The sequence below is a fragment of the Mercenaria mercenaria genome, chromosome 12 (assembly GCF_021730395.1).
Source record: "Mercenaria mercenaria strain notata chromosome 12, MADL_Memer_1, whole genome shotgun sequence".
Classification (NCBI taxonomy): Eukaryota; Metazoa; Mollusca; class Bivalvia; order Venerida; family Veneridae; genus Mercenaria; species Mercenaria mercenaria.
The window spans coordinates 17,884,254-17,956,342 of NC_069372.1; the positions used below are offsets into that span (position 1 = coordinate 17,884,254).

The 72,089-nt window shown below is 35.5% G+C and overlaps 1 protein-coding gene across 2 annotated transcripts; it reads left to right on the forward strand.

Moving 5' to 3' along the window:
• Positions 1-2,167: 2,167 nt before the first annotated feature.
• LOC123534580 (uncharacterized) lies at positions 2,168-38,410 on the forward strand. 2 transcript variants are annotated; one of them, XM_045316889.2, is made up of 5 exons: positions 2,168-2,269; positions 28,108-28,254; positions 31,255-31,370; positions 32,456-32,538; positions 33,628-38,410. In XM_045316889.2, the coding sequence occupies exons 2-5, from the start codon at positions 28,117-28,119 to the stop codon at positions 34,257-34,259; spliced, it is 969 nt and encodes a 322-aa protein (XP_045172824.2). In that variant the 5' UTR covers positions 2,168-2,269; positions 28,108-28,116; the 3' UTR covers positions 34,260-38,410. The 2 variants fall into 2 exon arrangements, with proteins under 2 accessions (XP_045172824.2, XP_053375299.1); XM_053519324.1 differs by lacking the exon at positions 2,168-2,269 and adding an exon at positions 2,419-2,962.
• The last annotated feature ends 33,679 nt before the right edge of the window (positions 38,411-72,089 follow it).

The following is a 72,089-nucleotide window of genomic DNA, read 5'->3' on the forward strand; positions in this document are numbered from 1 at the left end:
ATGCATGGCTCTATTGCTGTGTTTGGGGTGTTCTGTGCTTCCTGGAAAGCTGTGTTTGGGGTGTTCTGTGCTTCCTGGAAATCTACCCTTACCTTTTATCGTCCAATGATTTTTATTCGATCATTTGAAAAAAAAGTTACATTAAAACAGATAATGATACTCGTCCACTAACTTATTTCCACAGGTGTTACATGTATTAAGGTTTGTTGGTATCCTTGTTCAATGTCAAGTTTCAACAGATAATCTATGATTTCGCGTGTGGACTTTTATCATATTTTTTTCTAAGCCGAAAGAAGTTTTAGATATTCTATAAAAGGTGCTATTGCTGGAGTTTTCAATAAGAGAGTACCAATCAGTTATAATTAAACTTTAAGTTTATGTCTAACTGCCATTTCAAGCCATTCACTATTAATTACAGATTGCTAGTCCCATAAATTGTTTAAACCAAATTTAATTAAATTGATTTGACAGCAAATAGTCAAGGACATTTTCTTAAATGAGTCATGTTCATCATTTACACATGTAACTTGGGATTGGTCGTTTAGGTTTTAAAATGTACTTAAGGAATTTTAATTTGACTCTTTCAATAACGTCAATTATATTGGCTTAGTAGTTTTATTGAAATGTTATGAAGATTTGCGTTTCGAATTAGACTATAATAGCTCTTGACGCCTGTGATGTAATATGGGATTTACATTTAAAAAAGGAACCACTTCTGCTAAACAGGATGCCTGGACATTTGTATTTATTAAGGACACACTTAGTGGTCAGTTGACATTATTTGGACATTTTTTGTTTTATGTCATATAAATTCACCATAATTTCCTCAATCAGATGCCAAAAAAAATGAATTTAAATGTTTAAATATAAAACCAATATTTGATGAATTTCAAGAATTAACAGTAGATATTTGACATGTATTTACAATAACACCCGTTTGGAAACAACAGCCAGGCTATAAATTCAGTCATGGTATTTCTGGACCATCAGCTTAGCATTTGATTTCCTAATTCTCAATAATTATAATGGGGTGATTCAAGGCTCTAGAGGGAGCGCTAATGGCCATAAAAGCTATATTTTGACTGCCATTTAAACTCCATAAATAGTGTAAAAACTTAAGAATATCTATTCTTACTTCAAGCTTAGATGATTGAAATGGGTATAATATCACAGTATTAGATTTAAAAAACAAATAACAAACTCGTGGTCATGTACGTGATTTCCCGATTTTCCAAATATGACGATTTCATGGCAAAAACCAGTAAGTCCTTAATGCTTTACATGTAGCAATATTTCTATACTGTTTTCCACCTGCGCCATGTATGAATGCTCAGAAATGATATTAATGTCACAATATTTAGATTTAAACAACAAATAAGAAACCTATGACCGCGTAAATAGTTTCTGGGCTTTCCAAATACGGTGAGTTCACAGCAAAAAGCGGTTCATTTTGACTGTCGGTTATACTTTAAAACAACAAATAAGAAACTTATAGCCAAGTAAGTGACTTCCGGGTTTTCCAAGTATGACGAATAAGAAAAAACGCTAATTTTGATAGTCATTTATGTTTTAAATGTAGCATTTTTAAGCTTGTTTACATCTGTCCAAAAGATTAGATGCTCAGAAAAGATATATCAGTATATTAAGATTTTAACAACGAATAAGAAACTTATATGGCCAAGTACATAATTAATTCGGAAATTAGACATAAAATATCCGGGTCTTCCGGGGAATACACCTGTTTTCTTGGGAATGAAGAAAAAATGATAAAGTTATGTTTTCTTTCGTATTTTAAATATGGACTGTGCTCATAAATTGTTGAATTCGTTTTACAGCTTGAGTAAATAACGATGACTACCAGAAATCGCTGTTAAAATTTCATATTTGAATTCAATATACCCCCAACCCGAGTGAGAGCTATTTATAAATAAAATATTTACAAACAAAAAAAACACGTAATAACGGCAACTTTATGACAATTACTCATAGCTTTTTATTTCTAGCAACTACTTTATGCACCGGTAATACAGCGCATAATATTATAGTACATGTATATTGATTTAATACCGGACCTCTAGACTACAGGTCTAGAGGCCCGGTTACGTGACCCCTAGCCACTTCCTTACCTTTTTTATTAGGCGGAAACATTTAGTACCGTCTAACCTACAACCGAAGAAAAGTGTTTCGGAATCTAGGTTTTAGCCCACACCGGTGACGAAATAGAAATTATCAAGACTGAATTTTCGGCGGGTAATTTTTGTAAATTTCGGTAAGTTATCACAATTAAGATAATTTTCTTCTGCATCTGTTTTGTAACATGAAATTAGGCGCTACATATGATGCGGAAAGCATAAGATTAAGTATAAAAAGCTGCGTGTCTGATAATTATAAAAGGTAAAAGGTCTTGTTTATTACACAGGGGTTTAGTCCTATCAATAAGACCTGACATAACATATTTTAACATTTTGACGTCTATCGGTTATGTCAGGTCTTATCGGATCGCCATGTATAACATGTAGTGAGAAGCGAACACACTTCATGTCGCCTCTAATCTTCAAATTATGAACAACATAACCCAATCCGAAGTGAAAGAACACTACTTACACCGAAAATAATCCTTTTTTCAACTGCACATGTGAATAATTATAAAATAAAAGTTACTTTTCATATATAAATATCGAGTTGTTTCTTTCCACTGTAGGTATTGCCGTGTATCTGTATTATGGTGTGCAACATTGCCGGTCTATTCCGAATGTTGTGTAAACACAGTTTATTTTGAGAATCAATTTTAGACGAAATATTTTCCCTCTGGATAAATTGGCAAATAGTTTACATGGAAAATTGTTTTCGTCTAAGTCGATTCTAAATATATTATAACCTGCTGAATATGCTTGAAAAATGGCGGAATGTGTATTGAAAACTGTACACAATTGACATATATTGGATATGAGGGCTTTTAAAGGTAAATTTAAACGATATATTACTAGAATATGATAAATAACGGTAGGCTGGACTGTCTAAACCTGCGTATATCGTATATTTTTCGTGTGAGAAAATGCTACATTCTACTGATTAGGGCCCTTTTAGACGTTACAATGCAGATTGAAAATAAAATGTAAAATGATAAAATAATGAATGTTGAAGGTAAAATGAGCATGTACACGTCTAATATTTTGGACTAACAGGGGTTCGGCTCATGCCTAGCCCAAGGTCCAGGCACAGGTGCTAGACACATAATCAAATATTTTACTTAATAGGCCTATAGATGTATGTATAAAAATGAATAATAATCAAATATTTTACTTAATAGGCCTATATATGTATATAAGAGAATATTAAGTATCGGAAGAAAAAATCATACTGAACAAACAAGAACACTGCTGCAAGAAATGATTAGCTCACGGTTTTGTCTTTGCGGTTGCCACTTTAAAGCATCAATCCAAGTATTAACACTTTTTATTTCATTAAATAGCAAAAAAAATGATGAAAAGTTTCACAGAATATCGCGATTTTCAATCCATGTCGTTTTCGGCGTCCATTCTATAACTGTAGGATACCTGTACCTGTACGATGATTTTGGGCTCTGAAGTAAAGACTAGGTCCTTTTTAAGCCCCTCTTCTTTCGGACTTTATTTATGACATTATAACTGTAAGTTCTCAAAACAAATTTGGTAGTTGTGTTGGTAACAGATAAAGAGTACTAAGTTACAAAAGTTGTCCTGACAACATCTATTCTGTTCTCAAAACTGGTACAGCATGTCCCCCTGCCAGTGATGGTCAAGTCTGGTCTTGAAACTATGGACATCCTTGGCATCAACCACTTCTTGAGGCAACCGATTCCACATGTCAATCACTCTACGTGAAAACTGATTTTGACAAAAGGCTGTTCTACAACGGGGCTTTTCAAGTTTTAAGTTGTGTCCTCTTGTAGATGATGAATAACAGAAAAAATCTTCAAAGGAACAGTCATCTATACCTTTAACAATTTTGAAAGTCTGGATAGCATCACCACGAATTCTACGATGAGCAAGTGTTGGTAAATTCAATTCCCTAAGAGGTTCTTCATATGTAAGATTTGTAACAGAAGGCACTAATTTGGTAGCTCTTTTCTGAAGTCTTTCTAAACTATCTATGTCTTTTCTAAGATATGGATACCAAACAACATTAGCGAATTCCACATGTGGTCGAACCAAGGCTGTATACAGCTTCAAGAATGCATACTTGTCAAGATATTCAAAAGATTTACTTATAAGTGCCAAAATACTATTTGCTTCATTAATCTTAGTAGAAATGTGTTTACTAAATTTCAAATCGCGTTCAAACAATACTCCAAGGTCTGTTTCTTCTATATCAGATTTTAGTTTGTTTGTGTTCATAAAAAATTCTTTCTCTGGGTTTCCATACCCGTAATGAATTACTTTACATTTGTTCACATTAAAAGTTAGTTCCCATTTTTCTGCCCAATCGCAAATTGAGTTCAAATCAGTCTGAAGATGGTCAGATTCTGTAGTTGGTGCATATAACTTTGTGTCATCAGCAAGGATTTTAATGTTGGTGTTAATTCCATCTACGACATCATTTACATATAAAATAAAAAGTACCGGTCCCAGCACACTACCTTGTGGGACACCACTATCAACATTTCTCCAACCAGAGGTTTTACCTTTAATGGACACACATTGTCTGCGATCTGTCAAGAAGTCCTCAATCCAGGCCTGAATATTTCCCTTTATTCCATATGATGACACCTTTTTCAGCAACCTCCTGTGAGGGACCTTATCAAATGCCTTGGCCAGATCCAAGTACACACTATCCCAACTATTATGCTCTTCAAAATACTCAGTCCAGTCTTCCATAACATTCAAGAGTTGTAAAGCACATGATTGCCTGGTTCTAAACCCATACTGTTCATTTGATAATAACTTGTTTTCATCTAAATGATTCATAATATGTTTTCTAATAATTTTTTCAAGCATCTTACAAACAACTGATGTCAAACTTACAGGTCTATAATTGCTTGGGTCAGTTTTACTTCCTTTTTTGAATACTGGTGAGATTCTTGCATCTTTCCAAGCCATAGGAATACCCCCCAACAGCAGAGACTTTTGAAAAATTAGTGTTAGTGGTGTTACAAATATATCTGTCATACTTTTTAACAAATATGGATGGATCTCATCCAGTCCCATAGATTTAGTGGCATTTATATCTTTAAGTAATTTTGTAACTTCTCCTTCAGAAATACAAATGTCATCCAAAATTTCATGTACATTTTTGTCTTCAATAACTGGTACATTTTGTAAGTTCTCTTTTGTAAATACTGTAGTAAAAAATTCATTCAAAAGTTCTACTTTCTCTTTATCAGATCTAACAAACTCCCCATCATCACGTTTCAGATTTGACACTCCTGTTTTAGACTTAGTTTTACTTTTAACATATCGCCAGAACTGTTTTGGTTCAGTTTTTGCTTTCTGAGAGATAAGTTTTTCATACTGTATCTTACTGTTTTTCACCATCACATTTGTTGTATTTCGAATTTCCTTATAATTTTCATAATCCATAGTTGTACGTGTGGCCAGGTATTTATCCCAGGCATGACGCTTTCTTTTAATGTGTGTTAATGTTTCTCCTGTCATCCACAGAGGTTTCGGTTTAAAACCTTTCTTTGGTTTAGACTTTGGTACAAATTTTTTAACACTCGACTTAAATTTATTTTCGAAAACACTCCACATTTCATTAACATCACAATTTTCAAAACACTTTTGCCAATCAGTCAAACGCCATTCCTGAGTAAAGCCTAATAAATCACATTTCCTGTACAGATATGAACCTTGGCCGGTAGAAATTTCTTTATAATCACACACATAATCAAATAATAATACAACATGATCACTACAACCCAATGATGGGAGGTATTTAACACTCTCAACATTATTTTCATCCTTGATATGATAAGATCAAGTATATTTTGTGGCTGGTTATTTCTACACCTAGTAAAGTTATTTACATGTTGAAACAGAAAGTTATCCCTCATACATTCAATAAATAAATGTTCATGGTGCCCCACATCATGTATCGTTGAATATGTTTCCCAATCAATGTCTTTCATATTTAAATCACCCGTCACAAGTAGATTTTCACTTGTTCTAGATGCTTCATGTAATAATCTATTAACCGTTTCACAATTATTCACATCTGATGGACTTCTGTAAATGCACCCAAGAACCACAGTCTCTTCTTCAGTAATCCAATCAACCCAAGATGCATCACCGAAAAGCGAGTTTAGATAAGTATTTGGAGATACATTTAATTCCGTTTTAGCATAAACAATAACACCTCTTCCATTTTCAGAGCTGGGGAATGCTGTATATCCATCAATGTGATACAAAATAGAAGAACACTTAATATTGTCTAAATTCAGTTTTGGTAATACTTCAGTAATAAAAATAAAATCTGGAGATTCCAAAGATACTTGAATACGCAATTCGTCAACTTTGTTTTGTAGCTGGTCGGCATTAGTGTACATACATTTACATCTTTTAAGAAACGTTTCAGTCAGAGGACTATCAACAATAGCTCAGGAAGGTCTAATACGTATCAATTGTTCCAGATTCTATACATGTATACAACAATGATTTCTGGTTGATTCCTACGAAATAAATAAAAAAACGGTGCCGTTTTTGCATTAACAGGTTAGCATCTAAAATTTCATCATTTTTGTTAGCTGCAGTGATTCATTTTGCCCTGCGTCCTGCATCAAATACACACATTTTTTCTGGAGGACGCTTACAATCCCATAATTGTGCGTCCTCAGTACGCATCAAATTCGGGCAGAGGATAATATTACTCGGTAGTAGCAGTACGAGACACTGGTAGCAAAATGTATGTCCACACCGCCTATTTTGTAAAACTTGCTCTGATTAGATAATTAACGTCTGTGTGACCAATTAATTAAAGCATTTCGTACACGCGCTTGGAAGCTGTGTTTGTCGAATCCCCGGATTTAAACACGATGCCTCCGAAAAAAAAAGACCCAAGTTGGTTCCGAACCAACGGAGTTTGGCAGTTATTTTTGGAAAATCGGCAATGTGGGACGATTCCGCCACCGACACTGTCACAAATACCGACAACAGTGTTTGCAATGAGAATGCAACTGTACTGGGAAAGAACAAGAAAACTCAGAAATTTGCCGGTAATGGCTTCAGCTTTATAGGCTGAAGTACATGAAAGACGAATCTGACTGACCATAAAAAGGTGAATAGTATGAACAAAGTGGGCAGGAACCAAAACTTTCAACATAGCACTATCACAAGACATTCCTCCTTAGAAGAGCACAGGCTTTTAGTGGAAGCCCCACTGCACCGGGATTATCTAAATCAGTTCCAAAGTAAAAATGTAAATGTAAATTAGTTCTTTTATACTTGAATAAGGTGTACAGGTGAAGAAATCATTTGTTTTTACCAAAAACTGGTATTTAATGATGCGAAATCTTTGGGACTCATTAATTTTGGCTTGAGACTCATTGTTTCAAAATATGTGAGTCCCAAGGACTCACAAAAGTAAATTTCAAAATGAATCACTGTAGCTGTCTTACAGAAATTCTGTTCTTTTAAACATCTTCACTTTAAATTTTGTGAAAGAAAAATATCTTAGCTTTCATTGACATATAACATAGTATACCCTAGAAATCTGAAAAAGCTATACGTAAAGAAGTGTAGAAAAAAATAGTATCTTTTGGCGTTGGAACATGTAAGATAGCCTTGAAAAATATGCAAGTTGTAAAAATCAAGGTATCATTTTTGTTTATCAAATCTAGAAACAAATATGGTCGAATATTTATACAACAGAGTCTACTTCACAAGTATATTTTCAGGGTAAGCAGGGCTCTCGCGAGTGGGCGACTTGAGCAAAATGGGCGCTCTAGAACTTCAAACTTCGCTCAAATCTAACCTCAAAGCGAAATGCAAGTCGCCCCATTTTCTTTGATTTCTGCACTCGCTAATTACTGCTACCCAGACTGTTGACAATTTGCATGGTGTCATAACGAGTGTCGAATACACAGACACACGCCGGTAGCATAATTTAAGCTCCGCCTACTTAGGTACTTGGGAGATTTTTCCGAGAAGTGTGAAAGCGAATCAAATTATCCGATACACCAGAGTCGATTGTGTTCAGCCAATTAGCGCCGCATTTATGTCTTTGACACTTTGTGTTTAATTGTCAACATGTTCGAGTGCAAAAACAATGTTTTATAAAGAAACTGCTGATTAACCATGCGATTAATTGGAATATGGTACACAATTATTTGTTATCTATGACAAGTTAAAGCATAGCAAAAGTTCCTTCTAGAGCACATCTATATAAATATATAATGATTATCTTGTAAAATTTTGGTTCCAGTGTCTGTTTTATACTGCCAAAAAAATGTTAGTAGGTATTTACGCTAGTTATTATTTAACATGAATTGTTAAATCCAACAACAAATTAAACCTGTTACCACTTTCAGTTGAGTAAATACGGCAATAAGACATTGACCCAGTCAGTCCATTATGATTCGATGCGTGAATTTGTTGCACATTAATTAGAGGGTCGCAATGGGGTTTGTTTTCAGATACTAACCATGCATTTGAAGATAACGATAATATTTAGTTGTTTACATGTAAATTTGCTGATATATGTCTATTTGTTTGTACATATGTTATCATTGTTAATGTTATGTTCTTCAAGAATGGAGGAAATAAAAGAATCAGTCAACCATCCTCGGGTTAAGTAATATGCAGTCCATGGACGCGTTCAGTCAGAGAGTCACCTCAATTAGGAAAGAATAGGTTTAACGTCGGAGTTTTTTTCTAAGGTCTCGGAGTTTGACTGGCCAGCTTGTAATGACAACAGCTTTCGATATCAGTAGCTCAGTCAAGTGTGACTTACCAAACTATAATGTTCCTTCTCCAGAGAAGGAACAATAAAATAACGACGTGTAATGTATTAACTACGTTAAATTGACTGACGTCGATGAATTTATTTGAATATGTTTTTCTAGTTTACACAGTTTACTTTCAGTTTTATTCGAGTGAGATACTGACATTCCTCCGTGAATGACTTGGTGTTAATAATTAACACTTCATACAAGATATAACCAGAATTCGGTGGGTTACATAAAATTTTACAGAATTGGCTGCTTTTGGCATACATTTTGAAAACGACTTTTTTCAGAATTTTGTAACGAAACAATAACCACTGTATGGGAAATGATCTAACTAAGAAAATGAATGGTCACATCAATGCTTTTTATCAAGAAACAAGAAAATTACAACCACCTTTCGAATCACTCAACATCATTGCGATAGGAAAAGTCTTCCCACTTCTCCCAAAAGTCTCCCCACTTCTCCCTAAATCAGCTTGAGGGAGAAGTGACTTCTCCCAAAAAATTGGACCTAGCTAGACACCTGGTAAGACATAGGCCTACATTAGAGGTGCGCGGTATTACCGGTAACCATGGTACCATCTTCCCGTGGTACGATACCGCGGTACCATCGGGGAATACCGGTATTTTATCAACATTATCCCTACTTCTGTTTATTTTTAATTTACATTGTCTATGTAGCCTTCCGTAACAGCAATTGACACCATGTATGATTTTCCGATTTATATCTCTGGAATTTCGATGCTACTATTATTAGTTTCCAAAAATAACCACCCAATGGTGCAATGAACATGTATGATCGACCGCGTGATCCCCAGTCAAAACCTTCGAAAACCTCCAGATTATTCCGTATAGACGGATGACGTCATGGGCGCACTTGTTTTTACTTTGAGTCTGGTAAATTCGGCGAGTCCCAACTTCTTGTTTAAATGAGGATAGTTTAAAATATCCTGGTATGTATTTGCATGTTTTAAAAAAAGAAATAAATAGTATGGAAAAAGTTGAGTCGAAATCTATTATTTTCTGTTTGAAAACGATTTGATGAAGCCAGTTCATACTATTTGTAAATGTTACTGGTTTATCAAACGGGTGCACGAATCGAACTTCAAACAAGCGCGGCCTATATACATGTGACCCAGTGCTTCAATGCGGGTCAGGACGGCCCAAATCCAAAACGGTCCAGACCAAGACGGCCCAGTCCAGGACGGCCAAGATATATTAAATATACCGTAATATACCGTTATGACAAATTAAAGATGCTATTTTGTAAGATAATAGTTGATTTAGAATAAAATTATATTAAGGGACAATTATTTTTTCTGATTGATTGCAATTCAGTATAATTATGTTCGCAGTTGGATTGGTCTCTTCTCTTAAAGTACACCGACTGTTTATTGATGTGCGTAATTAATCCTATTATAATCATCTGCATAATGCTTCTATCACTATAAATGAATTAATTACTTTTATGTTTTTTTCGTGTCTTGCCCTGTTGTCCAGTTAGGCCATACCAAATTGATATGTCGTTCGTCGGAACTACCGCATCAATAATTTCATTTCCGAGAAAAAAAAATAAAAATCACCCGCCCGCACGTACATAAAAATCTCCGAAAAAAATATTTTTTTTCCGATTACGCGGTCCGGAATAATAACGGCAAAACAGGTTTTATCGCTGTTTTAATGCGTCAAAGTGAAATTGATCGGATTTCATGCGTCCGTAATACATGTAGCTGATGTCCAAAGTCAGGAATTATGGTGTTGTTCGTCATTTGTTTTAAATCTGGGGTGTCTGTGCTAGTGCCACACATGGCCTTCGATGTGCCGGTAGGTAATGAAGTAGGCACATTCTACTTTTGTTCAATACAGTGAAAAGAACGAAGCCCGACTTGTAAGACGTGCACGGGGATGCAGTTAAAAGTATTTGGAAATATTGTTCAGATATAAAGTTTTAAAACCATTTGTTATCAGTTGTTTAGTTCAGCATGTTAGATCTAGAGCCCAAAGCTGAGGCCAACTACTACCTTAAAAAAATATTTGTTCACAGATCCTGACCGACCTATCACATTGTCTCGGCCCAAATCTTTTAGAACGTAACTTCTTTAGTGCAGCAGTCAGATATTCTATCAAAACACATTTAGTCAATTTAAAAATTGTTTAGCTTTTCAAATAAGTAGTGTTGATCTGAAAATAATTTCTAACAAAATCTGTCCTTTTGTAACCCCAATTTTGCCTGTTTGTACACATGACGCCAGGATATATGTATTGGCTGTAAATTGATTGAACGAAAGAAACTGAAAAAAACCCAGACCTCCCCAACTCTTAATTTCTAGTTCAGTCAAAGCACAACAAACATCACTTTTAAGGGTGGCCATATTGGGATCATTCTTTGTGCGTCTGTTATCATTTTTGCCTGAAATGAATCTCTACCACAAAAACTTAAGCTAGCCTGATCTGTTTAGAAATTATTCCAAAGGGATTTGAGCAATGTCGAAGCATCTGTCTGCCCAACTCCGTTTGGTCTCACTGGTCAAGTGATTTATTACTTCCCCTCACCTCTGTGGTTTGGAGTTCCACTAGGGGCACAAATTTGTTCATGTGTCAAAGCCATCTAACTGTGTTTCAGAAGAAATGTTATTCCACACATGTGCCTGTTTTGTCTTAAATATTCCTCATCCTGTGCCGTTAAATAGGCACGCCTTTAGATTAATGTAGAAAAATCAAAATTAAAAATAAGACACATCCCTTAGAGATTATATTTACAAAATAAAAAAAACAACAAAGTGATTCAGTGACTTTTGGCAAGAATTTATTTGCAAAATCATTCATGTCGTCTTTAAAACATATAGAAAAGCTATATACTGTGTTACCCACACTGTAAATGTTTGATTTCTGTGTTATTTCTAAAGAAATGTTAACTTTATGTATAATCATAACCGCCTCCTCAAGGGTCCAAGCTGGGAAAAAAAAATAAAAAAAGCCCGCTTGCTCCATGTAAAATCTACCCGCCTCTGAAAAAATCAAAATTGAGAAAAAAAAAATAAAATAAAAATTTCGCTCGCTCGCTCCTATTTTTTTTTGAAAATTTTCCGAAGAACTATTAATCAATTTGGTATGGCCTTATAGATTTATTTTTTTTTTGATTTATTTAGTTTATTTACATCTCATCAACACAATACAAAGAGGTCATACATAAAACATATATAAAATAAATGTGTTGCCACTCATAGATTTGAGTTATAAGAGATTGTTCATTTCTAATTTTAACTCAAATATTCTAACATACTGTATGAAGGCATAGATACCCAGAACCCAATTACAGTATATATAGATATTAAGGTATAAAAAGAGCTGCCCATAAGACAGCGGGCTCAACTTTTCCCAGTGCTTGACTCTGAATTAGAACTTTGCCAGTTTAAAAAAAAAAAAAAAAAAAAAAATCTAAGTCAGAAAGGGGGAATTACTCTGTCAAAATTCAAATCAAAGTTATGTGATTTGTTTCTATTTTAAGTTTCAAGTCAATAACTTGATAGTTACAATTTGAAAGATATTTGATTTTAATGTTATCAAAAAGTTTTACCAAAAAAGGGACATAACTCTGTCAAAAATTCAAATCAGAATTATGGGACTGTTTCTCCTGATGTAGACCTTGATAGTAAATAGCTATTTTAAGTTTCAAGACAAAAACTTTGCTAGTAACAGAAATATTTGACTTCATCAAAAACTTTAATAAAAAAAAAAAGAAAAAAAAAAAAATTCTAAAGTACTAAAGGGGTATAACTCGATCAAAATTCAAAATATATTAAGTTTCAAGTCAATAACTTGATAGTAACAGAACTATTTAACTTTATCAAAAACGGCATGTTCTAATCTCTGGCCTGGCCTGGCCCGGCCTGGCCTGGCCTGGCCTGGCCCGATGAGCCCAATTTTCGACTGGGCCGGGCCAGGCCAGGCCAGGCCAGGCCAGGCCAGATTTTATTGTACATAGAGAAATGAATGGCATGAAATCTAAATATACAATTACAATAGCAGGCAGTATTAACCTGCATTGTTTACTTGCTGCATGTCAAACAAAATGAGAAACCAGTCCCCTGGAGAATCATTAATTAGCCATCATTCATCTTATTTGAAATACAGATTTGCACCGAAGAAAATGGTGTAACTAAATGATAACTACCCATTTTTTTCTGTGATCAAATTATTTAAAGTCAACTTTAACACTTGGTTTTAAAACTAATGGCTAATTTCATTGATAAGTTTACCTGCTGCAATATAACTGAATATTTGCATGCATCTCTTTGGGAATTGTAATTACAGGTTGTGTCCCTACTATCCTTAGCTGACCTTTTAACTGTTCAGTTGAACTTTTAATGTGTTTGGTTTAGTTAAGCTGATGTTCAATTTATGGAAGAGTAATAAAAATAATATTCATTGTGGGACCTCTAACTCATTGTCAGGGTGTTTTGGCATTTTAGATTATTGATATTTGTCTTGCACAAAAAAATAATGGTGCATTGTGTTTATGTAATTTCTAAGTGATATATTTAATGCTAAAAGATGCTCTTGAGCCTGTTTCACAAAACTTTGTAGGATTTTTTTTCCACATACTTAGATCAATATAAAAACAATCTTACAAAAATATTCAGTATATGTATAACCTAAACTACAAAATTTATATATCGCTTCCCCGCACCATACTATCCCAGATTCTAGAACTAAGATAGCATTATTTCAGAAATTGAAAGTTGTTGTCCGTTAGTATTGACTGGTGCCACTCTTTATTTTACACCATATTTGTAACCTGAAAATATCTAAATTGACCAAAATAACATGCAAAGTTTACCAATGACATAGTGGCGTAGTGATAAGTTCTGCGACTTTCACACATGTTACCATGGGTTCGATTTCAATTCAGATTGTTTTCATTAAATCAATATAATGTCATTTTATTGATACTGGTTTTATTCTTACAACATTTTATGGTAATAACTTGTATGTAGAAGAATGTCAAATACTTGTGTATTTCTTTCAATAAATGAACAATAAATCAAGATAAGTGACAATTTTCCTGCATTCTAAGTTTACAGAGGAAATTAAAAAAAAAATGATAATGAAAATGGTCAAACAGGTCACGGTTTCAAACTTACAGTCCCGAGATTGGTAGCTGAACGTTTTGTCAGCACAACTATATCTGCATGTACGACCTGGCAGTAAAGAAATGTTTATATTTTATTTGGTTTTCAATATTTATATTTTTATTTATGTTTGGGCACCGATTTTTTTACGGAAGCATATGGAATATTCTTGAGTGCTAGTTCAATAATTTCGGACAATACTAAATAATCCTCAATAGACAAAATAAGAAACTTAGTTAGCTTATTTAATTGGGGGAAAACCAAGCCACCAGTCAAGGGTCAGTTGAGGTGGAGATCCCCTGATAATAGTCATAACAATTAATCAGGCATCACCTTTAAATTAGACATAATAGTTATGTTAGCTACAGGCTTATTCCCAGGTGTATAATTTTACAGAGTGAGAGTTCAAAATGTATTGATATAATGTCTGAAATATCCGAACTTATTCCAAAAGTCAGATTTTAAAGATGCTATAAAAATCACTTTCACCTTTTACGAAATTGAAATCTATGGCCTGGCCTGGCCTGGCCTGGCCCGGCTCGGTCGAAAATTGGGCTCATTGGGCCAGGCCAGGCCAGGCCAGGCCGGGCCAGGCCAGGCCAGAGATTAGAACATGCCATCAAAAACCTGTAACCAATGCCAACACTGACGCTGGGGAGAATGCAGTAGCTCTATTTCTCTTCGAAAAGTCGAGCCAGAAATATCTAACGAGTAATTATCTCTGATATTGGGATACTGTCACTAAACCTTCATACAACTTACATATCTCTCAATTTATATACAAGAAAGTATTTAAAAAGTAAGCTATGTCCGTTAATCATAACACCATTTACATTAGTGTCTTAAGATTTCATTAAAAAAGAAATGATAAAATTTGAAAAATAGGGTGACAGGTGCACTATATGCGCTCTAGTATGAAATGGTCTAAAATATCATGTATCACCACCAATCAGATTGGTAGAGAACAGATTAACAGACATCTCTTACCTTATCGTAAAAGATAGTGTACTATTAAAACAATAATTGTACACACCTATGTACTAAAAGAAAAATATATGGAAAATAAAATTTGTTGTCATTTTTGCTATGTAAATAAATAAAACATAAATAAAAAGAATTATTTGAAATTCTTGGTTATTCTTGTTATTAATGAAAACTGGTCCGTCATGGTATGGGCCGTCTTGGTTTTGGGCCGTTTTGGTTACGGACCGTCATGGATTTGGGCCGTTTCGACCCGTCACCCCCTAGAGTATGGCGTCTTCCGAGAAATACACGCTGGTAAAAAATACTAAGGGTCATTAATCTAACTAGTCATTAGTCAAGTTAATATTCCAGTGTATCTTTTTTTAATTCTAGTCAAGTAACTAGTCTTCATTGTTGCTCATAATCAATTAAGTATTTCTGAGAGTTTTTCAATATTTTTATGACCACTACCATAGCTGTAAGTCTTACGATAAATATGGTGGTATACCGTGGTATATACCGCGGTAATTAGGAAAAAACCGTGGTATACCGCGGTATTTTTTTCAAGGCGGTACCCAGCCCTAGCCTACATATCATCACCTCAGTGCAAAAAGTGGATAACTCTATTGACTTAAAGAAGGACTTATTCACTTTTTTTGCTAAGGTGATGATATATGCTTATAGCATTATTTTAAAATTTAGGCTAAAAATATTGGCTGAAATTTGGCAGGGGCAAAGATGGGAGGGGATCGTTTCTCAAATTTAAGTGTATACATTCTCGAAAGGGGCTGTATAAAAAGAAAGACAATAGGACATCTAGCCTGTCTTCTACAGGTTTATGAGCTTATCAGTAGACTAATGTTTTAAAGGTGATTGTTTCATTTAATTGGATAGAAATTTTGCCCATAAGGCATGTCAGGACCTGCCCTTACTGACTTCATCTTGCCCAGGAAAATGGACTTAGGCCACACCAAATTGAAAAGTTGTTCATCGGATTTTTTTCTGAAAAATTTTAGGCGGCGAGCGAAAAAATAATTTAAATATTTTTTTTTTTGTTTTTAGAGAGAATCAGGAGTGAGCGAGGAGCGAAGAAATATATTTGTCTTGATTTTGCTCTCGATTGACTAATAAAAACCTTAAAATAGAATGTACAGCCCTTTTACATTAAAAATAATTCATCAGGGATTGAGAAAATTTGACCTGCAGATGCACAACAAAGTGAACTAGTGAAAAAAAGGTAATAACATTGGCATACAGTACAGTGTAATCAAATAATGTATGCTTTTGAAAATGCTGTTAGAAAAAAACATAATATACAACAATGCATTTATAACCTTAAACCCCCAACTGGGATATAAAAGCAGGAAGATGGCACTGGGGCAGGTTTCAACATAAAATATGCATGGTAAACATCAGAGAACCCTTTTTTGAAATCCTGAAAGAACTCCTGAATGAAAAAAAATTAAAACATGCACATTTATAATTTGATATGTATCATTTCTATTGGTGCATTTAATTTTTTCAAAAAATGTCAAGAAAGTACACTTATAGATTTTTTTAAAATCTCAACTGTCAAAAATTTGAATTTCCCGGGAGGGGCTTAGAGGTCATAACCTCAGAGAGCAGAGAAATGTAAACAGAATAAGCACGTGGCTTTGTTTATCAACAAAAATCCTGCAGCAGAAGATTATTCACAACATTGATAGTCACCTCTGTTTACCTGCTTTTTTATCACCTTTGTGTTTATCTCAGAAAATGATTTACACTTATTATGTGCATGAAGTGAATAAATACTTATTATATAACTAGTACATGTAGCACATAAGTGTTTATTTACAGAAGCTTGTGTTAGATAAATAAATTGTAATTTCTGACTGTTCTGTTTCCACAGTAACTATTTTCCGTTTTCCCCACTCAGTGCATTATTTTCAATTGAATTTGCAAAGTGCCACAAACTTATCAGTAAATTTGATGCCATGAATGTGTATTGTTTTGACAGTCCTCCCTAATTGCCTATTATCTTGACTTTCTTGATAATACATTGACTGAAACAGGCCTCCAAAAATTCCGCCAAATTTTCATTTCATGTCTTGACACTGTGTTTCACAGTCCTAGTGTTACATTCATCTTGATTAATTTGGATTTAATTAAATAATTTCTCAAACGAAACAACATATCAAATGAGAATGAATTTTGCTTTGTTGACTGGAATGATAACATTGATAGGGAATCTACTTCCTATAGAACAATGTCTTATAAAAGAAATCCTACAAAACTTATCAAGTACCTGTGAAAAAAAGAAAAACTAGTGATTTTAAAGAAAATATTTACAAAAATTGGATTAATAACTTTTACAACTGAAAACAGCAAGTAAGTTGCATGCTCTTCTGTATTTTGAAAGATCGTCTGCTACAAGCTACCTGTGTTTACAATGGTTATTTTTAGCTACTGCTTCTAAGTAACAAAATGTAGCTCCTCCCACTATTTTCTGTCTGTCCCCGGTAGGAAATGTTGGGGGTTTAATTATGAAATAGATATGTGACGTGAATATTTACTGAGCTGGGCTATAAATGTAGCATTTTGAACTTGACTTTTCGGTCAAATATTTTTGTTACTATTAAAGCTTTTGACTTGAAACTTAAAATAGTTATTTACTATCAAAGTCTACACCAGGAGAAACAATCCCCGTAACTCTGATTGAATTTTGACAGAGTTATGCCCCTTTTTAACTAAGACTATTTTGTTTAAGTTTTATATAATGTCCAATAGCTCTGTTACTTTCAAAGCTTTTGACTGGTATGCCCCTTCTATTAATTCGGTGTCAAGCGCTTAAAAAGTCGAGCGTGCTGTCTTATGGACAGCTCTTGTTCTAACTTTAAACTTTCTTAATACAGTGAAACACCGCTCGCTCGAGGTCGCAAGGGGATGAGCAAAATGCTCGAGTTATCCATGGTTTCGAGCGACCCAAACATTGACCAACATACGAAGAAAATTGAAGTTTGTTTTGGCATACAGACACTAAATAGCCTGAGCACCTATGAAAAAATGGTAGTCGCATAATGGCGGATTCAAATAGTTCTCAGTTTTTTTTGCTGTAAGAAGGATTTTCCTTGAAATCATTGCTATATATTGGTTGAAATCATATTGCATGCCTATACTTGACATACTGGTAGCATTTGCATGTTGAAAAAAGACTCCAAACTGATTTAACATGTGAAATTTATTCATACACCCCTACCCTAAATTGTGATTGTCATTTCAGTGTAAAAATTATGGTGTGTCAGTTTGTCCATGGTTTCGAGCGACCCAAACATTGACCAACATACGAAGAAAATTGAAGTTTGTTTTGGCATACAGACACTAAATAGCCTGAGCACCTATGAAAAAATGGTAGTCGCATAATGGCGGATTCAAATAGTTCTCAGTTTTTTTTGCTGTAAGAAGGATTTTCCTTGAAATCATTGCTATATATTGGTTGAAATCATATTGCATGCCTATACTTGACATACTGGTAGCATTTGCATGTTGAAAAAAGACTCCAAACTGATTTAACATGTGAAATCTATTCATACACCCCTACCCTAAATTGTGATTGTCATTTCAGTGTAAAAATTACGGTGTGTCAGTTTGACCAGAAATATTTTTCTTGCATCAAACATGACCCCTACTTTTCTTTGGATATTTTTACAGTATTAATGTGATCTACAAGAAAATGTAAGCTAAAGAAATTTAAAATGGGTCTAGGTGTATTGCGGCATTGCGAAAACTTGTCATTTTATATAGAATATATAGTGGTGGCTATTTAGTGTGTTATAACCTATAAGAATTGTCACCCGGTAGAATTACTAAAATTTTCTGTCGTCTGCAAATAAAAAAAAATTTGTAAACATTGCACATCAACCAGACAATTGATTTTTGAAAGAATTAAGCAAAAAATAAATGATAATTCTATACCGGTGGGGGAAAAAGGGTGTCGGAAATGGCTTGGTTGTACGACAGTAAATAAAAATCCTAGCTATGGAAAAATAACCACAAAACTGCCTGGAAGAAACTGTCAGAAAACAATATTATGTGCACAGACTTATGTGTCAGGCCACTAGAAATATTTTAAAATACCCGAAGGCCTACACGTGTCGCATATATGCATTTTTCTCTTTGTGTGAACCCAGAACATTTGAGCAGAAATGTGGGGACCAATGCTCAGGCCATAAGTTAGGGAGTTTTCTTTCAAGGACTGTATTCTATGGTATACAGTAGTTTACTATTTTTGTATAATATTTTTGATAAATATAGCACTATTATATACACAACTTATACAAGGCTTATTTACATTTGTGCGGTTAATATAACTTGTTATATGGGTGGTTTTCAAAATAATGAAGCAAAAGTGTGACATAGGGGTTGAAAATTCAAACTTATTTTTTAGGGTGGTCACCTATTTTTTATGATAGCAAATACTTCAAATTTGAAGGAATTAACTCTCGGAAAGTGTTGAGAAATGCCAATAAGAAAATATTTCAGCCTCTAATTTGAAAGTTCAGTGAATTTTTCCATAAGATGGGTGATAAATGTTGCAGTGTTTTATGACAAGGAAATATGTATAACAGTAATTTTTTCAACATAAATGATAAGTAATAGGTGTAGGCATGTTCTAATCTCTGGCCTGGCCTGGCCCGGTCTGGCCTGGCCTGGCCTGGCCCGATGAGCTCTATTTTGTACTGGGCCGGGCCAGGCCAGGCCAGGCCAGGCCAGATTTTATTATACATAGACAAATGAATGGCATAAAATCTAAATATACAATTACAATAGCAGGCAGTATTAACCTGCATTGTTTACTTGCTGCATGTCAACCAGTCCTCTGGAGAATCATTAATTAGTCATCATTCATCTTATTTGAAATACAGATTTGCACTGAAAAAAAATGGTGTAACTAAATGATAACTACCCATTTTTTCTGTAATTAAATTATTTAAAGTCAACTTTAACACTTAGTTTTAAAACTAATGGCTAATTTCATTGATAAGTTTACCTGCTGCAATATAAATGAATATTTACATGCACTGAGAACACATCTCTATGGGAATTGTAATTACAGGTCGTGTCCCTACTATCCTTAGCTGACCTTTTAACTGTTCAGTTGAACTTTTAATGTGTTTGGTTTAGTTAAGCTGATGTTCAATCTACATGTCTATAGAAAAGTAATGAAAATAATATTCATTAATTGTGGGACCTCTAACTCATTGTCAGGGTGTTGGCATTTTAGATTATTGATATTTTTCTTGCACAAAAAAAATAATGGTGCATTGTGTTTATGTTATTTCTAAGTGATATATTTCATGCTAAAAGATGCTCTTGAGCCTGTTTCACAAGACTTTGTATGATTTTTTTCCACATACTTAGATCAATATAAAAACAATCTTACAAAAATATTCAGTATGTGTATAACCTAAACTACAAAATTTACATATCGCTTCCCCGCACCATACTATCCCAAAATCTAGAACGGAGGTAGCATTATTTTAGAAATCGAAAGTTGTTGTCCGTTAGTATTGACAGGTGCCACTCTTTATTTTACATCATTTTTGTAACCGAAATTGACCAAAATAACATGCAAAGTTTACCAATGGCACAGTGGCGTAGTGATAAGTTCTCCGACTTTCACACATGTTACCGTGGGTTCGATTTCAATTCAGATTGTTTTCATTAAATCAATATAATGTCATTTTATTGATACTGGTTTTATTCTTACAACATTTTATGGTAATAACTTGTATGTAGAATGTCAAATACTTGTGTATTTCTTTCAATAAATGAACAATAAATCACGATAAGTGGTAATTTTCCTGCATTCTAAGTTTACAGAGGAAATTTTAAAAAAATGATAATGAAAATGATCAAACAGGTGTTTCGAACTTACAGTCCCGAGATTGGTAGCTGAACGTTTATCAGCACAACTTTATCTGCATGTACGACCTGGCAGTAAAGAAATGTTTATATTTTATTTGATTTTCAATATTTATATTTTTATTTATGTTTGGGCACATTTTTTTTTACAGAAGCATACAAAATATATTCTTGAATGCTAGTTCAATAATTTCGGACAGTACTAAATAATCCTCAATAGACAAAATAATAAAATTAGTTAGGTTATTCAATTTGGGGAAAACCAAACCACCAGTCAAGGGTCAATTGAGGTGGAGATCCCCTGATAATAGTCATAACAATTAATCAGGCATCACCTTTAGATTAGACATAATAGTTTTGTTAGCTACAGGCTTATTCCCAGGTGTATAATTTTACAGAGTGGGAGTTCAAAATGTATTTATACAATGTCTGAAATATCCAAACTTATTCCAAAAGTCAGATTTTAAAGTTGCTATAGAAATCACTTTCACGAAATTGAAATCTATGGCCTGGCCTGGCCTGGCCTGGCCCGGCTCAGTCGGAAATTGGGCTCATCGGGCCAGGCCAGGCCAGGCCAGGCCGGGCCAGGCCAGGCCAGAGATTAGAACATGCCATAGGTGTATGTGTATGGTTTGAAACTTATTTACTCATATGTTTGTGGACATTGGTTTTTAAAATCACAATTTTTGCACAAATCTGACATGAAAATAATACTTTACCTAGAAAAGTTGTTGCTAAATGCAAAATAACTAACATATAATTATAAAACCTATTTTTCTCTCTCACTTTGCATGTTTATAAACCACATGCCAAATTTCAAGAATGTCCAGTAATTCTAATTTCTAGAATTGTCAACTCAAAATTGAGTTATTGTACAGATGCACAGGGGACACATACTGAAGATCAGTGTAATATTCATCCATTATTAGTTTTCTATTCGTAAAAAGACTAATGGTGATCAACTTTAGACAAATGCTATTAAAAAATTAATTTATTCCACAAAATAACTACAAAATTGAAAATTTTCACTATAAAAACATGAAAATTCAACTGAATGTAATGCTTTAAATGAAAAAATAAGTGACTTTATACATAACTAATACACTGAAATCATTTAGTTTACATGCAATGCTTATTCATAGTAGAAAAATGACAAAATGCCATGCATGATAAAATGGAATAGTAAAATTCATACATACTTTATAATGTTACTAAAAAGGGTGCACAGGGGACAAATTGTATCAAAATATTTATTCATAGTATATGTTCATGGTAAGTAAAATTCTTTTAACTACACACTATTTACTAGTGAACATTACATATTAAGGTAAACTTAAAGAGCTTAAGAAGCAATAAAATTGATGTTTCCACTTTTAAACTTGAAAACTGGCAACTTCAGAAATAAATGCAAACAATGAATTTTAAATTGTTCAGGGTTTCTTATATAATGCTAAATTATCAAGTAATGCCTAAATTTTGCTTTCAGACTGTTAAGAATATAGAACTGCCACCACAAATTACAGTAATGCTATGAAAATTGATATATGTCAAAAAAGGGTGCACAGGGGACATCACTTTTGGCTCTGTGAATGTTTAACGGTCAGTAATATGTGAAGTTGAATGCTGCTTTTGTATCTGTTGTAACTCCCTTTCAAGGAAAATAAAGTAAAATCCATTTTATTTAAAGAATATAAGAAATCTGACACTTTACAACTGAAAAGGTGCACAGGGGACATTTTTAGGTGTATAGACATCCATCAAGTTTCTGAGAAAGTTGATTTATTAAGAAAAAAAATCATACTGTGTCTTCACAGCTGAAGGGATAAGGATCTTAGAAAAACATTAAAACTTTAGAAAAGTAATAGGGTTATGAAATTGTAGTGTTCAACATTTAAATTTAGTATTTTTTTCACTATTTTTTGTGAAGAGGGTTCCATCACAAGATGTGAAATATCGGTAACAATAAGATGTAGGTAATGAAAAGAAGTATTTTATTCAAATGTGCAGAGTTTAAGTTACACAAAAAAACCAAAGCTGTAACAATAAAGCATGGTTTTAAAAAGTAAGCCACAGTTGAAAACTATACTTCGTGTAAAATGTCACACTTTTTTGGGTGCACAGGGGACAAAATTAGCTATATAATTTAATATAACTTTAAAACTGTTTGATTCATTAAGCTGAAATTGCACACATTTATTGACTACATTGATTTGGATATAATTTGCCCCAAAATGCATTCTAAAACTAAACTGAATTAAAGTAAGGTGAGAGAAAAGAAAAAGCTTCATTATTTTGAAAACCACCCATATGTGTGCAGTGCCGGCTCAGCTGGCCACAAGGCAGCACAATAATTTTACTTATAACCATCTTTATTTCATCCTAATATCACACTCTATGCATAAGCATGATCTTTTAGGTGTGGGGTGCTAGAAAAGTCAGGCTTGGGGTCAGTGAGACCCTTTGAATAGTGTAAATCTGTATGTAATTTGTACCTATACTGGCGTGATGCAAAATGACTGCGTCTTGCTCGCGATATGTACCTAGTAGTTTTACGCAACTTGTCGTAGTACTCTGTTCTTAAAAGGTGTCTGATAACAGAAGAGCCATGTGACAGTTTTACACCATTTACCCTAGCTTTAAGGATAACAGTGTCAGCAAGCCCATGATTTAGTCTTAGAATCTGGCCATGGATACGGCCATGGCAGTTGCGGAGAAATGTAACATTTTTGGGCAAGCATGCATTGTAGGATCTGTTCACTGCTTCACATTTCTGTGTAGATGTTAAAAATTTAGTTTTTTCTATGCTTTCTGGACCAAGGAGAATTTCAATACATTTCCTGAGTAAAGTCTCATCATCATCAGTCATTTTAAGCCTGACATTGTCTGGCATATAGTTTTTTGCTTTTCTGTAGTTGCCAGAACAAACCAAGCTGTATTCAGAACATGAGGTACCACAGTAACCTTTGAAACATAGTACTATTTCTGAAATTATATTAGGCATTTTGTGTTTTATTACTTTCAAATTGCTTTTGTACTTCTTATGTGCACTTGATAGCTGTGAAACACACCTAGATTTAATAGATAGAGCAAATCTGTTTTTAGATTAGACTTCTGTTTACCACGGAACATTTTGTCACTAAATGGTGCCCGGTTAATTTGCCTTTTTAGAGAATTTGCTAGGTGCCTCACATCTTTCAAGTGCACAGTTTTAGTTCCTTGACCTTTGTCTACATCAGAATGACCTTTAGAATCTCCATCACCTGTGTGGTGTGAAATCTGAAGATCTTTAGTAATATCCTTAGATACCATTTCATTTCATTTGAGCAGAGACCAGGTGTGCAGTATCAACACCTTTTTAGTTACATTTTGACATGAATAGTTGGAGAGAACTTGAATACCATAGCCATGAGATATGACTTTAGCTATAGAATGCAAAAATATGCAGTATTGTTGCATTTGAGATGAAAAAAAAGACAATTTTCCCATTTTTTTCTGAAAAATAAGCTTTTTTTTTTAACAAAAAAAAAATTCACTAAACACTAATTTTGTTCTATATTTTATCACAGTTGCATAATTATAAGTTTTTTTCAGTGTGGTTGTCTATTCCGCACTTGCTGGTGGTATATTTGATGTAATATCTTACGGGTTTTTTGAAAAAACAGCGTTTAATGACTATATGTGATTCAGCCAAATTTAACGGCTTAAACCGCAGTCTTTGGACAAAATGATGGCTGTACAAAAATAGTGATTTTGAGAAAACTACTGGTTTGTTTGGGCTGAAACTTGTTTTATAAGCTGAATATAGATGAAACTTCACATAGAGAGCAAAAAAGCTGAAAAAAAAAATTCATGTTTCCTTATAGGCATACAGACACTAAATAGCCTGAGCACCTATGAAAAAATGGTAGTCGCATAATGGCGGATTCAAATAGTTCTCAGTTTTTTTTGCTGTAAGAAGGATTTTCCTTGAAATCATTGCTATATATTGGTTGAAATCATATTGCATGCCTATACTTGACATACTGGTAGCATTTGCATGTTGAAAAAAGACTCCAAACTGATTTAACATGTGAAATTTATTCATACACCCCTACCCTAAATTGTGATTGTCATTTCAGTGTAAAAATTACGATGTGTCCGTTTGACCAGAAATATTTTTCTTGCATCAAACATGACCCCTACTTTTCTTTGGATATTTTTACAGTATTAATGTTGATCTACAAGAAAATGTAAGCTAAAGAAATTTAAAATGGGTCTAGGTGTGTATTGCAGCATTGTGAAAACTTGTCATTTTATATAGAATATAAAGTGGTGGCTATTTAGTGTGTTATAACCTTTTAGCAACTGTCATAGAGACCACTTGCAGAGGAAACGGTGATGCGTTATAATAACACACTCGTGACATTTTCAAAAAAACGTATTACAAACGTTATTTATGAGAGATCATAAATGGCACATGTGAAGAAACAGCTAAGACATTTTTTTAATTGAAATACTGTAATCGAATTTGCAATTTTCTTTTCCAAATTAAGATCTCATAATTATCGTCTCAATTTTATGAAAATGCTATCTTATTTCCTTTATTTGCATGCAAACAACTGCTGATTAAAATATTAAGATCTCATAATTATCTCCTCGATCCTGCAGAAAAAGAAGTAATAATTAATAACAATTTTGATCAATAAAATTTTTCTTCCACCTGTCATCAATAATTAATCTCATTATCAGATTAAATATACCGACAAACAAACATTTAAGATAGTTCGGGAATAGACTATGCAATTTTCACGATGTGAGAAAATTTTTAATTAACCGATACATTCTGACCGCCGATGGTGTGAAAAATTTTGACACCTCTGCTCGAGTTTGCCATAAGCAACAAAGAGTAAGTTAATACACAGGGACCAGGTGTCATACTCGAGCGATCGAGTTATCGATGCTCGACCCAGCCATGGTAATTTCACATAGAAAATAGAAGGAAATCGGCCGGGACCACATGAATTGCTCGAGCGAGCCCGGGTGCTCGAGTCATCGATGCTCGAGCGAGCGGTGTTTCACTGTAAATTAAATTTTTTGAAACAAAGTCTCAATTAAGGTCTGAAATGGAGATTAATGTGCATTAATATTATTCTACACAACTCATAATGTAAATTCCTTACCCCACCCACTTTCATATACAAATGCTGATCATTTGGACAGGAAAAACAGAAAAGTGACATGCATCAATCATATAAATTTACACTTACCAAAATAATGTAGATTGATGTTATCAAATAAATAAGTAAGTTTTTTTCATCCAATTTTCAATGAAATAAATCCGATTTTGTAGCAGTTCTATTTGGCAAACTTTTGAAGAAAATGGCGTAACTGCATAAAGGGGAAATAACTTTAATGCAACAAAAATATGAGTATTATGATATATTATATATGATGTGTGCGTAGTATGTATTTATTGTGATTATATTTAAGTCCATTTTAGAACAATTTGGGACTGGAATTATAAGCATTTATACGCTGTTACGTCCGTAAAAAGAAGCACATCAAACAAATTTTGGCTTGATTTTTAGCTCATCTAATTTTTTGAAAAAAAATGATGAGTTATTGTCATCACTTGAGCGGTTGTCGGCGTCGGCGTCGGCGTCTGCGTCTGCGTCGGCGTCGGCGTTGCCTGGTAGTTTTGTGTTTAGGTCAGCTTTTCTCCTGAACTATCAAAGCTATTGCTTTGAAACTTGGAATACTTGTTCACCATCATAAGCTGACCCTGTATAGCAAGAAACATAACTCATCTTGCTTTTTGCAAGATTTATGGCCCCTTTTGTACTTAGAAAATATCAGATTTCTTGGTTAAGTTTTATGTTTAGGTCAACTTTTCTCCTTAACTATCAAAGCTATTGCTTTGAAACTTGGAATACTTGTTCACCATCATAAGCAGAGCCTGTACATCAAGAAACATAACTCCATCTTGCTTTTTGCAAGAATTATTGCCCCTTTTGGACTTAGAAAATCAGTTTTCTTGGTTAAATTTTATGTTTAGGTCAGCTTTTATCCTAAACTATCAAAGCTATTGCTTTAAAACTTGCAACACTTGTTCACCATCATAAGCTGACCCTGTACAGCAAGAAACATAACTCCATCCTGCTTTTTGCAAGATTTATGGCCCCTTTTGGACTTAGAAAATATCAGATTTCTTGGTTAAGTTTTATGTTTAGGTCAACTTTTTCTCTTAAACCATCAAAGCTATTGCTTTAAAACTTGCAACTCTTGTTTACCATCATAAGCTGACCCTGTACAGCAAGCAACATAACTCCATCCTGCTTTTTGCAATAATTATTGCCCCTTTTGGACTTAGAAAAAAACCTTTTATTGGTTGAATATTATGTTTAAGTCAACTTTTCTCATAAACTATCAAAGCTATTGCTTTAAAACTTGCAACAGTTTTTCACCATCATAAGTGGACACTGTACATCAAGAAACATAACTCTATCCTGCTTTTTGCAAGAATGATGGCCCTTTTTAGGCTTAGAAAGTCATGGGTAGGACAATATTTCTATTATACAAAAAAAATCAGATGAGCGTCAGCACTCGCATGGCGGTGCTTTTGTTTTCAGTGGGCGAGCGCAAGCCAAAAACATAAAAAAAAATTTTTTTTGTGTTTCTGAACATATACGAGCGGCAAATCCGATGAACAACTTTTTAATTTGGTGAAGCCTTATACAAAATACTTAAAATTTATTTCAAGTTCTGCACATTTGACTATAGATACTGTATATAACATCAGGCGCAGTAATCTTAGTGTTTATTTAGTACAATGAAAGAATTGTACACCAAAGTGAGGTTTTGAATCCACAGCTGTTGAACTGTTACTGTTAGGGGTAAGTGATTCAAAGCCAGCTTTGCCACTGAGGCCCCTGAATTAAGAGTCTGACTCACAGCCCTGTAAGTATTCCATAACAATTTAAAAAAGCAAAACCAGATTATTCTGTATTCAGAATGGCCTTTGACCCGAAACAAGATTATTCTGTATTCAGAATGACCTTTGACCTTTTGCTTGAATACATGTATCTATAGAAAGAACTGAGTACTGGTGTGAGTGGATGATAATATGGTCCGGTACAAATACTGAAAAAAGCAAACATCAAAATGAGGCATATCAATATCAATAATGATGGTAAACATTTAATTTTCCAGAGAATAAATATGACAGCTGTAGAAGAGGAAGTCTGGTGTGAGGTGAGCGACGATGAGACGTATAATCCGGGTAAGGAAAAGAAAGGAACTTGGGAGCCCAAGGCAGAAGATATTCTTAAAGTGTTTGAACAGCTTCAATCTAAGAAGGTAACTTTATGTATAGCGGCTTTATTCATTCAGGGTAGAAGAATGTTTTTGTGAAGATAGATTAGTTTTCAAAATACATAATAAAACTTGAATGGAATTGGGTTTTTGTTTTGGTTGACTTAGATGAAAATTGTCAGAATATGAAATAACTTTTTCATTAATTGTTGTTTGACTACTAAAAGTCTGCTCTATCAAATCTTTATTTGTGAAGTTGTAAACTAATTTGTAGGTAAAATCTTTATATATAACTTCAGTCATTATTATTATACCAGATTTATATTATTATACCAGATTTATATAGGTCCCTTCCAATTAAAGGCACTTTACATTGCACAAAGGCAGCCACTCTGGGCGCTAAATTCATTCTCTACTAGTACAGACACAGTGCGATCTGACCAGAGGGACAGAGTGAGATAAAGCCCCCTTTTTAGATACAGGCCATTTCGGCTAACTTAGCCTAACTTTTTGAGAATAGACAGTCTGGTTCTCTGACGTGCCGGGTGTATAACACCAATACACGCAAAGCCGTCTTTCCTTGGAAGTACAGGCCTCTAAGTCATAGGGCTTTTTTCCCAGTAAAACTACATCTTTCTGGTAAAAGGAGACATTCCCAAAGCAAATCATAAGTATTGTTTTTCCCAGTTCTGAACTAAAAATTTCCCATTGACTGTTAGATTTTAGGATTTTTGTTGTTTTGTCAATTATTTTGTTACTTTTTAGCTCAATTGTCATGTAGTGACAGGGTGAGCTTTTGTGATCGCCCTTCGTCCGTCCACAATTTCCTTGTGGACACGATAGAGACCACATTTTGTATTTGATTTTAATCAATCTTGCACACAACTTGTATTGGCATTATATCTCGGTTCCTTTCGAGAACTGCCATATCCCATCATGGGTTCCAGAGATATGGCCCCTTAAACGGCCAAAATTTACCATTTTTGGCTTGTGAACACGATAGAGACTACATTTTGCAATCAACTTTACTCAAACTTGCACACAACTTGTATTTGCGTAATATCTCGTTTCCTTTCGAAAACTGGCCAGATTCCATCATAGGTTCGAGAGTTATGGCCCCTTAAAGGGCCAAAATTTGCTATTTTTGGCTTGTGAACACGATAGAGACCACATTTTGCAATCAACTTTAATCAAACTTGCACACAACTTGTATTGGCATGATATCTCGGTTCCTTTCGAAAACTGGCCAGATCTCATTATGGGTTGCAGAGTTATGGTCCCTTAAAGGGCCAGAATTTGCTATTTTTGGCTTGTGAACACGATAGAGACAACATTTTGCAATCAACTTTAATCAAACTTGCAGACAACTTGTATTGTCATAATATCTCAATTCCTTTCTAAAACTGGCCAGCTCCCATCATGGGTTCTAGAGTTATGGCCCCTTAAAAGGCCAAAATTTGCTATTTTGGCTTTTGCAGCCATATAGAGACTTCATTTATTGTTTGATTTGATACAAAAACATGATAAATGCCGTATTTTGCATTCAACTTAAGAAATCATGTACACAACTTAAATCACAATAAGATATCAGTTCCCATTGCTTGAAGGTCAAAGTCACACATTTAGGTCAAGGTCAGTACTTATCCATAAAATGGTTATATCTCTGCAACTATTGATGATATTGGTTTTGAAACTTAATGAATGTCATCAGGTTGACCTAGACGCTATGCACTTATTATATATGTCTGATTACCTCCCCTGATTTTAATAAAAATAGATTTATATCAGTAAATTCTTATAGGACTCGGTTGAAATTTCATTATTGTCATTAGTTGGACTGAGACAATCAGGGTAGGTAACTATGGTCTGGACTGATTTTGTGTCAAATTACCTCCCTTTATTTCAAATCAAAATGGGTATATCTCCATAACTAATGAAGATACTGATCTGAAAATTCATTTATGCCATTAGATGGACTTGGACAATCAGTGTAGATACATATTGACTGAATTTATGACAAATTACCTCCCTTTATTTTTTTATGTAAATGAATATATACCTTAGCAGCTTCTAATAAGATTGATTGAAACATTATTTATGTCTTCCATGGTAAGAAATAGTCATGTTAGATAACTCTTGATTGAATGCGTATCAATATGAATACTTTCCTAATATATCTATAAGGCCTGTACTCTGTATTTTCTACATGCATATACCAATACATGATTACCTCCCCTGATTTTATTGAAAAAATTGGTTTATCTCGGTAAGCATTTGAAATTTCATTGTTGTCATTAGTTGGACTGAGACAATCAGGGTAGATAACTATGGACTGATTTTATGTCAAATTACCTCCCTTTGTTTCAAATTAAAATGGGTTTATCTCAGTAACCATTGAAGATACTGATTTTAAATTTCATTTATGCCATCAGATGGACTCGGACAATCAGGTTGGATATGTTTTGACTGAATTTATGACAAATTACCTCCCTTTATTTTGTGTAAATGAATAGACCTCAGCAGCATCTAATGAGATTGGTTTTATATGTTATTTATGTATTCCAGGGTAAGGAATAGTCATGCTAGTACAAAAATGCAGTATTTGAGCCTAGGACCCTCAAACTTGGTTTGGAGATTGACCCTGACAGGTGACCCATACATGTAGGTCAAAAGGAACAGTTACAAGAAAATATTTAACATGATGATATTTAATGTGTATGCCTATGTAATCTATGTCAAAACCTAATCTTATCATTAAGAGCAATGGTACTCAGGTGAGCGATATAGTTAAGCTTTCATGTGTGTTTTAATTAAATAGACAACACTTACTTTTGAACAATGATTAAAATGCCATTCCACAAATATCCAAAAATTATTTAACCAGAGTTGGTTGCTTTCCTAAATGGATGGAAAAACAGCCTGAGTAAATACATTTTGTCTTCTAAAATCAGGTAATGTTAGGAGTAAAATATTGTTTTATAGGTTTTCAATCACATTGTACTGTGTGGTCACCTTTCATCATGTTGGCGTGATTTTTCTTTGTAGGTGTTGGACTTGCACTGGAAGTGTCCGGGACGTCGACATCCAGATTCCGATGTGAAAGAGGAAGAGGTAACAAAAGAAGAACAAGTGATAACACCAGTGAAGCAAGAGGAGAAAAAGTGAGTGCTGTTACATACATGTATACTGTGAATTTCACCATTTGAGTCATACCATGAATCAACATATAATAAACCCTGTCAGTCTGTGTGGGTTAAGTGTTCCCACTGCTTTTTTGTGACTTGGGATATTTGTTGTGTTACCTAAAAAAGCTAAGAGTACAAAATGAGAACTGGGGTTACACGTACGACAGATGGTTTGATACAAACGAACTATTGCTCTGGAAAACACAGCTACAAGAAATTCTGGACCTAAGCCATTTAAAACTTTTTAATGTTTTTTCTTTCGTGGTACATACATGTATCCCATACTTGATAACATCACACATTGTAGTGCTTATTGTTGATTTGGGTTTGTTTCCTGTCCCTTTTTTTGTGCAAAGGGCGCCATAACGATACACATGCACTGCGACATGTAATAAAGACAGTTTGTATGATGTCAGTGCTAACCATGTGTTTGATTGTGTTAACAAAGTCCATAGTGCTAAAGGAAGCAGTAATGCACAAAGAAAATCCAGTCAGGTTTGGTTTTACGGGATAAAGATAATTATACTACAGTTTTACGGCTATATATAAACTACCTCACAGATAAAAATAACCAGATTCTGCCAGCTGGGATTCTGATTATTTGATTATTAAGTCAAAAACAGCCTTAATAGATTTCATATCTGCATGGACATACGTTTTGTATGGTTTAGTCCATTTTGGTTTGTGAAAAATGTAGAAGTGTACTTGAATGAGAACACTGCTACTCTACTACACAGGTAGCTTATATGTCTTTTTTATTGCCATTTACTGTTGAAATAAAAGGCTGATACTGACAGCAGTCCATTTGAGAATAAAATGTTAAACCTGGTTAGAAATTTTAAAAAGTACTGGTATAACTGACTGCTGTTGCATCACTCAATGAAATGTTGCTGAGTGATGTTACATGGAGATAATTATCAAGGAAAGACTAATTGCTCAGTACTTATAAATAAAGATCCTCATGAAAGGATAATGCTTTGGTAGCTATGTGCTTACCAAATGCCGATGGCATTCTCTGTTATCCTGTCCAGTGTAAGAAAACTCTGTATATATATTTTCAGACCCAGCATACCAAATGAGTTTGATTTTGATGAAGATGATATAGGAGGTACCAAGGCTGTTCTTACACCAAGGAGGACTCCAGGTAGGATCACTCTTTCAGAAAAATGGGCCTCCATTTGTTTTCTGTCTCTTTGTTAGCAATTTACTTTTTATAAAAAAAGAAACAACCTAAGAATGCTTTGGTCTTTGTTCCTCACTTGATGGGCACATTACTGAAGATAAGTGTGTAAATGGTCAAGGCCACAGTGACTTGCACAAAAAACATTCTGCTCAATATCTTGAACCTTTAAGTACGATCAACAAATTTACAGTGTTGTCACTGGCATTTAAAGTAAAAATAGGGGTGAAAACTGAGTTTTTCTTGCACTTGTGCACCCCCTCACAAAGTGAGGATATAACAGCTGTCTCCAAAACTGGGAGTGGGGCGTATGTTCTCCATGACTATTTGATAAAAGACGTTGTTAGCAGTTACTTGCAGAGAACAGGTTTGTACTGGTACTGAATCCAGGAACACGGGTTATGTTAACTGTGTGCTGTTACATGACTGAAATACTGGTGAAAAATGGTGTTAAATCCAAAACAAAAGAACAACAAAAAACATTGCTAAGTAGTAGAGATTGACCCTTATTAATTTTGTGGTTAGTGGGTGAAAGGTCAAGGTGAAGGGTATTTTAGGCTTTCAGTTGAAAATAAGACAGAGTAACGGGGGCCTCTATGGCCGAGTGGTTATGGTCGCTGACTTCAAATCACTTGCCCCTCATCGATGTGGGTTCGAGCCTCACTCATGCGTTGAATTCTTCATGTGTGGAAGCCATCCAGCTGGCTTACGGAAGGTCAGTGGTTCTACCCAGGTGATGAAATAATGCATGGAGGGGCACCTGGGGTCTTCCTCCACCATCAAAGCTGGAAAGTCGCCATATGACAAGATAAATAAAATAAGACTCAGTAACAGTTATAAAATTAGTGGAAAATAATCCTACATTGTCTTGAGAAAATATAAAACTTTTAAATCTTATGAAACATATTATATTACTTAACTGAAGGCATTTTCATCTTCTTGTTTCAAAAAATACAAATCAAACCTAAAATTAGAATTTAAGTAAAACTCATTGAAAGTCAGACTGGAATTCTCCCTTTAGAAACTTGTGTTAATTTCTTTAAACTTTTGTAGGATCTGTACCGAAGTCGCAGAAGAAGGAAGCAAAGATGGACAAGATCCTTAAGGACATGATGCAGCAGCGTAAACTACAGGCCGCTGAGAGGGAGGCTCGTAAACTTGCTGGGAACAAATCCCCACGTACACCTGCCAGTCCTGGTAGAGCTCGGATAAGTAGTCCTGCTGGATCCCCGCGCACCCCTAATAGACAGTCACCTGTGAGGATAGGTGCTAATCCGCCAGACCCAATCACTACTACTCCTGTCAGACCACCAGCCGATACACAGAATGCAATACGTGCAACTAAAATTGAACCAAATAACACTTCAAATGTTACCAATAACAGAACTCATGATAATGACTTTAATAGTTTGAGTACCAGTCAAAGCATTCAGACGCCACAGTCCGCAGCTTCAGCAGTACCTTCAAGTCATTATGGGACCCAGTCTACAAATGTAGGGGAGGCAAATTCATCACAAGCAAGTCAAAGGGAGGTTATTTCACAAACAGTGCACAGAGAGGTTACTTCATCGCCACAGACTGTGAACCAGACTCCGCAAGGGAGAACTGTTGAACCTAAAGTGGAAAATACTGGTATAAAATCAGAGGCACCAGAACCTGTCACAGAAAAGATGGATACAAGTTGATACAGGTTTTTTAATAAAGCATTGAAATCTTTCAGGCCATATTAATAGTAAAACACTTGATGTCAAGCTGGAATGAGCGAATAGCTCAATTTTTTAAGGGTTTTATGTGATCCTAACGTCATAAGGAAAATGGCCAGGAGCAGCATGGGTTTTTTGAGTTGACTCAGATTCTAGAGCAACTCAGATTCTAGAGTGTAAGGTGTTTCACTGTTACTGTAATGTCAGATATTTTTCCAAGAGATTATTCTTTATTTTTGCTAATTTGCAGTTCCCTTTCCTTGCAAGAACCTTAATCCACATGTACATGTATGTGCAATAGAAAACAGTGAATTTAACAGCAGACCTTAAAGTTATCATGAAGTAACCATATTTGTGGACAGTAATGATCATATGCTTTTCAGTTGCTTGTTTGTGATGTTGAAGCAAAACACTTGATGTAAAACATGAACACAACTTGATATTTAAGGGGTTCCACCTATTTTCATGATTTTGAATAAAAAATTAAATTTCACAAATCGATACAAGCCAATACTAAAATTTTAGAAATATTTGCAAAGCGAAAATAACTGATTTTACAGTGATCATATTGAAAAACACTTAAGTGTAACTGTGTAAGACCACATAGTTTTATGAAAAATTTATTTAGTTTCCACTACCAGTATTTTTGTTAAGAGATTGCACTTTTTCAGAGCATATCTTGCAACTCGTAATTTTTTAGCAAATCAAAAAATACCAAAGGGTTTTTATTTCCTTATGCATTAGAGCTGAAACAAAAAATGACTAGAGTTTGGGTAAGATACTAATATTCAAAGTCTTCAAGTTTGTTTCCATTGTAGAAATAAGTTGTGTATTTGAATAAACAGCATGGTTGACCGTATTAGTGCAAAGGTTCAGAACATCTTGTAGTCTGCTAGTTCTAGACGATAAAGACTTCTAATTCTAGCTCAGGTAGATTTTAAGTTATCTGCCTTTCTTCTTTTAATTCATATTTGTTTGCCAGAAGAATAACTTAAGTAAATAGAATTTTGGTAGAGGGCTGTCATAAGAAGTCAAATGCCCAGGAACTGTAACTCTAGCATCAGTAGTATTTTAATTATTTCTCAGCCCTGCCTTGTTCTTTTTATAGAAGACTAAATACCCAGCGTAGTAAGTTTAGAGGAAGTGAAGTGGATAAGAATCTTAACTCTTAGCCTGTTAAATTTCTAAAATGGACTGTTTTTCATCATTCAATTTGGGCAATACCATTTTTTATTCGAAGGGGTGTTCACTGGAAATTTACTGACTGAATGGCCAAAAGTGCAGATCATGATTAGAGTGCACATATGTGCAGGCTGATCATGATCTGCACTAGTCACAAAGGCAGAATCAATAGTGTCTAGCATTGTAAGGGTCAAAACTTAGTCTGAAGACTGCTTATTTGGAGCATACCTTGAAAAATTTGAACGACAGTTATTTATTTTTCAAAAATCTTTCTTACAGTTGTTTTGATAACTCTCATAGTCATAACGGCATTGTTTTTCTCTTTTTTATGCCCCCGAGGGGAGGCATATAGTTTTTGAACCGTCTGTCAGTCTGTCCGCAATTTTCTGTCGGTCTGTGAGTCTGTACTCAATTTTCGTGTCCGGTCCATATTTTTGTCATCCATAGATGGATTTTCAAATAACTTGGCATGAATGTGTACCACAGTAAGACAACGTGTCGCGCGCAAGACCCAGGTCCGTAGCTCAAAGGTCAAGGTCACACTTAGACGTTAAAGGTCATTTTTCATGATAGTGCATTCGTTTCCTGTCCATATCTTTGTCATCCATGGATGGATTTTGAAATAACTTGGCATGAATGTGTTCCACAGTAAGACGACATGTCGCGCGCAAGACCCAGGTCCGTAGCTCAAAGGTCAAGATCACACTTAGACGTTAAAGGTCATTTTTCATGATAGTGCATTCGTGTCCGGTCCATATCTTTGTCATCCATGGATGGATTTTCAAATAACTTGGCATGAATGTGTACCACAGTAAGACGACATGTCGCGCGCAAGACCCAGGTCCGTAGCTCAAAAGTCAAGGTCACACTTAGACGTTAAAGGTCATATTTCATGATAGTGCAATGATGGGCATGTCCGGTCCATATCTTTGTCATTCATGCATGGATTTTAAAATAACTACGCATGAATGTGTGGCACAGTAAGACGACGTGTCGCGCGCAAGACCCATGTCCGTAGGTCAAAGGTCCTAAACCATAACATCGGCCATAACTATTCATTCAAAGTGCCATCGGGGGCATGTGTCATCCTATGGAGACAGCTTGTTTTCACAGGTTTTACAAATATTGAGAAACAGTTTCACTATGTTGGTTTGAAGCATAATATTTCTTTAACCTCTTTCATATATAACTGAAATGGAAATCACCATTACTGTATCATCTACTGTTCTTAAAACTATGAGCAGTTTTGAAAAATTCAGTTCCAAGCTGAAATCTTTCTATGTTGAGTAGGACTCACCTTTGCACAGTGCTCAAGATAAGCTATTGTGATCATCCTGTGACTGCTAGCAGTTCGACTCTTATTACTGTAGATGTTACAGTTTTAGCCCAATCTTAATTAAACTTGGTCAGAACATCACCCTCAATTATATCATGAGGGAGTTTGTCAATAATCCATCTAGGATCAAAAACTAGGTCACTAGGTTGGCTCGTAGTAAAACCTTACCTACTCTCTAGATACCACATTTTGTCGTTCATCTTCTTGAAACTTTTTTCAGAATGTTTGTCAGTATGAAATCTAAGTCAATTATCTGAAGTAAAAAACGAGGTCACTAGGTCAAATCATTGCCGATATATGTCTGATTCTCCCACCTATTCCACTCAGTCTTCTGAGACATGGTTAGCAGTTTCTTACGAAGAGCTGACTTAACTTTATTAGTCCTCTACTGGTTGAAAACCAGTTTCGGGTGACTATATGAATGCGCTTTTCCGTCACTCCGTCGTCCGTCTGCAATTTCGTGCCCGGTCCATAACTCTGTCATCCAAGTAGGGATTTTAATATTACTTGGCAAAATGTTCCCCATAATGAGACGACTTGTCATGTTCAAAACCCGGACCCTTAGCTTAAAGGTCAAGGTCATAGTTGGAGGTCAAAGGTCAACAGGGCTTTTTTCCTGTCCGGTCCATAACTGTGCCATCCATGAAGGGATTTTAATATTACTTGGCACAATTGTACCTCATAATAAGATGATGTGTCTTGCACAACTTTCAGACCCCTAGCTTTAAGGTCAAGGTCACACTTGGCAGTCATAAGTTAACATGGCATGAACAGGGTCTGTTTCGTTTCCGGTTCATAACTCTGTCATTTATGAAGGGATTTTAATATCACTTGGCACAAATGTTCCCCATAGAGGTCAGAGGTCAACATGCATGGTTCACACAGGTCCTTGAAAGTCCTTGAATTTGATCCTAAGTCCTTGAAAAGTCCTTGATTTTTTTTCTTCCAAAAATCCCCTGAAAAAGTACTTGAATTTGGAAAAAATAGGTAGAAAAGTCCTTAAATTTTGCTAAAAACGGGGGTGCAATCGTATTGTAGGGGAAAAATAAGAAAAATAAATAATAAATAAGTCAAAACGAGCGAAAAAATGGTGTAAAATAGAAATACATGCACACCCACGGAGGGAACGCTAGTTGGACACCGTTTCGGTACGGAAGTTAGATACGGAATAGCGATTTTCACAACGTTAAAATACGGAATAGCGATTTTCACAACGTTAAAATATTATGCGCAAGGTCATTGTAGCATGACTTATCAACAACAACAATGTGTGGCCCAAAACATAAATGTAGTTTCGCCAATAAAAGGCTTATACAGGATGATTATTCATTGTGGTTAAAGGAGTTTAAGTCAGACAAGCATAAGTGTATGTGATAAACTCATTGATGTCGGAACTATGGGAGAAAGTGCGTTGAAATCACACGCGAAAACAAGAATTGAAGTCCCTTGAGGACAAATTGAAAACTAGTCTTGAGAGCTTGAAAGACTTATAAGAAACATGTACTAAGTATGTATACAGGCAAATATAGCTCATCAAAGGTAATCCCATTGAAGATCTCATAAAGGTTAAAATATGCTATTGTAGCTTATGGAAAATAAAACTGTTCTGTAACTTTTCTTCTGTCATAATGCCTTATGAAGAGCCTAAATGGTTTTGTAATTTAAGATTTAAAGCGATTAAAATAGTCCTTGAAAATCCGTAAAAAGTCCTTGAATTTTTTTTACCAAGTCCTGTATGAACCATGACATGGCTTTTTTCCTGTTCGTCCATAACTCTACCATCCATGAAGGGATTTTAATATTACTCGGCACAAATGTGTGCCATGCACAAAACCGGGACCCCTCACTCAAAGGTCAAGGTCACAATTGGAGGTCAAAGGTCAATAGGGTTTTTTTCCTGTCTGGTCCAGAACTCTGTCATCCATCAAGGGAATTAAATATTACTTGGCGTAATTGTTCCCAATGATGAGACGAGGTATCATGCACAACACCCAGAACCCTAGCATAAGGTCAAGGTCACACTTTGAGATCAAAGGTCAATAGGATTTTTTCCTCTTCATGCATGGAGGGATTTTGATATAACTTGGCACAAATGTTCACCACCATGAGACGGATTGTCATGCGCAAGAACCAGGCCCTAGGTCTAAGGTCAAGGTCACACATAGAGGTCAAAGTCAAATTCAAGAATGACTTTATGGGAGCATTTCTTCTTCATGCATGGAGAGATTTTGATGTAACTTGTAACAAATGTTCACCACCATGAGGCACCCTTGTTTTTAGAATTAAGCCCTTTGTTGTTACTATAAATAGATTATATTGTAACTTTTTTATTACTGGTCATAGGGAAGAATTGAGACCATTTTTCTGTGGTACAGCATGGATGTTACATCTAATTTTTAGGTGTATTTTGAAAATCTCTACCTGGTAAAGAGTTTCTTATGGAATTATATTATATAGATTTTTTTAGCTCGACTATTCGAAGAATAAATAGAGCTATCCTACTCACCACGGTGTCGGCGCCGGCGTCACACCTTGGTTAAGTTTTTCGTACCAGTCCACATTTTGACAAAGTCTTTTGAGATAAAGCTTTGAAACTTTCAGCAATTGTTTACCATCACCATGTCCAGTTACAGGCAAGAGCACATAACTCCATCAATGATTTTGGCTGAATTATGGCCCATTTTGACTTAGAATTCATGGTTAAGTTTTTCGTACCGGTTCACATTTTGACAAAGTCTTTTGAGATAAAGCTTTGAAACTTTCAACACGTTTACCATCACCATGTCCTGTTATAGGCAGAGTACATAACTCCATCAAGGATTTTGGCTGAATTATGGCCCCTTTCGACTTAGAAATCTTGGTTAAGTTTTTCGTACCAGTTCATATTTTGACAAAGTCTATTGAGATAAAGCTTTGAAACTTTACACTTGTTTTCCATCACCATGTCCTGTTATAGGCAAGTTGACATAACTCCATCAAGGATTTAGGTTGAATTATGGCCCCTTTTGACTTAGAAATCTTGGTTAAGTTTTTCGTACCAGTTCATATTTTGTGTAAAGTGTTTGACATATGGCTTTGAAACGTTTATCACTTGTTCAGTATTATAGTCTCTATCTGTAGGCAAGAGTACATAACTCTGTCTTGTATTTTGGTTGAATTATGGCCCTTTTTGGACTTGGAAATTGGTTTTGTTTTCATACAAGTCCACGTTTTGTCAAAATTATTTGACATATGGCTTTTAAACTTTGAACACTTGTATTAGTTTATTATCATGATTTCCATCTGTAGGCAAGAGTACATAATGCTGACAACTATTTTTGCCGAATTATGTCCCTTTTTGGACTTTGAAATCAGTTAAATTTTTCATACGATTCCATATTTTGATTAAACTGTTTAACTTTGAAACTTTGAACAGTTCATTACCATCATGGTCACACATTGCCATTAATGCAAGACTGATCGAAATAACAAAAACAGGAGCATGGTTTGACTCATCTATTTTTAGCTCACCTGAGCACGAAGTGCTCAAAGGTGAGATTTTGTGATCGCCCCGTGTCCGTCGTCCATCCGTCATCCGTCATCAACAATTTGACTGTTAACACTCTAGAGGTCACATTTTTGGCCCGATCTTAATGAAACTTGGTCAGAATGTTACCCTCAATAAAATCTTAGACGAGTTTGATATTGGGTCATCTGGGGTCAAAACCTAGGTCATCAGGTCAGATCAAAGGAAAAGCTTGTTAACACACTAGAGGTCACAATTTTGGCCCAATCTTAATGAAACTTGGTCAGAATGTTACCCTTAGTAAAATCTTGAAAGATTTCGATATTGGGTCATCTGGGGTCAGAAACTAGGTCACCAGGTCAAATCAAAGGAGAAGCTTGTTAACACTCTAGAGATCACATTTTGGCCCAGTCTTAATGAAACTTAGTCAGAATGTTACCCTTAATAAAATCTTGGACGAGTTCGATATTGGGTCATCTGGGTTCAAAAACTAGGTCACCAGATCAAATCAAAGGAAAAGCTTGTGAACACTCTAGAGGTCACAATTTTGGCCCAATCTTAAAGAAACTTGATCAGAGTGTTATCCTCAGTATTGGGTCATCTGGGGTCAAAAACTAGGTTACCAGGTCAAATCAAAGGAAAAGCTTGATAACACTGTAGAGGCCGCATTTATGACTGTATCTTCATGAAACTTAGTTAGAATGTTAAACTTGATGATATCTTTAGGACGAGTTCGAATCTGGGTCATGTGGGGTCAAAAACTAGGTCACCGGGTCAAATCAAAGGAAAAGGTAGTTAACACTTTAGAGGCCACATTTATGACCGTATCTTAATGAAACTTGGTCAGAATGTTAATCTTGATGATCTTTAGGTCAAGTTTAAATCTTGGTCATGTGGGATCAAAAACAAGGTCACTAGGTCAAATCAAAGGAAACGCTTGTTAACACTCTAGAGGCCACATTTATGACTATATCTTCATGAAACTTAGTAAGAATGTTAAATTTGATGATCTTTAGGACGAGTTCGAATCTGGGTCATGTCGGGTCAAAAACTAGGTCAAGGGGTCAAATCAAAGGAAAAGCTAGTTAACACTTTTATCTAATAAAGCACGCGGCACTACACTATGATTATGGTTAAACATTCGATAAGCGCCTTGTATGGAACTTAAAAGGTGATGATGAATTCAGTTATTGAATTGAATAAGCTACATGTAGGTCCTTTTCTTTCTGTTAATCAAGTAACCTGTATTTATGTCTCCACGGTAAATCTTCAACTTCATAGTCATCGTAATTTTTCGTCTTTGCATATATTTCTCAGTGCAAATTAGACAAAATGTTGTGTTGTTCATAGGTAAACAACTTTAAGGTCTGCATCTTTTTGTCCCTTATGCCGTTATTAACACATCTTCCTTAAGGTAGTTCTGCACGTTTGATAAACCGGACGTGATGGCGTAACGTCATTTATCCGGAAAATGTAGAATAAAGCTTGGATTCGGCGTACGGAAATGAAAATCATTTTATGAATTAATTGAAATCTGTGAGTAAATTTATTACAATGGCACTGTTGCTATATTTATAAAGTCAAAATATGATATTAAAACTTATCAAAAGTTAAAATAATCAAAGCAATGTCTTAAAATTAGCGTGAAATGTCCGGTTCACTTTAATCATAGTCAAATATCTCAAAAAGAAGCACATGGACCTATACATTTTGTTTCACCAAATTATAGGTCATGTGTCTATTTACAACTGTGAGAAGTTTCATCAAAAACTACATTGTGGAAAAAATTTTATTCGCGAAAATGTTACGAAAGTAATGATTTTCCTATAGACTCCCATTGTGAATTATTGCGTGAGGTCCAATTTTTTCAAATCAGTCTAGCAAAAAATCAAGCACACGACCCTATCTTTTTTATTTGCTGAATTTTCTATGTATATTCTGAAGATTTGAAAAGTCAGAGTTTTATCACATTCTACATTGTAGAAAAATATTTGATCAAAACGTGCAGAACTACCTTAATGGGTGGAGAATGTTGCATCTGAATTCAACCAATTGTTCACAAAATTCTAAACCAGCCAGATTATGGTTCCTTTAATTTCAATCTTCTTTTTTCCAGTAAACCACCTGGCGTAACTTTTGCGAATATATTTCTGGCTAACGGTATGTAATTTTGCAATTCAAGAACCTCCTTGTTAAACAATTGATAAGCGCCTTGTATCGAACTTAAAAGGTCAGGATGAATTCAATTATTGAATTGAATAAGTTACGTCATTTTCTTAATTGTTAATCAAGAAATTTTTATTTGTGATTCCATGGTAAATCTTCAACTCCATAGTCATCGTATTTCTTCGTCTCTGCATATATATTTCTCAGTGCAAATTAGAAAACGTGTTGTGTTGTTCCTGGGTTAACAATTTAAGGTCTGTATCTTTTCGTCCCCTATGCCATTATTAACACATCTTCCTTAATTGGTGGAGAACATTGCATCTGAATTGTTCATAAAATTTTGAACCAACCAGGGTACATTTCTTCGTCGATTCTTTTAACTTTTAAAATGACATTTTAACAGTGGACGATAATTTCTGCAATACTAAGACCACTGTTAAACTCGGTTCTTTCTACAATACTTTTCAAGATAAAAAAAGTTATGTCCGTATGATATATCCCCAGATTGCGTTGTATTGATGGAGAAATATGTATCTCAAAACTTGGGCTTGAGAAAAAAGAAGACAAGTTTGTATTTCCATTTCGTTTTCTTCTTCATATCATTTTGAGCAATGGTACTCAGGTGAGCGATATAGGATCATTATGGCCCTTTTGTTTTCTTAGATGATTGTCTCTAGGTTAATGACCTCATCATGTATTTTCCGAATTAACACGACCCATCAAATACTACTGTGCAGCATTATGAACATTGGTCTTTAATTTCAATGTTTGATTTTCTAATAAAGCACACATTGAGTTTCTAATAAAGCACGCGGCACTACACTATGATTATGGTTAAACATTCGATAAGCGCCTTGTATGGAACTTAAAAGGTGACGATGAATTCAGTTATTGAATTGAATAAGCTACATGTAGGTCCTTTTCTTTCTGTTAATCAAGTAACCTGTATTTATGTCTCCACGGTAATCTTCAACTTCATAGTCATCGTATTTTTCGTCTTTGCATATATTTTCATTCTTTCCTTATTCATCTTCATATGCTTAATTAACAACCCGTGTTGATGTTAGTTCCATAGGTGAATAGTGGGAAGTAGAAGCTCAAGCTTGTAAATGATCCGAGAATGCGATCATTATTGTGTACTTAAACCTAATGGGTAGAATATTCCAGTAAATGGGGGTCGCGATCTACATATCCATTCCTTAATGGGTGGAGAATTGCATCTGAATTGTTTCATAAAATTTTGAACCAACCAGAGTACATATCTTCGTCGATTCTTTTAACTTTTAAAATGACATTTTGACAGTTAGTGGACGATAATTTCTGCAATACTAAGACCACTGTTAAACTCGCTTCTTTCTACAATACTTTTCAAGGAAAAAAAGTTATGTCCGTATGATATATCCCCAGATTGCGTTGTATTGATGGAGAAATATGTATCTCAAAACTTGGGCTTGAGAAAAAAGAAGACAAGTTTGTATTTCCATTTCGTTTTCTGACCACGTCTTTCGTCTTATTTCTCTTCGTTTATGACGCATGCATGCATGTATTAGCACTTGCATTGTTGAAACATGCCTCAGGTATGCTATTTTACATGCACGGTAAATCTTCAACTTCATAGTCATCGTATTTTTTCCGTCTTTGCATTATTACTTCGTGCAAATAGAACAACGTGTTTGTGTTGTTCATAGGTAAACAACTTTAAGATCTGCATCTTTTTGTCACCTATGCCGTTATTAACACATCTTCCTTAATGGGTGGAGAATGTTGCATCTGAATTCAACCAATTGTTCACAAAATTCTAAACCAGCCAGATTATGGTTCCTTTAATTTCAATCTTCTTTTTTCCAGTAAACCACCTGGCGTAACTTTTGCGAATATATTTCTGGCTAACGGTATGTAATTTTGCAATTCAAGTACCTCCTTGTTAAACAATTGATAAGCGCCTTGTATGGAACTTAAAAGGTCAGGATGAATTCAATTATTGAATTGAATAAGCTACGTCATTTTCTTAATTGTTAATCAAGTAATTTATATTTGTGTCTCCACGGTAAATCTTCAACTCCATAGTCATCGTATTTCTTCGTCTCTGCATATATATTTCTCAGCGCAAATAAGACAACGTTTGTGTTGGGTAAACAATTTAAGGTCTGTATCTTTTCGTCCCCTATGCCATTATTAACACATCTTCCTTAATTAGTGGAGAACATTGCATCTGAATTGTTTCATAAAATTTTGAACCAACCAGAGTACATATCTTCGTCGATTCTTTTAACTTTTAAAATGACATTTTGACAGTTAGTGGACGATAATTTCTGCAATACTAAGACCACTGTTAAACTCGCTTCTTTCTACAATACTTTTCAAGGAAAAAAAGTTATGTCCGTATGATATATCCCCAGATTGCGTTGTATTGATGGAGAAATATGTGTCTCAAAACTTGGGCTTGAGAAAAAAGAAGACAAGTTTGTATTTCCATTTCGTTTTCTGACCACGTCTTTCGTCTTATTTCTCTTCGTTTATGACGCATGCATGCATGTACTAGCACTTGCATTGTTGAACATGCCTCATGTATGCTTATTATATGCACGGTAAATCTTCAACTTCATAGTCATCGTATTTTTTCGTCTTTGCATATATTTCTCAGTGCAAATTAGACAACGTGTTGTGTTGTTCATAGGTAAACAACTTTAAGATCTGCATCTTTTTGTCACCTATGCCGTTATTAACACATCTTCCTTAATGGGTGGAGAATGTTGCATCTGAATTCAACCAATTGTTCACAAAATTCTAAACCAGCCAGATTATGGTTCCTTTAATTTCAATCTTCTTTTTTCCAGTAAACCACCTGGCGTAACTTTTGCGAATATATTTCTGGCTAACGGTATGTAATTTTGCAATTCAAGAACCTCCTTGTTAAACAATTGATAAGCGCCTTGTATGGAACTTAAAAGGTCAGGATGAATTCAGTTATTGAATTGAATAAGCTACGTCATTTTCTTAATTGTTAATCAAGTAATTTATATTTGTGTCTCCACGGTAAATCTTCAACTCCATAGTCATCGTATTTATTCGTCTCTGCATATATATTTCTCAGCGCAAATAAGACAACGTGTTGTGTTGGGTAAACAATTTAAGGTCTGTATCTTTTCGTTCCCTATGCCATTATTAACACATCTTCCTTAATTGGTGGAGAACATTGCATCTGAATTGTTTCATAAAATTTTGAACCAACCAGAGTACATATCTTCGTCGATTCTTTTAACTTTTAAAATGACATTTTGACAGTTAGTGGACGATAATTTCTGCAATACTAAGACCACTGTTAAACTCGCTTCTTTCTACAATACTTTTCAAGGAAAAAAAGTTATGTCCGTATGATATATCCCCAGATTGCGTTGTATTGATGGAGAAATATGTATCTCAAAACTTGGGCTTGAGAAAAAAGAAGACAAGTTTGTATTTCCATTTCGTTTTCTGACCACGTCTTTCGTCTTATTTCTCTTCGTTTATGACGCATGCATGCATGTATTAGCACTTGCATTGTTGAACTGCCTCAGGTATGCTTATTATATGCACGGTAATCTTCAACTTCATAGTCATCGTATTTTTCGTCTTGCATATTTTCTCAGCGCAAATTAGACAACGTGTTGTGTGTTCATAGGTAACAACTTTAAGATCTGCATCTTTTGTCACCTATGCCGTTATAACACATCTTCCTTAATGGTGGAGAATGTTCATTCTGAATTCAACCAATTGTTCACAAAATTCAAACCAGCCAGATTATGGTTCCTTTAATTTCAATCTTCTTTTTTCCAGTAAACCACCTGGGCGTAACTTTTGCGAATAATTCTGGCTAACGTTATGTAATTTTGCAAGTCAAGACCTCCTTGTTAAAACATTGATAAGCGCCTGTATGGAACTTAAAAGGTCAGGAGATTACAATTATTGAATTGAATAAGCTACGTCCATTTTCTTAATTGTTAATAAGTAATTTTATCATTTGTGTCTCTACGTAAATCTTCAACTCCATAGTCATCGTATTTCTTCGTCTCTGCTTAATATTTTCTCAGCGCAAATAAGACAACGTGTTGTGTTGGGTAAACAATTTAAGGGCTGTCTTTTCGTTTCCCTATTGCGCATATTTAACAATCTTCCTATACTTGGTGGAAACATTGCATTCGAATTGTTTCATAAAATTTTGAAACCAACATAGTACATATCTGTCGATTTTTTAATTTTAAAAATGACATTTTGACAGTTAGTGGACGATAATTTCTGCAATACTAAGACCAAGTGTTAAACTCGCTTCTCTTCTCAAATACTTTTTCAAGGAAAAAAATGTTATGTCCGGGATGATATTCCCAGATTGCGTTGTATGATGAGAATATGTATCTCAAAACTTGGGTTGAGAAAAAAGAAGACAAGGTTGTGATTTCCATTTCGTTTTCCTGACCAGTCTTCGTCTTATTTGTCTTCGTTTATGACGCATGCATGCATGTATTAGCACTTTGCATTGTTGAACATGCCTCAGGTATGCTTATTATAGGCACGTAAATCTTCAACTTCATATCATTCGTATTTTTTCGTCCTTTGCATAATTCTTTCAGTGCAAATTAGACAACGTGTTGTGTTGTTCAATAGTAAACAACTTTAAGATTCGCATCTTTTGTCACCTATGCGTTTTACACATCTTCCTAATGGTGGAGAAATGTTGATCTGAATTCACCAATTGTTCACAAAATTCTAAACCAGCCAGTTAGGTTGCTCCTTTAATTTCAATCTTCTTTTTTCCAGTAAAACAACCGTGCGTAATTTTGCATATATATCTGGCTAACCGGTATGTAATTTTGCAATTCAAAGTACCTCCTGTTAAACAATTGATAAGCGCCTTGTATGGAACTTAAAAGGTCAGGATGAATTCAATTATTGAATTGAATAAGCTACGTCATTTTCTTAATTGTTAATCAAGTAATTTATATTTGTGTCTCCACGGTAAATCTTCAACTCCATAGTCATCGTATTTCTTCGTCTCTGCATATATATTTCTCAGCGCAAATAAGACAACGTGTTGTGTTGGGTAAACAATTTAAGGTCTGTATCTTTTCGTTCCCTATGCCATTATTAACACATCTTCCTTAATTGGTGGAGAACATTGCATCTGAATTGTTTCATAAAATTTTGAACCAACCAGAGTACATATCTTCGTCGATTCTTTTAACTTTTAAAATGACATTTTGACAGTTAGTGGACGATAATTTCTGCAATACTAAGACCACTGTTAAACTCGCTTCTTTCTACAATACTTTTCAAGGAAAAAAAGTTATGTCCGTATGATATATCCCCAGATTGCGTTGTATTGATGGAGAAATATGTATCTCAAAACTTGGGCTTGAGAAAAAAGAAGACAAGTTTGTATTTCCATTTCGTTTTCTGACCACGTCTTTCGTCTTATTTCTCTTCGTTTATGACGCATGCATGCATGTATTAGCACTTGCATTGTTGAACATGCCTCAGGTATGCTTATTATATGCACGGTAAATCTTCAACTTCATAGTCATCGTATTTTTTCGTCTTTGCATATATTTCTCAGTGCAAATTAGACAACGTGTTGTGTTGTTCATAGGTAAACAACTTTAAGATCTGCATCTTTTTGTCACCTATGCCGTTATTAACACATCTTCCTTAATGGGTGGAGAATGTTGCATCTGAATTCAACCAATTGTTCACAAAATTCTAAACCAGCCAGATTATGGTTCCTTTAATTTCAATCTTCTTTTTTCCAGTAAACCACCTGGCGTAACTTTTGCGAATATATTTCTGGCTAACGGTATGTAATTTTGCAATTCAAGTACCTCCTTGTTAAACAATTGATAAGCGCCTTGTATGGAACTTAAAAGGTCAGGATGAATTCAATTATTGAATTGAATAAGCTACGTCATTTTCTTAATTGTTAATCAAGTAATTTATATTTGTGTCTCCACGGTAAATCTTCAACTCCATAGTCATCGTATTTCTTCGTCTCTGCATATATATTTCTCAGCGCAAATAAGACAACGTGTTGTGTTGGGTAAACAATTTAAGGTCTGTATCTTTTCGTTCCCTATGCCATTATTAACACATCTTCCTTAATTGGTGGAGAACATTGCATCTGAATTGTTTCATAAAATTTTGAACCAACCAGAGTACATATCTTCGTCGATTCTTTTAACTTTTAAAATGACATTTTGACAGTTAGTGGACGATAATTTCTGCAATACTAAGACCACTGTTAAACTCGCTTCTTTCTACAATACTTTTCAAGGAAAAAAAGTTATGTCCGTATGATATATCCCCAGATTGCGTTGTATTGATGGAGAAATATGTATCTCAAAACTTGGGCTTGAGAAAAAAGAAGACAAGTTTGTATTTCCATTTCGTTTTCTGACCACGTCTTTCGTCTTATTTCTCTTCGTTTATGACGCATGCATGCATGTATTAGCACTTGCATTGTTGAACATGCCTCAGGTATGCTTATTATATGCACGGTAAATCTTCAACTTCATAGTCATCGTATTTTTTCGTCTTTGCATATATTTCTCAGTGCAAATTAGACAACGTGTTGTGTTGTTCATAGGTAAACAACTTTAAGATCTGCATCTTTTTGTCACCTATGCCGTTATTAACACATCTTCCTTAATGGGTGGAGAATGTTGCATCTGAATTCCACCAATTGTTCACAAAATTCTAAACCAGCCAGATTATGGTTCCTTTAATTTCAATCTTCTTTTTTCCAGTAAACCACCTGGCGTAACTTTTGCGAATATATTTCTGGCTAACGGTATGTAATTTTGCAATTCAAGTACCTCCTTGTTAAACAATTGATAAGCGCCTTGTATGGAACTTAAAAGGTCAGGATGAATTCAATTATTGAATTGAATAAGCTACGTCATTTTCTTAATTGTTAATCAAGTAATTTATATTTGTGTCTCCACGGTAAATCTTCAACTCCATAGTCATCGTATTTCTTCGTCTCTGCATATATATTTCTCAGCGCAAATAAGACAACGTGTTGTGTTGGGTAAACAATTTAAGGTCTGTATCTTTTCGTCCCCTATGCCATTATTAACACATCTTCCTTAATTAGTGGAGAACATTGCATCTGAATTGTTTCATAAAATTTTGAACCAACCAGAGTACATATCTTCGTCGATTCTTTTAACTTTTAAAATGACATTTTGACAGTTAGTGGACGATAATTTCTGCAATACTAAGACCACTGTTAAACTCGCTTCTTTCTACAATACTTTTCAAGGAAAAAAAGTTATGTCCGTATGATATATCCCCAGATTACGTTGTATTGATGGAGAAATATGTATCTCAAAACTTGGGCTTGAGAAAAAAGAAGAAACAAGTTTGTATTTCCATTTCGTTTTCTGACCACGTCTTTCGTCTTATTTCTCTTCGTTTATGACACATGCATGCATGTATTAGCACTTGCATTGTTGAACTTGCCTCAGGTATGCTTATTATATGCCCCAAAGAAGTGTATTATGTTATGATGTTGGTGTCTGTCTGTCTGTCAGTTAGCAATATTGTATACGCCTTGTAACTCTTGAACCCCTTGAAGGATTTCGAAGAAACTTGACACAAATGTTCACCACATCAAGACCATGTGCAGAGCGCAGATTTTAGTTTGCCCGCTTCAAGGTCAAGGTCACAATTATGGTTAAAGGTCATATGACTTTTTCTCTTGTCCGCTCTGTAAGCGCCAGTGTCCGTCCGTGTGTTATCAATTTCATTTCGCTCTGTAACTCTTGAACCCCTTGAAGGATTTCGAAGAAACTTGACACAAATGTTCACCACATCGAGACAACCTGCAGAGCACGTATATTAAATGGCTCGCTTCAAGGTCAGGGTCACATTTAGGGGTCAAAAGTCATTTGACTTTTTTTGTGTCCGCATTGTAACTCGTGTCCAGTTGAGGCAAAAGTTAGAAATTATTAGAAATCTTGGTTTAGTTTTTCGTACCAGTTCACATTTTGTGTAAAGTGTTTGACATATGGCTTTTGAACTTTTATCACTTGTTTATTTAAACAGTCTATATCTGTAGGCAAGAGTACATAACTCTGTCAACTATTTTGGCTGAATTATGGCCCTTTTTGGACTTAGAAATTGGTTCTGTTTCCATACAAGTCAAAGTTTTGTCAAAACTACTTGACATGTGGCTTTGAAACTTTTAGTACTTCTTTATCGTCATGATTCCCATCTGTAGGCAAGAGAACATAACTCTGTCAACTATTTTGACTGAATTATGGCCCTTTTTTGGACTTGGAAATCAGCTAAGTTGTTTATATAATAACAGTCCATATTTTGCTTAACCTTTTTGTCATATGGCTTTGGAACTTTGACCAGTTGTTTACCATCATAGCCTACATAACGAGGACAAGGACTTTAATGGGCTCATTTTTGACATAGAAATTAGTTAAGTTTTGCATACCATTCGGTATTTTGTTTATGACGCATGCATAATGTACTCGCATGAGTGCATGCTTCAGGTGGAGAGTGCTCCGAATAGCGTCAAGCATTTGCATTGCTGAATTGGCCTCAGGAATTCTTATGATATGCCTAAAGGGAGTGTATAATGTTATGACGCTGGTGTTCGTCCGTCTGTTCGATAGCAATTTCATGTTCGCTCTGTAACTCTTGAACCCCTTGAAGTGTTTCGAAGAAAGTTGACACAAATGTTCATCTTGAGACGAGGTGTAGAGCACATCTTTCGGATGGCTCGCTTCAATGTTAATATCACACTAAGGGGTCAAAGGTCATATGACTTTGTTTTGTTTCTTTTCTGTAACTATTGAACTGCTTGAAGAGCGCATGTTTCGGAAGACTTGCTTCAAGACCGCCCTTAGGGGTCAAAGGTCATTGAAACTTGGCACAAATGTTCACCACATCAAGACCTCATGCATAGCACGTTTCGGATGGCTTGCTTCAAGGTCAAGGTCACACTTGTGGGTCAAAGGTCATACATTGCTCATTGCGGTGCTCTTGTTTATGACAGTAATGTTGCTTTTTATCCAATTCATTTTTAACACCCACAAAAACGAAATTGGATGGGGGGAGTATATAGGAATGAGCTTGTTGGTCTCTCCGTTGGTTTTCATGGTTTCTGGACAATAACTAATGAAAGGTTTGACAGATTTACTTAGGTTTTGGTTCACAGGCGTAACGTCATAAAATGCAGGTCAAGCTTTGCCTACAGCCCACAATTATTAGCCCATCTGATTTTTTGAGAAAAAAAAGATGAGTTATTGTCATCACTTAATCGGCGTCGGCATTGCCTGGTTAAGTTTTATGTTTTAGTCAGCTTTTCTCCTAAACTATCAAAGCTATTGTTATAAAACATGCAACACTTGTTCTCCACCAATAGCTGACTATGTACAGCAAGAAACATAACTCCATCCTGCTTTTTGCTTGAATTATGCCCCTTTTTAGACTTAGAAAATATCATATTTCATGGTTAAGTTTTGCGTTTAGGTCAACTTTTCTCCTTAACGGTCAAATCTATTGCTTTAAAACTTGGAGCAGATATTCACCATTAAAAACTGACTCTGCACAACAAGTACCCTAAGTCTACATTGTTTGTTGTTTTTTTTTTTGAAGAAGAATTATGGCCCCTTTTGGACCTTTTTGAATCAGATTTCTTGGTTAGGTAGCTTTTCCCCTAAACTATCAAAGCTATTACTTTAAAACTTGCAATTCTTGTTCATCATCAAAAGCTGACTCTTTACAGCAAGAAACATAACTCCATATTGCTTTTTGCAAGAAATATGGCCCCTTTTAGACATAGAAAATATCATAAAACACACAGGTAGGACACTATTTCTATTAAATCAGATGAGCGTCAGCTCTAGCAAGGAGGTGCTCTTGTTTTACGTAGTTATGATCCATTTCCAACTTAAAATTTGCCAAACTCATGGTTTCTGGACAATAACTCACGAAAGGCTTGACAGATTTTAATAATTTTTGGACATAAGTGTAACATTGTAAAGTATAGGTCAAGTTCAGCTTTTGCCCCAAACAACCAATTTTTTTACGTAGTTATGACCCCTTTCCAACTTAAAATCTGACATACTTCTGTGACAAGGCTGTATTATAGGGATATTATTCGTCACTCCTGTAACAATTCTAGTTATGTCCCCCTTCGAAGAAGGAGGGGTATATTGTTTTGCAGATGTCGGTCGGTCGGTATGTAGACCAATCCGTTTCTGGATAATAACTCAAGAACGCTTGGGGCTTATAGGATCATGAAAGTTTATAGGAAGATTAGTCATAACCAGCAGATGACTCCTATTAATTTTGAGATCAGTAGGTCAAAGGTCAAGGTCACAGTAACCTAGAACAGTTAAATGCTATCCGGATAATAACTCAAGAACGCTTAAGCCTAGGATCATGAAAATAGACAGGAAGGTTGTTTATGACCAGCAGATGGCCCCTATCGATTTTTAGATCAATAGCTCAAAGATCAAGGTCACAATGACACGGAACAGTTAAACAGTTTCCGGATGATAACTCAAGAATGCTTTAGCCTAGGATCATGAAAGTTGACAGGGAGATTGGTCATGTCCAGCAGATTGCCCCAATTGATTTTAAGGTCAGAGAAATCCTGAACAGTGACACAGTTTCTGCATGATAACTCAAGAACGCTTGGTCCTAGGATTATAAAAAATGATAGGGAGGTTGATCATGACCAGCAAATGACTGCTATTGATTTTGAGGTCAATAGGACAATGGTCAAGGTCACAGTGACCCAGAACAGTTATATAGTTTCTGGACGATAACTTGAGAATGCTTGGGCTTAGGATAATGAAACTTTATTGGGAGGTTGATAATGATCAGCAGATGACCACTCTTGATGTTGAGGTCAGTAGGTCTAAGGTCAAGGTCACAGTGACCCAGAACAGTTAAACGGTTTCTGGATGTTGACTCAAGAACACTTGGGCCTAGGATTATGAAACTTAATAGGGAGGTTGATCATGACCAGCAGATGACCTCTATTTATTTTATGGTCAATAGATCAAAGGTCAGGGTCACATTTACCCAGAACAGTAGAACTTTTGTATACAATAACCAAATAATTTTTGTTCCTTTTGCTATTACTGAATGCATCAAGGGGAATCTCTTGTTTTAAATGTATTAACAAAATTGTACTTGCCAAAGGACTCGTCAGATGGCTTAAGGCTACCACGGCAGTTCTTTTCTCACTTTTTCAGTCTTTTTGTCATTCTTTTTTTCTGTCATTTTTATCTCACCAGAGCACAAAGTGCTCAAGGTGAGCTATTGTGACCCGTCATTGTCCGGTGTCCGTCAGCGTCTGTTGTGCGTCAGTGCATCGTGCGTCGTCAGTCAACATTGGCCTTGTGAACACACTAGAGGCCACAATTGTGACCCAGTCTTTATCAAACTTGGTCAGAATGTTAGTCTTGATGATCTCTAGGTCAGTTTCGAAACTGGGTCATGTGGGATCAAAAACTAGGTCAGTAGGCCAGATCAAAGGGAAAGCTTGTGAACAGTCTAGAGGCCACATTTGTGACCCTATCTTTATGAAACTTAGTCAGAATATTAGTCTTGATGATCTCTAGGTCAAGTTTGAAACTGGGTCATGTTGGTTAAAAAGCTAGGTCAGTAGGCCAGATCAAAGGAAAAGCTTCTGATCACTCTAGAGGCCACATTTGTGATCTAATCTTTATGAAACTTTGTCAGAATGTTAGTCTTGATGATCTCTAGGTCAAGTTCGAAACTGGGTCATGTTGGGTCAAAAACTAGACCAGTAGGCCAGATCAAAGGAAAAGCTTGTGAACAGTCTAGAGGCCACATTTGTGTCCTAACCTTTATGAAACTTGGTCAGAATGTTAGTCTTGATGATCTCTAGTCAAGTTCGAATCTAGGTCATGTGGGGTCAAAAACTAGGTCACCCGGTCAAATCAAAGGAAAAGCTTTTGAATACTTAGAGGCCACAGTTTGACTCAATATTTTTGAAACTGGGTCAGAATGTTTGTCTTAATGATTTTTAGGTCATACTGGAAACTGGGTCATGTGGGGTCAAAAACTAGGTCACTAGGCCAGATCTAGCTCACCCGGGCATATCAAAAGAAAAGCTTGCGAACACTCTTGACACCACAGTTTTGACCCAATCTTAATGGAATTTGAGCAGAATTTTCTAGGCCAACTTCGAATCTGGGTCATGTTGGGTCACAAAATAGGGCAGTAGGGCAGATCAAAGGAAAAGCTTGTGAAGAATTTAGAGGCCACATTTGTGACCCAATCTTTATGAAACTAGGTCAGAATGTTTGTCTTGATGATCTCTAGGTCAAGTTCGAAACTGGGTCATGTGGGGTCAAAACCTAGGTCAGTAGACAAGATCAAAAGAAATGCTTGTGAACACTCTAGACGCCAGATTTGTGACCCAATCTTTATGAAACTTGGTCAGAATGTTTGTCTTGATGATCTCTAGCTCAAGTTGTAATCTGGGTCATTAAGGGTCAAAAACTAGGTCACAAAGTTTGTGAATACTCTAGAGGTCACAATTGTGACCCAATCTTTATGACACTTAGTCAGAGTAATTGTCTTGATGATCTCTAGGTCAAGTTCGAAACTGGGGTCAAAAAGTAGGTCAATAGGCCAGATCAAAGGAAAAGCTTGTGAACACTCTGTAGGCCACAGTTGTGACTCAATCCTTATGAAACTTGGTCAGAATGTTTGTCTTGATGATCTCTAGGTCAAGTTATAATCTAGGTCATTTAGGATCAAAAACTAGGTCACATGGTCAGATCAAAGGCAAAGTTTGTGAACACTCTAGAGGCTACAGTTGTCACTCAATCTTTATGAAACTTGGTCAGAATGTTTGTCTTGATGATCTCTAGGTTAAATTCGAAACTGACTCATGTCGGGTAAAAACAAGGTCAGTAGGCCAGATCAACTCTGGTGAGCGATATATAGGGCCATCATGGCCCTCTTGTTTATCACTGTCTATAATCAAAATTTAGTAACTCATATACTGCTATTCAGATGATTAGGCAGTTGTAGGAGATATCGCTTTTCTCAAAAGCAGCCCTAGTGGTTTTTGGGCCTGGCAGTCTACTGTTGATGTGGCCATCGATGTTGTCCTCGTTGACGGATACAAGTCTATCTCTGATATCACCAACAGACCAATTTCTTTTTGAAAACCCACCGATAAGTCTCGGAGCAGCTCCTGTCTTAAGTCAAGCTGGGTGTAACGTTTTGTCTTGTTAAGTCGAATCGATGTTGCTTTGTAAATTATATGAGCATTCAGGATAGCACCATTCAAACAAAACAGAAGAGATTTATCCACCACTTCTTCGAATATCTTCCAGCGTTATACTTTGCCCTGAACTGATCGTGCAAGTCTACACCACCCATCAACTGGTTGTAAGAAAAGACTGTATGGGGCTGATGTAGATGGATCATTTCCCTGCAAACTCTTCTCTGAGCACCCCTCGAGCATCTCGGATCACTAAGATTTGACAGATGGTGTACCTGTGTCCAGTCGCTGGTCTTTCCAAACAGTGGCTGTCGGGGTTGTGTTGCCATACTGAAGAACCTTGAGTCTCATCGGTTAGCTCCTTGGTTCTTGGGGTCCATCTGAAATGCCTTGAAGATTCATCCTTACAGTCCCACAGGCATACAGACAAGGGCTTCGGAAATTTGCAGACTGATATCCAGGTGGCAGACTTATAAAGAATTGTCGAAGAAAACCCATCTAAAAGTGTTGCGTAAAAGGTCAGTCAACTTGGTGACAATGTTGTAGCTAAGGCCATGTTCAGTAACATTATCTTGTCGTCCAAGGTAGTCGTCCAACTTGGATAGGTAGACAGACTTGGCATCACACATCATCCAGACCTTTATTTCCCGCTTGATAGGCTTGGTTGGCATATACTGACGGAAGGCCAAACGTCCAGAAAACCTTTATCATAGCCTCGTTCACCGAAAACTCGCGTGACAACGTGAAGCCTCTTAGGAACGCATTGGACTTCTCTGGTCTTGTACAGCTTGTAACCTGGTTCAACTAGTCCTGTCTGGGCAGTTCGGTTCGAGGCATGGAAGTACCGGGTTATCTTCTGGAAACGATTGCAGGTCATGGCTTGCTGAACACCAGGGTTTGCAATGTATAGATCCTTGGATCAGAACATTTCGGATTCAGGTAGCTGATTGATGCCCATCAGGATGTTGATTACCAGGAAGGCCCTCATCTCGGCTTCAGTTACATCATCCCACTTGTCATCAACATGGTCTACTTCTACCATCTTCCATGTGGCGTACGAATTTGTACATTCCACCAGCTTGCATATAAGCTCAACTGAAAACAACAGCCAGAAATAATCAAGTGGGTAATCGCAGTTATGCCATCAAACCTATCTGGAAAGTTCGGTCCAGGTTGCTCCACAAAGTCATCAAACTGAAAATAGAAATTAAAAATAATATTAAAATTTACTGAATACAATGTTCTTAAAATTTATTGTTGAAATAGATTTTTCTTACAGTATCCTAGGGAAAATTCTGCAGACTCCAGAAGTACGAAATAAAAAAAATGCATTTATGAAAAAATAAAATAAAAATTCTGCGGTTTTATTTTCCCATGCAAATTATAATCAGCTTTTTATTTTTTACCTATAATTTATATGATTAATTTAGATATTTGAAAACACACCGTCAGATTTGTGAAGTTCTTAGTCCAGCCTACATCCCAGTCCCATCCACGTCTGAACTAAATCGGAATCAGAACTGTGATCAACGGGCACTTCAGTACCTGACAAATATGTAAAAATGTTCATTCCTTTTCTCTTCTGTACATTTAAGCACTTATTTTGAGTCACAGTTACTTCTATTATTTATTTTTGTTTTGGTCTTGGCGTAATGTGACGTATTCGTCTTGCTTCATTCTGGGGCATATTGTCTAGCAGTCTTTTTGTCTCTCCCTACGGTTAGTTCTGGTCATTCACTTACTCCACAATGTTATGTATTTTTCCTCAAACATGGGCTTTTCTAGAAGCAAGAAAGTGGAGAATCGTGTATGTCCACAGTTTCTAAATACTTTATCTGGAGCTGCAGAAGGTCTGCCAAATGCTCAACTGCATACTTTGGTGGTAGTCATTTTCGTGGATCACAGCAGTATTGTAGCCACTTTTCTCTGACTTACCTATTGTCTCGGAAATTGATAAGGCCCGACTTCATCAAATATTATATTTGAACTAAGGTGCTTTTTTGGGCAAAACAAAGTTTTGAATAAATTTACAAATGAGTCTTTATCCAACCACACTTCTGTTCCATTCATTTGGAACATATTATCTCTATACTACCGATTTTGGCTAACAGCTTTTAAGACGGTATCGTGAGATATGTGATGACACTTTGGAATAAAGTCATTTCCACCTAAACATAAACTTATGGCTATTTTCTAGTCCCAATCCGTGACTCTAGCTACCTCCCCTGACGGTCCGTCCTGAGAAGTAATATATCAGACTGAAATGAAATGAAAGTGATAATTACGTCACGAGTTGGACTAGCTATTTTCATACCTGAAATTTAGACTGTAAGACCTCAAGAATCGCTGTGTTGTTACAAATGTCATATTTTTTATCTCGGTTTCTGCAATATGACATAAGCAGGTTTTAAAAACTTGCCATCAACTCCTCAGCACCAGTATTTACTAATGGCTTAAAGATGGATATATGCAGCATCTATGTCATCTGATGTAATAATTGAACCTTTAAACGTTTCAAAGAACAATGAAAACAGTCTGAGTAAACAAATCAGATCAAGATATTACATATGCTTGTGGAATATGTATTTTGAATAAAATCCTGGACATGTGATACATGGTTACCCTTATCTAAAGAGAAAATGTGTAACAGATCTGTAATTAATATGTGCTGTAAATTACTGATCAGTGTAGGGGCCATGGCATTATCAGTTGTATTAATTGCCTGAAAAATAGATAGCATGCTGAGAGCAGAGGAACAGAAGATTTTTAATATCTTGGCATTATTCCTAAGACTGAGTGGCATATGTAATATTATAGGATTTTCTAATTTTGTTTGCACTTACCATGGCAAATGGCATTTACTTTTCCACTTTTAACATGCTGACAACTTTACTGTCAAGTATGGCATGTAGCATTATGTAGTGGCCCTTTACCAATTTTTTAGCTCACCTGAGCAGGTGAGCTTTTGTGATCGCCCTGTGTCCGTCGTCGTCCGTCCGTCGTCGTCAACAATTTGACTGTTAATTTTGGCCCAATCTTAATGAAACTTGGTCATAATGTTACTTTCAATAAAATCTTGGATGAGTTCGATATTGGGTAATCTGGGGTCAAAAACAAGGTCACCAGGTTATATCAAAGGAAAAACTTGCTAACACCCTAGAGGTCACGATTTTGGTCCAATCTTAATGAAACTTGGTCAGAATGTTACCCTCAATAAAATCTTGGACGAGTTCGATATCGGGTCATCTGGATTCAAAAACTAGGTCACCAGGTCAAATCAAAGGAAAAGCTTGTTAACACTGTAAAGGTCACAATTTTGGCCCAAATTTAATGAAACTTGGTCAGAATGTTACCTTTAATAAAATCTTGGACGAATTCGATAATGGGTCATTTGGATTCAAAAACTATGTCACCAGGTCAAATCAAAGGAAAAAACTGTTAACACTGTAGAGGTCAAAATATTGGCCCAATCTTAATGAAACTTGGTCAGAAAATTATTCTCATTAAAATCTTGGACAGATTCGATATTAGGTCATCTTATTTCAAAAACTAGGTCACCGGGTCAAATCAAAGGAAAAGCTTGTTAACATTCTAGAGGTCACAATTTTGGCCCAATCTTAATGAAACTTGGTCAGAATGTTACCCTCAATAAGATCTTGGACGAGTTCGATATTGGGTCATCTGGGTTCAAAAACTAGGTCACCAGATCAAATCAAAGGAAAAGCTTGTTAACACTGTAAAGGTCACATGTATGACCATACCTTAATGAAACTTGGTCAGAATGTTAATCTTGATGATCTAGGTCACTTTGAAATCTGGGTCAGGTGGTATAAAAAACTAGGTCACGAGGTCAAATCAAAGGAAAGGCTTGTTAACACTAGAGGCCACATTTATGAATGTATTTTCATGAAACTTCGTCAGAATATTAATCTTGATGATCTTTAGTCAGTTTCGAATCTAGATCATGTGGGGTCAAAAACTAGGTCACCGGGTCAAATCAAAGGAAAAGCTTGTTAACACACTAGAGGCCACATGTATGACTGTATCTTCATTAATTTCAGTCAGAATTTTATCTTGATGATTTTTAGGTCATGTTCGAATCTGGGTCATGTGGGATCATAAACTAGGTCACCGGGTCAAATCAAAGGAAAAGCTAGTTAACACTTTAGAGGCCACATTTATGACCATATCTTAATGAAACTTGGTCAGAATGTTAATCTTGATGATCTTTAGGTCAGTAGGTCAGGTGAGCGATACAGGACTTTCATGGCCCTCTTGTTTTTCAAATCATGCCCCTTTGGTCAAAATTGGCCCCGCCCTGGGGCTCACTGGTTTTACATGTAATTATGTTTGAACAAGATTTTTAAAAGAATTTAAGCTTGAGTAAAGAAATTTGTTCAAGAAAGCAGCTAAACTCAGGTGAGCGATATAGGGCTATCATGACCCTCTTGTTTTTTTTTCTGATATTCCATACGTTTAGCCATTCAATGTCTTGTTTCTCTAAAATAAAACTCACCTGTATTCTCTGTGGCACAAGTGATGCATTTTGATGACTCTGTACAATTCTTCACAGTCTTGCAGATGGTGAGACACGTCAAATTGTTGGTCATTAGCAGAAGACACCCTGGAAGCAGCTGCTTTGGCGTTTGACACCATTTTAAAAAATCTTTCCACAAATCTTTCTCTCCTGGTGACAACATCACAGTTTTCTTTTACGAAAGACTGTGACTGATAGAACCACACGGTACACAGCCTAGTGTCTGTAGTGACAGTCTTTGCCTTTTTGCCATTGTTGGCTCTCACAAATGTTTATGTGGTTCCTTCAAATAGTTAACAGTAAAACGATTCTCTTGTTCCAAAACCGTACTAACACCACTTGGTAATTTCCTTTCATGATTTCAGTAACAACAGCTACACCAATTTTGCAAACACAGCAAAAATTAAAGCAGTCGTGTTGTACTTGTATCTGCAGCACAGGTAGGAACCTCGCTGTCTTTAGTATGTTCTTAGTCTCTTAAGTGATTAGCCTGATGTTTGTCCCAAGTTCAGTTCAGGAACAATTAGATCTGTCATTGTCTCTTGTTCTGCATTGTTTCCTAATAAAATTAACTAGAGTTATAAACAAATGTTTGTTTGGAATGGCTTTTGGCTTAAAAGAACTGCTTTTAAATGTAGTACATCAGGTCCCAAGAAGTGGAGTCATACTCTTATTAATTAAATGTGAAGAAATAAGTATTCTTTCATATAAAGGAAAAAGGGAGTAAACTTGGTCACAAAGTGCTCTGGATGAGCTTCTGTGATTGCTGACCGTCAGTTGTTCGTCCGTCCTAATTCCTCCTCTGAAACTACCAGGCAGAATTGCGTAGCCACCTGCCTGCCTTGGTCCTCTATAAAATTCATTTAAATCTTTCAGCTCGATTCCTTTTAGGGGCAACCAGAGCTAATATTAGAAAACCCTTGAATGACTTCTCACGAACAGCTTGATGGATCTTCATAAAACTTGGTCTATAACATCATTATAAGGTCCTCTTCCAAGATTATTCGATTTAGGGCACTTGAAATGACTCCTCATGATCCTTTTGATAGATCGTCATTAGATTTAGTCTGTAGTATCATTATAGGTTCCTCTCCAACTTTCATTGAAATAGAGGTGCTTGGATAACCTGTATGTTGGGATATATCTGGTAGACATGTTAGTATGTGCCATTCTTGTAGATCATCTTCACACAAGCTTTCAGCCTGTATAAAAGACTTTTTAGCCTTGCGTGTTTTTAATCCCTAGCCACGAGTTAAAGGGGGTTACAGGAATGGATTCCGTCCGTCCGTCCGTCCTTCTGACCGTCTGTCCGTCCCTAACGTTTTGTGTCCGCTCTGTATCTGCTAAACCCCTAGAAGGATTTTCATGAATCCTGTGCCAAATGATCACCGTATCAAGACCATGTGCTGAACGCATGAGTCTTCCATGTCGGCTCAAGGTCAAGGTCACAACTCAAGGTCAAAGGTTTGTCTTCGAGCCTTCCATTTTGTGTCCGCTCTGTATCTCCCAAACCCCTAAAAGATTTTCGTGAAAATTGGGTAAAATGTTCACCTCATCAAGACGATGTGCAGAACTCATGAGTAAGCCATGTCGGCTCAAGATCAAGGTCACAACTCAAGGTCAAAGATTTGAGCTATGTATTTCCTAAACCCCTTGAAGGATTTTCATGAAATGCGTCAAACGATCACCTCATCAAGACCATGTGCATAACTCATGAGTCAGCCATGTTGGCTCAAGGTCAAGGTCACAACTCCAAGGTCTAGATTTGAGTCTTCCATTTTGTCTGTTCTGTATCTCCTAAACCCTTTGAAGGATTTTCAAATTCATTGATGTCATACATGGACTATAAAATATACGTAAAAACTTCAATGCTTCCACCCAGTACCATCAACCCTTTCACTATCCATAATTAACTGTTGCGGGGGATATAGCTGTCTTTCAGACTGCCTTGTTTTCTTCAGACAGAACAAGGCATGAGAATTAACTATATACTTCTCTTTCGCCCTGTCTCCCCATGTATTGAATTAGCGTTACGGAAATGACATGCATGCGCAGGGCGTCATATGCTCACTCACGTGATGATTGAGTTTAAAAATAACGCAGGGAGATATTTATTTTTAGATCGTAAATTGTGAAATGAGTGATAACAACTTGTAAAAACAGGATTGTCTTTATAATTTCCGACTGAACAGAATTTTTTGTTATATTAAAGCAGGTTTAAGGATGTTTTTGAAGTTTATAATTATGTAATTTTGAAATGTTTACATAAGACTCTTTTTTTATAAAATGGACATTAATTCTGATGCTTTTTTTGTTTTTGAATCGTTAACAAACAAACATGGATTTTGTAACCTTATCTGAGGCTGTAAGATCATCTCTGTCTGACATTTTCCGTTTTATGATACCTTTACATTGACAAGAATGATACTTTTTTATTTTAGATCCATTTGTTTCAGCTCTAATGTGCATTATTGATAAAAAATGATACTTCAACTCCCAACATTCATTACTTTCGTGGTTTAAGATGGATTTTTTGTATCATTTAATGTCTTGAAATTCTTGTCAGTCAGAAACAAATGAGTTTGAATTTATAAACCAAAAATGACTTTTCTATGTGTAGAGGTCGGTCTAAAGAAACGCGGTTCGTGAGTTCGATCCTCGCGGCGTAATGTTCTCCGTGACTATTTTGTATAAACGACATTGTGTGAAATCATTTAGCTCCACCTTGATTCATGTGGGAAGTGCATTACTTGGATAACAGGATGTACTGTACAAATCCAGAACACTGGTTAGGTTAACTGCCCTGCGTACATGACTGAAATATGTTGAAACATCGGCGTCAGAAACCAAATATGAAAAAACAAAATTACCTTTTGTTTCTGTGACATTTCCTGACACGAACAAAGTGTTAAACAAAAATACATAAAATACAGAATTCTTATTTTCAAATCAAGTAGAATAAGAACGTAAATGATGGCCTTATAATTTTGACAGTTTTTAATTGATAGACCTACATTTGTTATAAATAGCCAGGTTTTAACCATCTATTGTGAAAATTAGGTACATATTTGTTAAGAGGAAACGGCTTAAATCTTAGAATGTAGAATTTGCCATATTATTTTTCATCACTTAACATTTTTTCATTTTCTAAAAAGTTTTTTTCATCATGCAGACAGCTCGATGGCACTGAACATAGGTTCAGTATATATGAGCATTATGCGAGAGCATGTTCAGGGTATTGGACAACCTGAACCATGTGACAAAACTGACGATTTTGTCTAAAGTCCATGTTCACTATAGACTGTCAGCGAACAGGGAATATGTAATGACAAAGCTTTATGTACATGTTTTCGTAAATAAGTTTTCTTAAAAAAAGTTTGGTTATTATTTGGAAGAAATGTTTAAATGTCTGTATTTTAGTGTCAACAAAACCTTGTATACAACCCTGCTACAAATACGAATATTTACAAAGAAATAATTGTTTAATTAAGTAAAGATTGTTACAGCTTTAAGTGGTGTATGTTAGAAGAATAACTGTGAAATCACTTCTACTTTGTAGGGGACTAATTGTTGTAGTCGAGTCAATCCACAAAATGAAATCCGAACCAACAAGTAGAGTCTTTAATCACCATTCTGTTATCTTTAAAAGTTAAAATCCACAAAAGCACATGACTACAAAATGACTGTTTGGGCCCAAACCACAAACTTGCATGTCCACAAATTAATGGTTTCACAGTTTTTTATTTGTTGTTGTCACTTTACTACCATTGTTTCATTTAATTCAGTACCAAAGTACTAACAGGGGAAAATTGTTCTGTGCCTTTATTGATCTTAAACAAGCGTTTGATACTGTATGGCGAAACGGACTTTGGCAAAAACTTTTGAATCTTAATATTAACGGTAAATGTTTGACATTAATCCAAAATATGTACCAAAACATAAAATCGTGCGTTAGAGCAAATTCTGAATGTTCGCAATTTTTTACATGCAATGTCGGCGTTCGACAAGGAGAGAACTTGTCACCTCTTTTGTTTTCATTATATTTAAATGATCTCAATGATTTCTTTCTTCAAAATAACTTTGAAAGCGGTGTAACTATTGCAAGCTATCAAAACGGTGCACTACGTGACTTTTTAAAGATTTTTATATTACTCTAAGCTGATGACACTGTTATATTATCAGAATCAGAAACAGGCCTGCAGAAAGCTTTAGACCTTTATGCCCAATATTGTGACCAGTGGAAACTGACAGTAAATACTTCAGAGTCTAAAATAATAATTTTCTCTAGAGGACGTCAGCCTAACTGTAATTTTCTTTTTAAAAATGAACGTATGGAAATAGTAAATGAATATAAAAATCTAGGTATTTTGTTTAGCAGAAATGGCTCTTTTAATAAGTGTAAATCTCATATTGCATCTCAAGCAACACGAGCTATGTACAGTTTGATTAGAAATTCACTACGCCTGATCTCCCAGGGATCTTCAAATTGAATCAAGTCATCTTCTTAGTTAATTCTACAACAGATCCCAAGCCTATTTTGTTATATGGTTGCTGTGAATAATTTGGGGACGGGGGGAAGGAAAGGGGAAGGGGAGGGAAGCGGGTGGGGAACAGTGAAAATAATGAAGTAATAGTGAACGAGTAACAGTTGAAAATTTCTAAATACGTTCTAAAATAATAGAGTGATCAACACCGGGCAGTACCATAGGTACTGGCGAGAGTCAGTTGTGATTGCAGACACTTCATAAGAGGTCGAATAGAAGAAAAAAATTATAATCTTCATGGTCTCAAGAATTGTCAACAATGAATGAATGATTTAAATTTTCCAACCAACTTCCTCACATATCTATAAAAATATGTATGCTATTAGCGAAATTGTAATCACGAATCTTTAAAAAAAAATTGTCCGTGGATGCTGTATTGTTCTTGATATGCGGTTCAATCTGTTTTGATTAAGTGCGGTTTGTTTTTTTAATATATATGTGGATCAACCAAAAAATATTCACAAAGAGCAAATGGCTGTTTCTTAAAAGTGGCCAGTTAAATATAAACTAAAGGATTTATTATAAACGATGGTACTCGTAGTGAAAATTCTAGCAATTAGCAACATTCTATGATTATTCAAATAACATCATTGGTCAAGAAATATCTAATCAAATACCCAAAGTCTCTATTGCATTCTGTCATAAAATTGTCGCAAGAGAAAACCAAGAGCGTTACCTGTAGAAACGTGAAATTGGGACAAGATTACCAATTAAACCAAAGAACATGTAAACAACTGTGGAAAATAAGTTAGGAGACGAGTTAATTATCTTTTCGAGTGTAACCTTTTTCAAATGAAACGAAAAAAAATTTATCAAACCCATATTCTTCAGAAATCCGAATGTATTTAAATGGAACAACTTATAATATAATGGAAAGGTGAAAAAATGGTTTTTTTGACATGTGCTAAATTGTTAAAATTATATTGTCCACAGCTAGATAAATGAATTGTATTTTCATCTAACGTACATTTTATTGACTCTACATGCCGCCGAAGGGGTGGCCGTGGGCTCATTATTTTATTAGATATGTATTTATTATATTGTAATATGACATATGAACTTAGGAATGAAAGGGCTGTTATTGTTGAAAAATTCAATTTTGTTAGAATTGAATTGTACTATTATTTTCTTAGGAGCTCTCCAATAGATTGTTAAAATATCTTACCTAATTTATTCAGTTCATGTAAATGAGTGAAATAAAAGTTTTGACTTGACTTTTAACTTTGTACATCAGTCCGACGGGGGAAGGAGATTTTTGAACAGTTTTGACAATATCGCATTCAAACTAGTGTTAATCCGGAAACAAGTACTGGTTTAAAACACTTTTAGGTAAAGGGCTACCTCTTTAAACAAAGCGTGTGTTTTCATTGAATTATTCAGCGTTATTTCTGAAAAATCGGCGAAAACCAATGGCAACGCCGTGTCGAGTGGAGTCGCCATGCAACGCATCAAGTGGATACCGTTGTGGTCTTACTTGCGAAGTTCTTTATCGTCTTAAAAAACAGTCATTAAAGGCTAACAATGAATAAATGTAGGAAGAGTTTTATAGCATTATAATGCTCCTGCCATTTCAAATATATTGTACATCGAATACATAAGTAAAAGTAAATAATTGTAATAGTTTCGTAAAAACAAGACCGGTAATGGATATCTATCTCCTCAAGAATGGTACTGAACTCACTCGAAATCAGTATAGTTACAAGGGTTATTTTTAGTCATCTATGACACAAAAGCCGTTTAGCCATGGCGATTTCATTACTAATTTGTGTGCATTTAAGATGTTCATACAAAATAAAATAAAATTTGTCCATTATTAAATATAAAAGTACTGCCCTTCAGGTTGTTTACATATTTCATTCATAGTCTGTGGGTAGCGTTCATTTATTTTCAGAGAAATAAATCCCAAAGAACGTTTTAAAATTGGCCCTCGGGAAAAAGCAAGATTTTATTGGTCCTCATCAAACAGAAGAAACGAACGAAGTAGTGCTGCGTGCCGTTTATTTTCTTCATTGGTGTCTGTATTTCATTTGTATTTTCAATTTCGAACGCCAGCGACCATAGAGGTTTATATAATTATTTATGTACAAGTCTTAGTAATGCGGGATTCATTATAATGCTCGATAAACTCTCCAATGTTTCTTTTAGCTTTAAGACGGTTTTTAAACGATAAGGATCTTCGCAAGTAAAGCACAGAACGGTATCCACTTGATGCGTTGCATGGCGACCCACTCGAAACGGCGTTGCCGAGGTTTTCGGTCCGAGCTTTCAGAATAACGCTGAATATATTCAATGAAAATACACACGCTTTGTTTTTTTAAGAGGTAGCCTTTACATAAAAAGTGTTTTTAACAGTGAATTGTTCCCGATTAACACTTATGTGTGATGCTGGATATTGTCAAAAACTGTCAAAATCGCTTTCCCCCGCGGACTGTACAGAAGTGTTTGATAAACGGCAAAAATCTCAGCGAACTGGAAACATGTGCTAAGAAACGATAGACCACATTTGCTGTTCCATGGACTGCACCCGAATCGTTTTATATTGTCGTTATTTAAGGGTAGGTAATATTCCACGATTAAATCTAGGCAGACTACAATACCGAAATTTGTAGTATCGGTCCATATTTCTCACATTGATCGGACGTAAAATTCAAAGCCCAAACAACGTTGGACTGCACTTGTGATAAAGCTATGGCTAGTGTGAACAAACGGGGAAGGAAGGTCACACGAAGGATAGGTGTTGACTTTGATACACTGTCATGTTTTCTCTATAACTGTCGGAGTTCCTGGAAACGTTAAAGAGTCGTCTGATGTCTGAATGGACGTGCAAGGATAGTAGGAAAAAATGGTAATTATTTCTTTTTAAACTAGAGAGAATGGGGTGGTAAAAACTAGTTTGAGATCAAGGTTGCCTGATGTCTGTGCTTATGCTCAGAAAAAAACTGTTTAGTCTAATAATCCGCGCCACTACTTTGAAAGAAGACATTTGAGTAAAAGATCGTGTGGAAATCGTGTGCTCATTAATACCATATTATTCTTTTATTCACGTTCTTCATCCGCAGCACATGCCAATAGAATAATTTTAGAGCAAAGTTTGTAAACATATACCACTTTCTAACATTTTATGCCCGATTTTTCAAATGTTACACGAATTCCGTGATACCTTGAAGTGACACAGAGTTCTTAGATATCTTTTATTACTGCCAGGGTGTTTCTTGAGCTATGTTAAGATACACACCATTCTTATATTTAAAACTAAATAATTACCGATTTTTCCTACGCAGTCCTTGGCACACACGTCATTCAGAAATCAGACGCACTCTGTAACGTTTCCAGGAACTCCGTAACCAGTTATCAGAAGAAAACATTGACAGTGTTATCAGAAGAAATCCATCCTTCGTGTGACACCTCCTCGCCCGTGAAGCACAGTATGATGAGATCTTTTTGCAGAGCCAAATATAGCGCTGTGCTCTCTTCTCCAGACGCTTACGTTATTGCAGTGAATGAGGTACAGAAATCAAATAAACATACCCGGGACATCATTTTATTATATTAATTATAACTATCACACTATCGGTTTATAATTTTTAAAACATTTATTATGAAAAAATGTGGTTTGTAGTAACAAAAGTGATTAACTATGGGGTATTCCGAATCACCATACATTTTATGTCTATCTAGACGTACCAATAGTTGTTTTTTACAACTATGTGCCTCCTTGCCTTTCCTCACTTTAAATATTTCAGTGTTACAGTTTATTCGAAAAGGTCTTGAACTCACGCAGAAGTAGTCTGAACCTTTACACGCTACAATGTGTTACTCTTTAAATGTTCATTGTCTTGTAGAATTTCAAAAAATTTCGAGCAAATTACCCCGAATATTCAACCCTGTCTTTTAGTTTAGGGTGCAGACGCGGCTTAGTCCACCTTGTATACATAACCAGTTTCCCTGTTATAGATCTATGTCTGGAAAAACATTATCTATGAAATTTATTTCCTGAATTCAAAGAACGTTTTGCAAAGCGTAGCTTGCAATACTTGGTGTGAAATAGAAAAGTTGACAGTCGTAGCATTCGAATATGAAAAGCAATACCACGACAGTTGAATTACCATCAAAACGTTATTTTCGCGGTAGGCTATATGAGTCAGTTACGTCCTGATTTATACATGTAACCGTATTATGTAACTATATTACATGTGTAGAGTCGTATATACATGTACGAGTTTAACTTCTAATTAGGAAATTTCTCCTGGTATTATGAAATTAATAACTGGAAATGGCCGTATAATAATATGCAGTTCTATCCTTTAAATAGCTTATTTAAATGATAAGAATAATTCGTTCACATGCGATAAGCAGTTCAGCAAATAAAAACTTTACCGTCGGCGTTTAATCATGAAAGTGTCACCTATATGAATTATATTAATCTGACTACTTCAGTGTGGACTGCACGTATGTGTATGGATATCGCGATACCGTTGTTAAAACTACAAAAGAAAAAAGAAATAGAAAAAAAAAAAAAAGAAACAATACAAATTGGAAGTTTGTAAGACTGTCTAGTGCAGCCGTCATGGGCTAGTAATTTGGCCATGACTCTGTAATCTGTTGCGTGTTCAAAACATGTTACATTGTCGTACAGTAAACATACAATAGATTATACATATGCGGTATATAAGATGGTGTACACTCTTCACAGCCAGGTACCTACACGTACAATATTGTAGCTTGGCACTACATATTGATATATGGTTGTGCAGGAAGAGGCCCGCTTCGCACCTGGGCACATTTATGTACAATATATGGATGTTTTAGGATAATGTTCCCGGCATCGTATTTGTGGATTAAGTCAATTCTTTATATTGCCTGTAGATGGGGACAAACGAGTAGAGTACTTGTCCGCTAAGATGGATCTGACTTGAATCCGACCATGAAATGAGGCATTTTGTTTCGTTAGACTTAATTCCCGTGACCGCCTTAAACTGCCTTCAAATAATAGCTGGAAGGAAATATACCATGCACCATCGACATTGAAACGCTGACGGCAGGGCATTTTAACATGGACTGTTACCTCTTAGCCCTTCACGAAACTTTTCATAAATAACAATGTATCGATTTATGACAAAAGACACTCGGCCTACTCAAAACAATACCCACATTATATGCCGTTCAGTATAGGTTTTGTATACTACTAGAACTATATCAGTTTTACGACACCCCACACGTGGACATAGTTATATTCAGTATTTGAGATTGGAGATTTCTTCGCATTTTTTATGAAGTAGATTGCATATCATTTTTGTAGGGTAATATACATAGCATCTATGTATCTATATCTTATGGATCCTGAATTGCTGTATTTAGATTATAGTTTATACACTTTGTATTTATTGAGACGGTCAAACATGGGAGGTTCCGTAACAGTGAAAATTAGTCAATGAAAGCCCGTGTTTGAAAACCTGGACGCTTTCAATAAAACCCACAAGTTTTATATTTCATTATACTACTGAAAAAAAACAAAAAAAAAAAAAATAAAAATAAAAACTAAATGGTACAAGCAACACTCTGTCTTTGCGAACGTTTATGTTACAAAGTTCGGAAGAATCGTCGTGTCTTGTTAGCGGCAAAGGAGAAGGGTGGACGACTTCCGCATCCAGGTTTTTGTTACCTGTTCAAAATTGTCGCGCTACTTCGTCGGGGAACGCGGCTGGTCACGTGGTGAGTATATTTCTTGTATGTCCTCGTCGTATTCAGTGATACACGTCGATTAGTTTAGTGACCACAACCACGTGGTGTAGACTTTAACTCGGGTATCTGTGTTAACCTGTAGCTACCAGTTCATCACCACATACGTATTAATCCGCACTCTATAATAACGAAGCACATGATTAGGCTTAACCGTTACCCTTATAAATTTCTATAAATGTGTGATGTGTTGTTCCCCTGTTCAATTTGACACAGAACCGTAACTATTAAAAGGGGATGTTCGCTGAAAATTTTACTGACGAATAGACGAAACCGGCAGGACATTACCAGACTGCACAGATGTTCAGGCTGATCTTGATCTGCACTGAAGCATAAACCAGAATCACTTGCCGCCAAGAAGGCTATGTAGGTTAAGAATGAAAGGCGTGTATAGATAAAATCTTTCTAGCTTATATTTTTATACTAAAGATACAGTTAGGTAAGACATATTCACTTTAAATAATATAATATCAGACAATAGCATTTGAATATTAAATGTTAGTATTTTTTATACAGTCTTTAGTCATGTCTTAAAATGTTGCATAACAAATAGGCGTATGGTTATTTTGAAATAAAAATGTTAATTCATCCAATTATCGTATCTTAGGAACAATATGAAAAAGGGTTGCGGTATTACCCTCTAGTCAGAACATGGTTATGGTGGTGATAATTTCGAGTAATGTAATTTTACAACCACCCGCACTCTACATCACAACACAAACGTGAAACATTACCACCTGAATGCCGGAGCTCGAGGAACTTCATATTAAATTCTGGCACGAATTCAATGTTTGGCTCTCTTTTTCTTCTCTCTTCGTGTTTTGAATCTGAAATAGCTTCCATCTCAAATTGTAGGAACTCTGAGTCTATATAGCCCTGTTTAGTATGTTTTTGTGCATGGTTTTCGCGGGTCGTGTTGTATAGGTTGATTAATATTTTTTCCGGGAGGTAGCCAGTATGTTTATAGTGAAAGCCATGTCTGCACTGTCCGATGAATGTCCTGGTAGTCAAAGAGCCTCTTGTTCAACATGGCACCGAGAAACTTAATTTATCCTAAAAGGCTTTGTTTGTTTTACTTTCACCGTACTTCACCCTTTCATAAAATAATGTTTTTCGAGGGTTTTAAATCATTCCATAATATGTTCGTGTCAAATTCTTTAGTGTAACATCTATGTCCCCCAATTTTAAACGTTAATATTACCCTCATCGAAGATTTTGAGTGTCATATCTTTTTTTGTATTTTCAACATAAGTGAAAACCTTCCAAGTGGTTTTTACCTTCGGACATCCCTAGATGAAATTAATAACATGAAATATTGCAAACAATATAAAAGATGTTTCACATGCCACCTGAAAGTAAAACATCGTATTTATTATACAAACACCGTTGAGTAATCGCCAGTTAAAGACTGTGAATGGCAGACAGATACCACCATGCAGATTTGTTTGGTCCCCTAGAACACGTACAACAGTGAAACTGTCTGCTCTAGGAAAGATTATCGCCTGCCAGCCAAACCTTACTTGTATTGCAAGCATGGATATA

What these genes read in the sequence shown, in the direction of transcription:
- LOC123534580 (XM_045316889.2), top strand. Translation starts at nt 28,117, where the DNA reads ATGACAGCTGTAGAAGAGGAAGTCTGGTGTGAGGTGAGCGACGATGAG. An exon ending in GTGAAGCAAGAGGAGAAAAA is followed by an intron (nt 31,371 to 32,455) that starts GTGAGTGCTGTT and finishes ATATATTTTCAG; the next exon opens with ACCCAGCATACCAAATGAGT. An exon ending in TACACCAAGGAGGACTCCAG is followed by an intron (nt 32,539 to 33,627) that starts GTAGGATCACTC and finishes AAACTTTTGTAG; the next exon opens with GATCTGTACCGAAGTCGCAG.